At 36.3% G+C, this 72,089-nt stretch overlaps 2 protein-coding genes, 1 long non-coding RNA gene and 1 pseudogene across 3 annotated transcripts; 1 reads left to right on the plus strand and 3 right to left on the minus strand.

Moving 5' to 3' along the window:
• Positions 1–30,945: 30,945 nt before the first annotated feature.
• LOC145133528 (cyclic dof factor 1-like) lies at positions 30,946–33,039 on the minus strand. Its single transcript, XM_079068463.1, has 2 exons — positions 32,842–33,039; positions 30,946–32,263 (listed from the first exon to the last, which is right to left on the minus strand). Exons 1-2 carry the CDS (start codon positions 32,983–32,985, stop codon positions 31,112–31,114), a joined length of 1,296 nt encoding a protein of 431 aa, XP_078924589.1. The 5' UTR covers positions 32,986–33,039; the 3' UTR covers positions 30,946–31,111.
• Positions 33,040–36,626: 3,587 nt separating this feature from the next.
• Positions 36,627–37,355, plus strand: LOC145130577 (uncharacterized). The gene is made up of 2 exons (XM_079065354.1): positions 36,627–37,268; positions 37,344–37,355. The coding sequence occupies exons 1-2, from the start codon at positions 36,627–36,629 to the stop codon at positions 37,353–37,355; spliced, it is 654 nt and encodes a 217-aa protein (XP_078921480.1).
• Positions 37,356–40,297: 2,942 nt separating this feature from the next.
• LOC145130578 (protein CUP-SHAPED COTYLEDON 2-like) lies at positions 40,298–42,451 on the minus strand (annotated as a pseudogene).
• A 785-nt stretch (positions 42,452–43,236) lies between these two features.
• On the minus strand, positions 43,237–46,363 carry LOC145129223 (uncharacterized). Its single transcript, XR_013717386.1, has 2 exons — positions 45,286–46,363; positions 43,237–43,399 (listed from the first exon to the last, which is right to left on the minus strand). It is a non-coding gene; the product is annotated as an uncharacterized LOC145129223 (long non-coding RNA).
• Positions 46,364–72,089: the final 25,726 nt, after the last annotated feature.

Below are 72,089 nucleotides of genomic sequence, written 5' to 3' on the forward strand. Positions count from 1 at the left end.
GAGGGTAGACGCTAGGGTTTCAAAATCCCTAGTAAATTTCGAAAATTGCCTCCTTAGGGTTTAGTTTATATAAACCCTAATTTTCATTTATTCAACTTTGTGCAAGATCAATGAGAACAATGGCTCTGATACCACTGATGGGTTTTATAGGTTACAAAAATCTTATTTTAGTGGAAAAACTTGAACCCTAAGTTCACCAACCTAAAGGATCTATGTTCTCACCATGATTTGCAATAAATAATTGAATATCAAGAACCCTAAAAGTACATTGCTATTTTCGAAATTAAGTCAGGGATATTAGAAATTACATACCTTTAGTTTAGTATAAGAAATAAACTAGTATTCCTTCTTGATTGGTCTTTAGAAACCAATCACCAAGAGTCTTGTGCCTCTAATGGCTCACACCCAAACCCTAGAAATTGGAAGCTCAGGAGGAGAGAGGAGGATTATGAGTAGTTTTGGATTTAAAGCTCTTAGAATGATGAATATGAAATTCTAAACCCTTCGGGGTTTATATAGGTGTTAGGGAAGTTGTAGATAACGTAGGTTTCCTTTTAGATAATCCTTACCCCATTGTTTCCTCTCTAAGGCATTCTAAGCTTTTTAAAACCCAAGAGAACCTCTAGAACCCCCCCCCCCCCCCCCCCTCTAGAACCGTCTCCTTTTGGGACGTGTAACATCCATAAAATTCGAGCCAATTTAAAAAAATTTCAACCATTCAAAAACCATTAATTATTACAAAGTGTTTTCAAAATAGTTTCATGTCAGAGTATCCCATAAATCAAATCATAAAATATGAGGAGGTGCACGATCACGTCTTCGCCTTCCTGCGATCATATGAAGTACCTAAAACAAAATCAACATCTGTAAGCCCAAAGCTTAGTGAGTTCCCCCAAAATACCCGCACAACAAATAACACACATACAATAACAACATATTATGGGCCCAATCAACCATCGGGTTGGAATGCCCCAGGCCCTCAACCATTGGTTTGGAATGCAAACATACTATGGGTCCAATCATCCTCGGGATGCTATACCCTCAGCCCACAACCATCAGGTTGGAATGCCCATATACTATAAGTTCAATCATCCTCGGGATGGAATACTCTCGGCCCACAACCATCGGGTTGGAATGCCCCGGTCTGTTGGCTCATGCACAAAGCAGAAAAGCCTCAACCACCTTTCAAACATGTGCACATATATAAGATAATCACATAACAGTCTACATAAAATCAAACAAATCTACGGATCACTAAGCATAGCAACATCCTATCTACCGGGATACTGATCTAACAGATCATAACCACATAGAAACATCCTATCTACCATGATACCGATCTAACATATCACAACATTAATACAGCAGGATAACAATCCAATGGGTTGGCCTTGGTGCCTTAGACCCTTCAGTATGGCGAGGAAAACTCACCTTGCGAGTAGCAGTGGATGATAATGTCAAGCTCCCCAAACACAGCTCCAAACTCAAACACCTACAATCATTATAGGACCAATTCTAGCAAGACCTAAATTACCAAAGTACCCTCAGAAGTCAAACTTGGTCAACCCTTGGTCAAAGTCAAAGTCAACGGTCAAGGTCAACATTCCATGTTGACCCAACTCGTCGAGTTCATCTACTGACTCGTCGAGTTCCTTCAGAACTCAGAGACCGAAAACTCGAGTCAATTCGACGAGTTACCAAACAACTCGTCGAGTCTATGCAGTGTTTAGAAGGTTCGGGAAAAACCTAACCAACTCATCGAGTTCCTTCAACCCTTTCTCATTCAGACGCTTTTAAGCGAAACCAAGGTTCCAAACTGTAGATCTAGCCTCCTAGAGTGTAGTTACCATCTAAAGTTGCTAACTTTACGTGCATGCAAGGCTTCAAGAGGTGTCCATATCTGAAGTTACAACTTCAAATCGTGCTCAACATCCAAAAATGGATCCAAAGTGGGCTAAAAAGACCCTAAACTCTTGAATGGAGAGATCTAACAAGAGAATGATCAAGGTAACGACTTTTTACCTTCAAATGAATGCCAAAACGAAGTAGATACTGGATCTACAAGCTCCTTCTCATTCCAAGCTTCTCAATCTTCAAGTCTCTTTAAGAAAAGCAATAAACACACACTCTTTAGCCTCACACACTAAAAATAGAAGGTTAGCTCTATTAGGTCTTGCTTCTTGACGTCAAGGTGGTAAGGGAGGCTGGAGGAAGGAATTAAGGTCTTTAAAATAGGGTGCAAACCCTAAAAATTAGGGTTTCCAAGTATAGCCTCTACTCGTCGAGTTGGGTCCTCCAACTCGTCGAGTAGGTTCTAAAATTCACGCGGGCTGAACAGGTTCTACACGACGAGTTAGGTCCTCCAACTCGTCGAGTTATCCTAATAATATGAATATAAAAGCTTTAAATTTATACATGGGAGTCGGGATGTTATAATTCTCCCCCACTTGAACTAGACTTCATCCTTGAAGTCTGCTACGGTGAACAACTCTGGATAATGCTCTCGTATCTCGGCCTCCGACTCCCAAGTCCACTCGGATTCCCTCCGATGCTCCCCTTGTACCTTTACCAAAGGTACCTCCTTGTTCTGTAGAACCTTCACTTTCCTCTCCAGAACGGTCACTGGCCTCTCCACGTAATTCAGACGCTCATCGACTTGTATATCATCTAATGACACCACTGCCTCCTCATCTAATATGCACTTCCGTAATTACGAGACGTGAAAAGTGTTGTGAATCTAACTGAGCTCCTCCGGAAGATCTAGTCTATATGCCACCTTACTAACCCTGGCAATGATCCTAAATGGCCCGATGCATCGGGGACCCAACTTCCCCCTCTTCTTGAAGCGAATCACGCCCTTCCAGTGTCACACCCCTAAACCAGAACGGCGTAAATGTTTGGGGGCGGAGGACATCATGTACAGTATCACAACAAATGTATAATAGTAATCAAAGCAAAAACAACCATTATATTGATAATTAAGTATTTACATCGTGTTCATAACATAGATTGATTGACTCCAAAAGTAAATAGCAAAAACAAAGACTTGAAGCTACTATGCTGCATCTTCTCGGACTTTGAACGTGTACCTGTCTACTAGTTTCCTGAGAATACAAGTGATTTTGAAAGTGTATCAACATTTAAGTTGGTGAGTTCATAAGCATTTTGTTTTAGAAAATAAGTTCTTTGTTCCTTGAAAATGTTCGTGTGTTCCTTCAGAAAATCCTATATTTTCTTAATGAGTAATGATAAATAATGTGACCATACCAGTTCCATCTTTGATCACTTAGTGAATTCAAGTTATATATAATCCAGATTGAATGGATAGTTGAATGTGTGAATCTTCCCTAAGCCCACAACCAAACAAGGAACAGGAAGTAAGGCGGAATGCACACATTCCACTGTTTATAGGATCTTCATTATATATAACCCTAATGTATTCACTAGGTAATCACAGAGTTAACAATAAAGGTTGTTTTAGACATGATGAGTGTGTTCCCTTAGAAAATCCTATATTTTCTTAGGAAAATGGAATGTAGTCTTAGGCCTTAAGACCAAAATATATCTATTTCTCATGCTTAAAGAAAGACATATAACGCTTTAAATTCGTATAAGTAAAGTGACCAATACTAGTTCCTACCATGATTACATAGTGCATACAAATTATATATAATCAAAGATCGAACGGACAGTTGAATGTGTGGATCTGCCCTAAGCCCACAACCAAACAAGGAAAAGGAAGTAAGGCGGAAATAACACATTCCACTGCCTATCAGATCTTCATTGTATATAACACAAACGTATCCACTAAGTATTCACATCGACATGTAATCAATCGTATTTGTTTCCAGAAAGTTGAATTGTAAACTATTTGCTTGTCAAATGATGATGTTTATCCTGGAAAATCCTATATTTTCCATAAAGATGAGTTGTAGTCTTTAATGTAACAAGACCGAAAAAGTATAAGTATAAATGCCATACTTCGTTTGATAACTTGTCGTTTTATTAAGTAAAACTAGTTGAAGACGTGCTTGCCCTGTAAGCTGAATGTTTTGTTATAACCGTACCATGATTACTTAGTATATACGAGGTATATATAATCGATATCGAACAGACAGTCGATTGGGTGATTCTGCCCTAAGCCCACAACCAAACAAGGACAGGAAGTAATGCGGAAATCACACATTCCACTGCCTATCGGATATTAACTATATATAACCCTGATGTATATACGAAGTCATCATATAATTATAACCCCTTAATATTGTTTGAAAAGCATATTACTGGGTAAATAAATCATTGTTTTCGCTATGTGAGTTCTTATAACCATACTAATATGACAGATATCCAGATACGACGTTCTTTAAGCGTCTTTACCGTTAATGACGTTTGTCACCTCAGGCCTGGCGGCCTAGCTGTTGCAAGCAGCTTAGGTGCGGGATTGTAAGTCCCGTATAGATCTATACACAAACTCACGCTCTCCCTCCAGGAGACTCTGGTTCATAAGTGGGGACTTTCGTTGGTACTTAGGTAAGTACGCAAAGCCATGTCTCACAAATCTATTGCCTCAACGTGTTCACGAATAATACGGTGAAAAATCTTTTAATAAATAAAAATGAAATTTTTATTTATACCTGTTTACGATAAAAATTGTGGATTGACTCATAAATTATACCTATTATAATTTATATGCTTGTTTTCATATCGTTTTTCCTATGTAGTAAAATAATTTGAAATTTTCATAAACTATACCTGTTATAGTTTATATGCATGTAAGTAATATAATAAACACCTCGTAATTTTAACAACTTTAAAAGTTAGCAATAACGTTTATTTAGTATTTTCGCATAAAGTGTTTATAAATTAAAAGAGAACATCATAAACGATTTTTATTTATAAACACAAGATTTCTTGTGTTTTACTTGTATCACCCCCCCCCCCTAAAACATATAAAACGTTTGGAAAAGTGTAGGGGTATGAACTCACTTTATAAGGTGGTTATTCGGGCAGCACTTCGTTTCTAAAAATGATTTTCCTTGACGAAACCGTGAGTTTTTGTTGAAAACCGGGCTTTCGCGGGCAGAGTGTCAAACCGAAAAGACTATTTTCTCGGGGACTTTGGGTGCTCCGGGCTTTCTTCGGGTGTTAGGGAGGTTCCCTAGGCTTCGGGGGGTGTTAGGATAGCTTGAGAAAGATTTTAGGGTGTAAAAGTATGAAATTTAGTAAACAAAACCGGGAGGTCTCGCAGGGTATTTATAGGAGGCTTCTGATCTTCGGTACGTTGGGCGTACATGCTAGGAGCGCAGCGCGTTCCTTCGGACGCAGCATGTAGGTGCGAGACGCATGTTCAATGATTCGAGATTCGTACGTGTCATCCATGCGAGGTGGTTGAGTGGCCAACTCCAGACCAGGTGGCTGCGAACGCGGGGCGATCCCTCAGACGCGGTGCGTTCCCTTCGGATAAGCCTCGAAATGTGTGCCATAAACTGTAAAAATTCATAACATTCGCATATGAGCTCCGTTTTCAACGTTCTTTATATCCACGTGTAGGTGAGACCGTACTCTACAACTTTTTTTAGACTCCGTTGGCTAATTTTGAATTTATTTTTAAACTTATATTTTTAATAGGCCGGGACAGGAAAAGTCCGTTAAAAATTCATAACTTTTTCATCCGACATCCGTTTTCGTCTGTCTTTTTACTGTTGAACTACTATTGACAAGATCCTCGATTCTCGTTTAGGTTGTGTCAGCTAAAAATCACTCGATCTATAATTTGAATTTCGGGTTGTATACTACTGTGTCGAATCTTAGAAAAAACATAACTTCCTCATACGAACTCAGATTTGGACGTTCTTTTTATGCACGATCTCAGTTTAACGTATGTTACAACTTTTGTTTAGGTGTATATATATATATATATATATATATATATATATATATATATATATATATATATATATGTATATATATATATATATATATACATATATATATATATATATATATATATATATATATATTGCACAAAAACTTTCCTCATTCTTCCACATTTCAACCGAAAACTTCATCTTTTCTCTCAACTTGAACCGAAAACTCCTCTCTCCTCTCAAGAACATGCGAAATCACTTACTTCTCATGAATTTCATGCGAAAATCCTTTGTATCTTCTTAGAATCTTGCAAAGTATCATCTTTTTTTCTTTATATCATCCATAAACATCTTCTAATCTCCTTATATTGGGCCAAAAACACCAAAATTCAGTAGTTTTCACGAAGAACGCGAAAACACAAAGAACACGAAAAACACCCACACCCTATTCTAAGGATTATTGTAAGTCTTTTGACAATAATTAAGTGTTGTTTAACACTTTAAACATTACTAGATTATCTAATTTATACTTAATATGATGTTAATATAAATTAGGATTCGGTTTTGTCACGAGTTCTAACTTGTGGATTTAGCTCTACTACACCATATCTTAAATCGGAAACTCACAAAAGGGTGAGTTCATACCCCTGCATTTTTACTATTTTTCACTGAGTTTATAACCAGAATCTCCCGACAGAGAGCGAGACAAATGTGTATAGATCTATACGGGATTGACAATCCCGCACTCAGACTGTTCGCTACAGTTAGGCTGGTATGCCTGTGAGTGACAATTGTCGTTACAGTTTTAACGCCCGTAAAGCATTGTATCAGGCTTACTAGTCTTAATATGGTTATAATAACTCATAAAAAGATATGAACAATACGATTAGTGTATGAATAATTAAACCAAAGAGTACAAATACAATGTACTAGTTTTACAACAATACAATTTACAGTATAATACTACGACATACAATTACAGCTGGTGGAACCAGGCATACTCACAATTACTGGGTTTTCAAAGAATACAATTACAACATACTAGTTACAACAAAGAGAAACATAAACAATACAAAAAATATTCTTTTTATAGTTTTATTGTGAACTAAAACTATGTTATACTATTTTGTAGTACAACAACAATTACACAGAACAGTTTTATGGTATTAAAACTACTTTTCAGTTATTTTAGAAAATATTGGATTTTCTGGAACAATAAACATGATTACTATTTCAAGAAACGAATAACAAGCTTCTAAACATAAATACTTATGAACTCACCAACCTAAATGTTGATACTCTCTTTTTCAATATATAACTTTTGATGTCATATATACAATGACTTGAACACTATGTAAAACTTATAAATTATTAATGCAATGGTTGTTGTACTTTGATTACTTTGATGCATGTGTTGTCATACTTAACATGAAGTCATCCACCCCCGGACGTTTCTGCCGCTCCGGTTTGGGGGTGTGACAGATAGGTATCAGAGCATTGTTTATAGTGAAATCAGTATATCAATCCATAAAAGATATACAACTATAAATACATTGGGGCTAAAGACCTCTGACTACAAGTATACTTTTAAAAATATAAGTATTTTACAAGAAGTACACTAACAACTCATACATACCAGAAACAGTATCACAGTCGTAACAATATAAAAGTATTTGGATGTTGGACACTGCAGTTAAACCTGGACAGATTTGTAATCATATATGGGATAAATATAGCCTGATCAACTATATTTATTTGAGATACGACCAACATGTGTTTGGAAGTAATGGTAGTGTTGCGACAAGTCTAAAACTTACTAACTCTACATATACAGAAGAACTCTATAACATAACATAAAATTTAAAATAATATAGGAGTATTTTAGGCACTATAATACTAAGAAGCAACTATGTGAAAACTAAGGACCCTTGCTGGTAGATCTATAAGTACTAAGTGTATACATTACGGTTATATATAATTAAGGTTTTATAGACATAGAATTTGTGGTTTAGCTTTACTTCCTTTTCCTTGTTTGGATGTGGATATAAAGTAGGATCATTTATTCGAAGGTCTATTCGACCTGAGTTATATATAATTAGTATACATTATGTAGTTATAGGGGGACCCAGTATGTGTCATTCCATACAGAATACATTAACTGTTAACTGTAAGTTTCTTACATGGAAACTTGAAATTGTTTACTTTTCTTTACTAAATCTATTAGATATCTCTTATATCCGTATTCTCGCATAGATAACATGGATGGATTTCATCTATCGGGATACCCGTACTTTCCTAATCAAGGAAACTATGGTTGGATTGAAGAAGACTTCGAAGAAGATTTTCCAGAATATTCTGACTCAGAACCAGAAGTCTATAATCCACCTCAAATTGCCCAAAATCTCAATCCCCGACAGAACTTCCAAGGTCCGACACCACAGTGGGCAGTGAACTTAGATAGGTGGAGTCATGAGCAGGGTCAAGACCGTCCTTACCATGGAGACCGAAGCTTCTACGACCTTGATGAGGGAGGCTCAGCAGACAGAGCCCTCCCTGTGATAGTGTGTCGAGTTGCTCGTAACGACGAGCAAGCAAAGGCAACCATCCATCGAGTTGTGGAGGTCGGTACTACCTCAGTAGTCAACACAGTTCGCCTCCGTCACTGGAGCGAAGACCAAGAGTTAACCAGAAATTACACCGAAGCTTTACAAAGTGAAATGGATACAAGCCGAACTGAAGTTAGAGAACTTCGAGAACGTCAAGGGACACTAGAAAGCCGTATGTTTGCAACAGAACGCCAGTTGGCTAAATCCAAGGCTGAAACTAGTAGGAAACCAAACAACACTCCTCGCGAGTAGAGCATACTCTACTCACTCTTTTGAATATAGTTTAAGTCTACGTATATACACTAGTGATGTTTTCATGTACATAGTACGACCTCGAAATTTCACTTTTCGATAGGTCGATACGCTGTCAAAGTTTTCCGTTAAGTTGGTATATTGTAGACCTACTTCAAGGTCAAATTTTCCGAACTCTATGTATCTAATATACCAATGAAATTGACATGCATCTTATTTCCTTTGAAAAATCACTATCCAATTTCACATTATCGCTTTGAAAGTTATTCCTTGTGGTATACTTCTATATAAACTCCTTTCATAATACATGCTGAACTAGTGTAATTAGTTGAAAGACACCTGATTTATAATCACTATTGATGTCTTACTACCTTTCTATCTTTTGAATCTTAAAGAAAAAGATGCCTCCAAGAAGAAATCCAAGACGTATCAATGTCAATGCAGCACCAATACCACCTCCACGTCCGCCGCCACCTCCACAGTTTGACGTTGCTATGTTTCAGTCAGCGGTCACTACAGCTGTGGCAGCCGCCATGTCACACATAAATACAACCGGTACCAGTGGATCTGGAAGTGGTTCTCATCCCTTAAATCATGGTGAAAGTCATGGACACCCACGAGAGTGTTCTTCTAAGGACTTCACAAATGGCAAACCTATAACCTATAATGGGAATGAGGGAGTCATGGCTCTAACTCAATTAATAGAGGAAACCGAAGCAGTCTTTGAAATCTGCTCGTGCCCTGAAGGGAGCAAGGTGAAATTTGCTGCCTGCACCTTTTCTGACCGAGCTCTTACATGGTGGAATGGCCATGTAAAGTCACTAACTCTTATAGTGGCTAATTCAATGAGCTGGGAAAATATGAAATCGATGATGATGCAAGAGTATTGGCCAAGGGGTGAAGTACAAAAGCTCGAACAAGAGCTTTGGGGCCTTACAATGATAGGTTCAGACATAGCAACTTACACCAATAGATTCAGTGATCTAGCGATCCTATGTCCTAGAATGGTTGCTCTGGAGAGCAAGAAAATCGAAAGGTATATCTAGGGACTATCACCTCAGATTCAAGGGAGTGTGTTAGCCTCAAAACTTGTTACATTCGATAGTGCCAAACAACTGGCACAGTCACTAGTAGATCATGGAGTGCGTCAAGGCTTCATGACTGTTGCTCCAGAACAACCCAAAACAACAACAACAACAACAACAACAACAACAACAACAACAACAACAACAACAACAGCAAGAAAAAGTCCTGGAACAAAAGGAAGGGTCAATCTTCCCAATAGCCTTCCAAGAAGCAACAGATAGTGGCAGTTCATGCTGCTACTATTCTTGCTACTGTTCCTGTTGCTGTTCCTGTTACCCCTACCCCAGCAAAGCAGTATGCTGGAAATCTGCCGAAGTGCAACAAGTGTAATTTCCATCACACAGGAAATTGTCGCGAAATGCACTGTAAGAACTGCAACAGAAAAGGGAACACTGCCCGTTTTTCGTAGGTCACCTGCACAACCAATCACTCAAATTCCTGGCGTTTGAGTAAGTCGGGCATGTTATGAGTGCGGTGAAACTGGACACTTCAAAAAGGATTGTACAAAGGCGAAGAATGCCAGTGGTGTGGGAAGAATACTGGTTATTGGTCACGAGGAAGCCATTGCAGACCCTACGGTGGTAACGGGTACGTTTCTTCTCAACAATTCATATGCATGCATTCTATTTGATAGTGGTGCAGAGAAAAGCTTCGTGAGCCATAAATTCGAACACCTACTTAAAAAAAATTCTCAACCAGTAAAAGATACCTTCACTGTAGAAATGGCCAACGGGAAAACTGAGAGCACTAACAATATATACATAGGGTGTACCCTTACTCTAAATAACTTTCCCTTCCCAATCGACCTTATGCCGGTCTCCATAAAAATTTTCAACGCCATTATTGGTATGGATTGGTTAAGTCCTAATCGTGCCGACATCCTATGTTACGAGAAAGCCATTCACCTTAACCTGCCAAGTAATGAAACCCTTATCATTTACGGCGACAAAGCCGACGCGAACCTCCAAATCATTTCATGTATCAAGGTGCAAAAGTATCTTCGTAAGGAGTACTATGCTTTTCTAGCTCACGTGGTGACAAGAAACAAGAGGTGAAAGACTTCGAGAGCATTCCCGAAGTCTGTAATTTCCCCGACATTTTCCCCGATGATCTTCCAGGAGTCCCACCTGAAAGACAAGTCAAATTCAGAATCGACTTAATCCCTGGAGCTATCCCTGTATCCAAATCACCTTATCGTCTTGCACCAGCAGAAATGCAGGAACTATCCAGCAAACTGAACGAACTTCTTAGCAAAGGTTTCATTAGACCAAGCTTCTCACCCTGGGGAGCACCGGTCTTGTTCGTGAAGAAGAAGGATGGATCTTTCCGCATGTGCATAAACTAACGCGAGCTAAATAAACTTACCATCAAGAACCGATACCCTCTACCGCGGATAGGCGACTTGTTCGACCAACTTCAAGGAGCAAGCTACTTTTCAAAGATTGACTTAAGATCTGGGTATCACCAGTTACAAGTTTTAGAGGAAGATGTTCCCAAAACAGCCTTCCAAACTTGTTATGGTCACTATGAGTTTGTAGTGATGCCTTTCGGATTAACTAATGTGCCCACAGTGTTTATCGACTTGATGAACAGAGTGTGCCATCCTTACCTAGACAAATTTTTGATAGTCTTCATAGACAATATCCTTATCTACTCACGAAGTAAAGAGGAACATAACCAACATCTCCGACAAGTTTTGCAAACATTGAGAGCAGAGAAGTTGTATGCAAAGTTCTCAAAGTGCGAGTTTTGGATTAGGAAAGTAGATTTCCTAGGTCATGTGGTCAGTGAAGAGGGAATACACGTGGACCCTTCCAAAATAAAGGCAATCGAGAACTGGTCAGCACCCAAAACGCCTACAGAAATCCGCTAATTCTTAGGCCTTGCTCGCTACTATCGCAGATTCATTCAGAATTTATCCCGAATTGCTAAGCCGCTTACTACTCTGACACAAAAAGGGTAACTTTTAGCTGGGGAGAGAAACAATAAACCGCCTTCCAAACACTGAAGCGAGCCCTGTGCAGTGCGCCTATCTTGTCTCTTCCAGAAGGGACAAAAGACTGCGTAGTATACTGTGATGCGTCTAACCAAGGGCTAGGCTGTGTTCTTATGTAGTGAGGAAAGGTCATATCATATGCCTCGACACAGCTTAAGACACATGAGGTCACCTATACAACTCACGACCTTGAACTGGGAGCAGTGATATTTGCTCTGAAGATCTGGAGACATTACTTGTATGGCACTAAATGCACAATATTCACGGACCATAAAAGTCTTCAGTATATCTTCGACCAGAAAGATCTGAACATGAGACAACGACGTTGGGTGGAGCTACTAAACGATTATGAATGCGAAGTTCGTTATCATCCCGGTAAAGCCAATGTAGTAACTGATTCCCTTAACAGAAAAGAATACTCGGGACGTCGAGTAAAGTCGTTGACCATGACAATCCATTCACACCTGTCCACACAGATCAAATAGGCTCAACTTGAGGCCTTGAAACCCGAGAATGTGGCAGGTGAAACTTTAAGAGGAATGGACAAAAACTTAGACATCAAAGGTGATGGAGCCCGATATCTCATGAATCGAATCTGGACACCAAAGTTTGGTGGTTACAGAGAGGTTGTCATGAATGAAGCACACAAAACACAATACTCTGTTCACCCGAGTTCAGACAAGATGTATCTGGACCTTAAGAAACTTTATTGGTGCCCAAACATGAAGGCTGAGATTGTTACTTATGTGAGCAAGTGTCTGACTTGTTCCAAAGTCAAGGTAGAGTACCAAAAGCCTTCAGGTCTACTACAGCAACCGGAAATCCCCGAATGGAAGTGGAAGCATATTACAATGGATTTCATAACTAAGTTACCCAATACAACGGGTGGTCATGATACCATTTGGGTAATCATCGACAGATTAACCAAATCCGCACACTTCTTACCAATAAAGGAAACAGACAAGATGGAGAAGCTAACTAGAACATACATCAGAGAGATAGTTAGACTGCACGGTGTACCAATATCTATTATCTCTGACCGAGATAGTAGATTCACTTCACGATTCTGGCAGTCACTTCAGAAATCTCTAGGAACTAGGTTGGACATGAGTACAACCTACCATCCTCAAACAGATGGACAAAGTGAGAGAACGATTCAAACGTTAGAAGACATGATGAGAGCATGTGTGATCGACTTTGGAAAAGCATGGGATATCCATTTACCACTAGTCTAGTTCTCGTAAAATAACAGTTACCATACTGGCATTAAGGTTGCTCTATTCGAAGCCCTCTATGGTCGCAAGTACAGATCACCTATGTGCAGGGCTGAAGTGGGTGACACGTAACTGGATAGAGGTCAAATTCCTAACAGCACTCTCACTGGTCCGGAGATCATTCGAGAAACTACTGAGAAGATAGTACAAATCAGAGAACGACTTAAAGCTTCCAGAGACAGACAGAAAAGCTATGCAGACAAAAGGAGAAAACCCTTGGAATTCCAGGTTGGTGACTGCATCATGTTGAAGGTCTCACCCTGGAAGGGCATGATACGCTTCGGAAAGCGTGGAAAACTAAATCCAAGGTACATCGGACCGTTTGAAATTCTTGCTAGAATCGGTCCAGTAGCTTGCGAACTCAAACTACCTCAAGCACTCAGTAACATACATCCTACCTTTCACGTGTCTAACCTACATAAGTGCTTATCCGATGAGACTCTTGTTATCCCACTCGATGAAATCGAGATAAACGAGATCCTCAACTTCATGGAAGAACCAGTAGAAATCCTAGACAGGGAAGTAAAGAGAACTAAACAAAGTCGTATCCTAATAGTGAAGGCTCGTTGGAATGCAAAGCGGGGACATGAATTCACTTGGGAGCGGGAGGATCAAATAAAACAAAAATACCCGCATCTCTTTCCCTAGTCTTATTGTATCTCTATAGTCTAAATTTCGGGACGAAATTCCCTTTAACGGGGGGATAATGTGACAACTCGTTAATTTCTATCTTATAAAACTCAACCAAAGTCAAACATATCAAATTAAAGTCAAGTTTGTGTTTTGATTAATTTATTAAAGTTAAATTAATGATTTTGGTTAGGATAAATGTTGTGTTAAAGTGTGTAAATTTTAGAAGGAAAATTACCCAAGAAACCGAGGATTCTCGCCTAGACTAAAAATCCTCGGATTGCTCTTCATTTTTCGGACCGCAAACCCGGAGGCCCACAAACCATTTACGGCCGAAAACCCTCGGACCGCAAACGTGCGAGATAACAGAAAACTACCCCGGAGGGTTTCCTCTTCGGACCGAAAACATGCGAAGCCGACATAGGGTTTACCGCCGAAATCCTCGACATCTTATCCTCTTCGGAACGCAAACTCTCACCTTGGTTTGTGTTCTCAGCCGAAAATCCACACACACACACACACACACACACATATATATATATATATATATATATATATATATATATATATATATATATATATATATATATATATATATATTGCACGAAAACATTCCTCATCTGTCACACCCCCAAACCAGAACGGCGGAAACGTTCGGGGGCGGAGGACGTCATGTTCAGTATCATAACAGTGCACAATAGTAAAACAAGCAACAACATCATCCATTGCATTAATAATATAATTAATACAAGTGTGTTCTGAATATATATATATATATATATATATATATATATATATATATCAAAATAAAAGACGAGTCTTGAACATGCTCCGTCTTCTCAAAACCTGGTCCAGTGTACCTGTCTATTGGTGACCTGAGAATACAAGTTATTTTGAAAGAGTAGACCAGCATTTAAGCTGATGAGTTCATAAGTATTTTAGTGTCAAATGTTTGTATAAGTTTGAAGTAAATGTTTGTAAGTGTTTGATGTAAAGTTTGTAAGTGTTTTGATGTAAATGTTTGTATACTTCCTAGAAAATCCTATATTTTCTACTAAAAATGGAAAGTAGTCTTCTACCAAGACCCGACTGTTCTGTATGTTTGTTTTTTTTTTGTAAAAGAAATTGTTTTCCCAAGTATATGACTATTATTACCAGAAAATAGTTTGCATTACCTTTTATGTGAGAAGATCACTATATGAATGTAATGGGAAAATAACAATGTACAGTAATGTTATAATAATGTAATGCCCCGATTCTCAGGTATTAATATTGTGGCTTTAATTTTCAAGTTTCAAGGTCTACTCGACGAGTTGGATGCCCTGACTCGTCGAGTAGTAGCGGGTTTGGGACACGTGTTTAAGTGACCAACTCGCCGAGTCGGAAGAGTGACTCGACGAGTTGGAGCTGGAGGGTGAAACCCTAATTTCTGGGGTTTTGCACCTTATTTAAAGAATTATAAGCCTCCTTCAGCCTCTTTACAGTCCCTTGAGAGCTTAGCAAAACCCTAATACGTGTGTGTGTGGTCCATTGTGTGTATTAAGCTTTGGAAGAGGATTCTTGGGGAGAAGAGCTTGGGGAAAACAAGTGGATTGAAGCAAGGAACTCGTGGGAATCAAGATCTACTTCAGTTGGCATCTTTTGGGAAGGTATTAAGTTGTTATCTTAACCCCCCATTTCATTCTAGATCTCTTTTGGGTGGATTTTAGGGCTTTTCTAGCATAATAAGAAGCCATTCATGGGTATAAGCTAAGATCTGAAGTTGTAACTTTAGATCTGAACTTTCCTTCGACTCTAAGTCCATAAACTTTCAGCCTTGGCAAGCATGAACCTTCCCTCTAGTGTGAGACTTCTTTGCAATCTTGGTTTTTGTCATTTTAAGGCTTTAGAGCTTTGCATGCACGTAAAGTTTGCAACTTTACGTGATAAACATGCCTTGGGAAGCTGGATCTGCAATTTGGAGCCTTAGCATGGCTTAAAAAGCCTCTGTATGGATGAAGGAATGAAGGAACTCGGCGAGTTGCATGAACAACTCGGCGAGTCCGATGAAGATTGCCTTGGGCTCGGCGAGTCAGTCGATTGCTTGGCGAGTCGGCTACGGTTTTCCCGACCTTTGGACACGTATGAACCCGACGAGTTGTAAAGGGGAAACTCGACGAGTTGGCCAAGAGAGTTTGCTGCCACTGACATTAGGAACTCGATGAGTCTCTCAAGTGACTCGGCGAGTTAGCAAGTTATGCAAGGAACTCGGTGAGTGCTTGGTTGTACTCAACGAGTTGAGGTCAACATGGGCTGTTGACCTTGAAAATTGACTTTGACTTTGACCAAGGGTTGACTATTGGACTTCTGGGGCATTTTGGGAAATTGGAAATTTACATGCATGGTTCTATGGTGCATTCAGGTGGTGGAGTTGTACCGGCAATCCAAGAGCTTGGGTTTATCTCTGAGTCGACAGTGCGAGGTGAGTTATCCTCACTATACTCAAGGGTATAAGGCACCAAGGCCAGCCCTTTGGATTTTTATCTGGTTATGTTATGCGGTATGATCTGTTAGATCAGTATCCTAGAGGGTAGGATAATATTATGTAGTATGTGGTATGATCTGTTAGATCGGTATCCTGGTAGATAGGATGGTATTATGAGCTATGTGGTATGATCCGTTAGATCAGTTGTTGTTTATGGACTGTTATGTGATTATCTGTTATATAAATATGCACATATTTGTTTGGCGGTTGAGGCTTATTTGCTTTGTGCAAAAGCCAATAGACTGGGCATTCCAACCTGTTGGTTGTGGGTCGTGAGTATTCCATCCCGAGGATGATTGGACTCATAGTATCTGAGCATTCCAACCTGGTGGTTGTGGGCCTGGGGTATTCCATCCCGAGGATGATTGGACCCATAGTATGTTGGCATTCCAACCTGATGGTTGTGGGCCTGGGCTATTCCAACCCGATGGTTGACTGGACCCATAGTATGATGTTTATGATTATATGTGTATTATTGTGGGTATGGGTATTTTGGGGGAACTCACTAAGCTTTCGAGCTTACAGTTTCAGGTAATTGTTTCAGGTACATCAGGGGATCGCGGCAAGGCGAAGACATGATCGTACAGCTCCTCATGAATTGTTTATGTTTCTGGGAAACTCTTATATTATACATTTTGAAAACAAAGTAGTAATGATTTTTAATGGTTTGAAATGTTTTAAATTGGCCTGAATTTTATGGCTGTTACAAAAAGTAACTACTGAAGCACTAGCTACCTTAGAACAAATTTGTTTAATTAAGGTTAAAATGTGATGAGGTTATAACCATACCGATTGACAAGTGTTTAACACGACGACCTGCTGGCGTCGAAACTAATGTGACATTTGTCATCCCTTGGCTTGCCTGCCAAACTGTAGCGAACAGTCGGGATGCAGGATTGTCAGTCTCGTATAGATCTATACACACAATGTCCGCTCTCCCTCCAGGAGACTATGGTTACAAAACGCGACCTAACAAGTATATTGCTAAGCCGTGAAGTAGTGGTTTCACATTAATGTTATCTTGTTCTTGTAAAAGGATGTATGTTCCTTTATGTTCTTGTTAATGTATGTTATTTTCTATTCTTGTTATTGTATGTTCCTTTCTGTTCTTGTTATTGTATGTTCCTTTCTGTTCTAGTTATTGTATGTTCCTTCCTGTTCTAGTTAATGTATGTTCCTTTCTGTTTCTAGTTATTGTATGTTTGAACTGACTCATGTATGAACTGACTCTTGTAAGTTTCATTGTTCTAGAAATAGTAAGTAGTAACTTCCTAAACTATACCTATTACAGTTTACTAATATTGTTGTTTGACTGCTATTGATGTATAGAAAGACTCAATTACTTACCAAGCAACTAAGTCAAGTTTAATCCTTAAAATGGGTTTAATATTCACATATCTATTTAATAAGGATAACTATGATTTAACCGACATTCGGACTAGTGATCCTACCCCGAGCCCACAACCAACCAAGGAACATGAGTCAATGTATCTAGCAATATTCCTAGGTCCATTAAATCACACTTATACGTAAATATATAGACGGATATGATTTGATATAAAAGAAGTTTATAAAATGATTTGAAATAGTTTGTTTGATAACACAGTTTTGAAGTCTAAGAAATCCTTTTGTTTGATAGCTATAAATCACATGTGATTGATACAATAACTATATTGTTTTCTACTTGTATTGCCCCCCTAAAAGCATTTAAAATCATTAAAAGATAAGTTTAGGGGTGTGAACTCACCTGTAGTGAGTGCTTCGAATGTAAGATCGATTAGGATGCTAAGTATGCCAAGTGAAGTCTCGAGCACAAACGGATCCTATTAAGCATATAATGACACATATATGTATATAATTAGTGTATATAACAACTAATCAAGCAACGGAACAACCTTAGGTGCTAGGAAACACTTGGAATGAAGTGTTACAATCACATATGATTGTATAAAAGGGTGTTCACGGCCACACAATGATGTGTTCACGACCAAGGAGTTTATGGCCAACACATGAACTTAAAGGGTTCACGGCCATGGGTTGAAGGGTTCACAGCCACCTCATGAACTAAGAAGGGTTTACGGCCCCAAGAAGGGTTTACGGCCGTAAACTCTTGAAGTTTATGCACAAAGTGGTTGTTGCTTGGTTGTTAATCAAGAGCTTCTAATGGATAACTAGTATATGGAAAGGATACTTACGTTTTGGTAGTGTTGAAGGTGTTCACGGCTCCAAGAACAAGTGTGTGTTCTTGGTGAAAAGATGAAGACTTGAAGATCTTGAAGGAAAAGTGATGATTCAAGGATGTGATTCATAGGATTCATATGATCAAGAAGATTAACTAGTAAAAAGGATGAATTATTTACGTTTTTGAAGAGAGAGAGGATGGATTCCCTTGATGATAATTGAGAGAGTTTGAGTGTTCTTGGATGAAAGAAGTGAGAAATGAAGAAAAGTGAAGGAAATCTATACTTATGATGAGGGGTTCACGGCCAACATGGGTTTACGGCCGTAAACCCTAGTTTTGGGCTGTGAACACCCTTGATGAATGTTCTTTGCTCAATTTGAAAGTCATCGATTCGTTACTCACACATCATAGCATCAAGTCCTAAGTGTACGAGGCTTAAAAACTCACAGAATAACCCTTAGCACGGCTAAAAGGAAACAGATACAAGTCTGACTTCTCAAGATAGAAATTTTGGGTTGTCACATCATCCCCCCGTTAAAGGGAATTTCGTCCCGAAATTAGAGTTTAAACAGTTATAGGTAAACTAAGGGAAAAGATGAGGATATTTCAGTTTCATTTGATCCTCGCGCTCCTAAGCGAATTCAGGTCCTTGCTATGCATTTTAAGCGGACTTTCACTTATCGGGATAGGGATCCGATTTGTCCTAATGACTTCGCTGTCTAGGATTTCTACGGATTCTTCCACAAAGTTGAGGTTCTCGCTTACTTCGATCAAAGCGAGTGGAATAACAAAAGTCTCGTCGAACGACCAGTTTTTAAATTAGAGGCGTGGAAAGTAGGGTGTATGCTATTGGATTTCCGAGGTAGCCGGGGTCTATAAGCTACTGGGTCCACTCTAGTTAGAATCTCGAATGATCTTACATACCTTGGGTTTAGTATTCCACGCTTTCCGAAGCGTATTCTATCCCTCCAGGTGAGACCTTCACCTGACGAGGTCACCAACCTGGAATTCCAAGGGTTCTCTCTTATCGAAGGCGTTAGCTTTTCTGTCTGACCCTGGGAGCTTCAGGTTGCTCCTGGATTTGTACTCTCTTCTCAGTGGTTTCTCGGATGAATTTCAGACCAGCGAAGATGCTGTCTGGAAATTTGACCTCTAGCTAGTTGCTTGTCACCTAATTTAGTCCAACGTAGAGTGGATCTGCACTTGCGACCACAGAAGGTTTCGACTGGAGCAACCTTATATGCTAGTCGGAATAAAGGACTCGACTAGTTGATAAGTGGGGATTCTTGTTCTACCAAAGTCTATCACATATGCTCTTCGCACAACTTCTAGTGATTGAATTGTTCTCTCATTATGTCTGTTGGTTTTAAGGATGGTAGGCTATGCATCATGACTGGCCTAGTTTCCAAAAATTTCAGAAGTGACTGCCTGAACTGGGAGATGATTCTACTATCTCAAACGGAGATAACAGATATTAGAACACCGTGCAGTCTAACTAATTTCTCGGACACACGTCCTAGTTAACTTCTCTATTTTTCCTGATTCCTTAAAATTGTAGGAAGGGTGCGGATTTGGCTAATCTGACGACGATCACCCAAAATAGCAATCAATTCCACCTGTTGCCTTGGTTAACTTGATTATGAAGCTCTTTGTAATCCGCTACAACTTCCACTCTGGTTTCTCCGGTTGTTTGTAGTGAGCCTACGGTACGAGTGGTCTTTCTCAGAGATCTATTGGGTATACTTCGGGTGGTTACTGACTTCTGAGACTTCTTTGGTGTTTTTCGCTTCAAGGCTATTAACTACTGGGTAGGCTAGAAGGGCGCGGTACCCCTCACATGGGTACTTCTGAAGTTCTGAAGTGAGAGATGATATAAGGGTTTGTGTTATGGATCAGAAGAATTTCATCTGTCGGTTGATTAAGGGAAGATTTCTTTTTACACAACACAGAAATTTTTCATGGTAAGGAACAAGCCAAACCATGTCGGAAGATGATGTCAGAACTTCTTGATGAATTAGATATTATGTTGGTCTGGAAGAAGAAATAATTACTAGAACGACGAACTAACCTTGGTATGATTACTACGAACCTTATTTTATCAAAATTAACAAATACAACTAAAGGAGGGTTCTGAGGAATTGAAACAATGAACTTTCATGAAATGACCTCTGCTAGGTCTCTCTATAAGTGTTTGGTGTACACCAGTCATGTATAATTAAGATTGGAAAGACTGTTGACTGAGTGACCCTGCCCTAAATCCACAACCAAACAAGGAACAGGAAATGAGGCGAAATCACTCACTCGAAGTCTACAAATCTTAATTATAGATGACCCTAATGCATACACTAAGCCATCATAGCTTTACCTGTTAGGGTTCCGAGTTTTTATACGAGTGCTGTGATCTGGCTCGAACGAGAGAGTAATTATATTTATAATTAATTAATGGGGTTTGGAAGCGTACCAAAATTATAGCAGGGTTCTTTGATGCTTCCCCATATTCTGGGGTCAAACTCCTCCTGCTCCCCCGCTATTCTTCTCCGTTGGACAGTCCCTCTTGAAATGTCCTATTTTGCCACAAAGGTGGCATATTGGACTGGTTCCAACATTAGTGGTTGAAGTAATGTGTCAGATTAGAATTCTGCAGAAACGGGTAGTGTGCCCGTTCCTGTTGCAGTTCTTGCAATGCATCACTCGGCAGACTCCCAGGTGATGGAAGCTGCACTCTTTGCACTTGGGTAGATTTCCAGCATACTGCCTTGCTGTGGTAAGGGTAACCGGAATGCTAGTAGAAACGGCAGTAGGAGTAACAGATGTCGTGGCCGCAGAGGCTGCCACTGGTTGTTGTCTCTTGGCTAAATTTTGAGGTGATTTGCCCTTCTTTTTATCCCAGAACATCCGTTTCTTGTTCTTAAATTTGAGGTTCAGAGTGTCGTTACGAGTAGACACTCGTCGTTGTACTTGGTTATCACCTTGATTGGGATTGCCGATAACAATTCCACTACCATTTGCGTTATTAGCATTAAGGTGAGTCATGACAGCTGTTACGGCAGTTGTGACCGCAGCTTGAAAAGTAACCGCATCTATCTGAAAGGATTGGTGTTTTGCCAGCGGGTTGGTTTTGTTTCTTCGGAGACATGATTCTGTTATATGATAAGAAAATGAGTTCGTGAGCGTTTATGGTTGGCTCTAGGTGTATTCTAATCATTTATGTGAATGTAACTTTTTCGTTTCGTTATACTGTTTTCGATGATTCGACCTACATCCCTATGATGTAGTCCTGGTAAAGAGTAGAAGTAAGTTTCCAGAATGGTCACAAGGCGGGTGTTATCCGAACTAAGTTATCTTTGGTTGGAGGATAACAGGTTCCAACTTCCGAAAGGATTTGAAAGTAGCTCATAATAGAGTCTACATAAAATAGACTTATGAATTTGAGAAATAATCACTCTCAACTGAGATGTCGTGATCTGATTTATTGTTGTTAGCCATGACCGCAAATGACGATAAGTTTAAAACCTAATGCGAGTAATGTATTCACTAACTCACTAGGTTGCATTAGTTTATTAGTTATTACTATGACGAAAAGGCACTCAAATACTTGTATGGAATACACGTGGTTTTCCTCTGAGATTAGATGTCTGTCAATAACACTGGTATTTAAAGATGTAATAAGTTCGGGAAAAATGACCTTGGAGTAGGTCTTACATCAAACCATAAAGAAAAAAATTTTGACAGAACAGAGACCTAACAGACTAGAAGTTCAAGGTCTTAACATAACTGGAAAATTACAGGGATAAGTGCTACTTAGAGCATAGATAAGAAGGCTATTCCTTAAACCAAAAGAAAGGATGAGTAGAGCATCTCCTACTGGGGACGGGCATCCCTCAGATGAACCCTTAATTCGGCCAGCTGACGCTCCACATCAAGCAAGTGTCTCTCGTACACTCATTGGCGTGCTCAGAGCTCTATGACTTCAGCTCGAGTTGCAGCTAATTCTTGCTGTAGAGCCTCATTGACTCTCATAGCTCTCCCATGAGCAAATTCAAGATTGTGAATACGATCCGCATTAGCTTTCGTATCTGCATCAAGCTCCACGGTTTGCTGAATGGCTGTCATTCCTAGTTCAACATTTCGAGCCACTCGGCGAACCAAGATGGGAAGAATTCTATCTGCTGAGCCTCCCTCACTCAGATTATAGAAGCTTCGGTCTCAGTTGTAGGGTAAGGGTTGTCCCTGCTCTGGACTCCATCTGCCCAAGTTCTCAGCCCACAAAGGCGTCGGGCCTTGAAAAGTCGGACGAGGGTTAGGATTTGGGATTTGAGCCACCAGGGGTTGATCATTGAATTCTGGCTCTGGGTCAGAATCCTCTAGGAAGTTTTCTGCGAAGTCATCATCTAAAGGAATTGCATGATTCTCTTCTGGCTCTGCATCGAGCCATCCACCATTTCCTTGGTTAGGGAAGTACGGATCTCCATGAGGATGAAATCCTGCCATGATATCTACGCAAGAATAGGGGTAAAAGAGATAGTTAATAGACGTACTGCTATCGATAATTATAAGATGATCCTTACTAGTTACTCCAATATTTGCGTAGTGTATACCAATCATATGTAACCAAGATAGAATAGGCATTCGAATAAGTGACCCTAACTCTAAGTCCACAACCAAACAAGGAACAGGAAGTAAAGCAAAGATCACAGATTCTAAGTCTATGACACCTTAGTCACATATAACCTTAGCGTATCCACTCAGCGACTATTGACATACTAGTAAAGACCTTTTAGTTTTCACACAAGTAATTATAGTACCAGAAAATACTCCTATAGTATTTTAAGTTTATGTTTTGTTCTAAAGTTTTCATTGTATTAGTGTTGGTAAGTTTTTAGACTTGCTGCAACACCACAACCATTCCTAGGCACATGCTAATCACTTCTCGGAAAGCTATAGTTGATCAGGCTATATCACTCCCACATCTGATTATATGTCCCCAAGCCTACTTGTGTTGTCCAACAACCGCAATACTTTTGTTCTGTTCTAGTAAGACACGGATCCTAGTATGAATGCTTATATGTATACTTTTACTAAAATATTTTATTATTTTTAAAAGTATTAACTCTTGGTCAATGTATTTTAATCCCGATGGGTTTATAGTTGTATATCTTTTATGGGTTGATATACTCAATTCACTATAAACAAAGCTCTGATACCAATCTGTCACACCCCCAAACCAGAACGGCAGAAACGTTCGGGGGCGGAGGACGTCATGTTTAGTATCATAACAATGCACAATAGTAAAACAAGCAACAACATCATCCATTGCATTAATAATATAATTAATACAAGTGTGTTCTGAATATATATATATATATATATATATATATATATATATATATATATATATATATATATATATATATATATCAAAATAAAAGACGAGTCTTGAACATGCTCCGTCTTCTCAAAACCTAGTCCAGTGTACCTGTCTATTGGTGACCTAAGAATACAAGTTATTTTGAAAGAGTAGATCAGCATTTAAGTTGGTGAGTTCATAAGTATTTTAGTGTCAAATATTTGTATAAGTTTGAAGTAAATGTTTGTAAGTGTTTGCTGTAAAGTTTGTAAGTGTTTTGATGTAAATGTTTGTATACATCCTAGAAAATCCTATATTTTCTACTAAAAATGGAAAGTAGTCTTCTACCAAGACCCGACTGTTCTGTATGTTTGTTTTTTTGTAAAAGAAAGTGTTTTCCCAAGTATATGACTATTATTACCAGAAAATAGTTTACATTACCTTTTATGTGAGAAGATCATTGTATGAATGTAATGGGAAAATGACAGTGTACAATAATGTTATAATAAGTAGCTACTGAAGTACTAACTACCTTAAAACCAATTTGTTTAATTAAGTTAAAATGTGATGAGGTTATAACCATACTGATTGACGAGTGTTTAACACGACGACCTGTTGGCGTCAAAACTAATGTGACATTTGTCACCCCTTGGCTTGCCTGCCAAACTGTAGCGAACAGTCGGGATGCGGGATTGTCAGTCCCGTATAGATCTATACACACAATGCCCGCTCTCCCTCCAGGAGACTCTGGTTACAAAACATGACCTAACAAGTATATTGCTAAGCCGTGAAGTAGTGGTTTCACATTAATGTTATCTTGTTCTTGTAAAAGGATGTATGTTCCTTTCTGTTCTTGTTAATGTATGTTCTTTTCTATTCTTGTTATTGTATGTTCCTTTCTGTTCTTGTTATTGTATGTTCCTTTCTGTTCTAGTTATTGTATGTTCCTTCCTGTTCTAGTTAATGTATGTTCCTTTCTGTTTCTAGTTATTGTATGTTTGAACTGACTCATGTATGAACTGACTCTTGTAAGTTTCATTGTTATAGAAATAGTAACTAGTAACTTCCTAAACTATACCTATTATAGTTTACTAGTACTGTTGTTTGACTACTATTGATGTATAGAAAGACTCAATTACTTACCAAGCAACTAAGTCAAGTTTAATCCTTAAAATGGGTTTAATATTCACATATCTATTTAATAAGGATAACTATGATTTAACCGACATTCGGACTAGTGATCCTACCCCGAGCCCACAACCAAACAAGGAACAGGAGTCAAGGTATCTAGCAATAGTCCTAAGTCAATTAAAGCACACTTATACGTAAATAGATAGACGGATATGATTTGATATAAAAGAAGTTTATAAAATGATTTGAAACAGCTTGTTTGATAACACAGTTTTGAAGTCTAAGAAATCCTTTTGTTTGATAGTTATAAATCACATGTGATTGATACTATAACTATATTGTTTTCTACTTGTATTCCCCCCATAAAAGCATTTAAAATCATTAAAAGATAAGTTTAGGGGTGTGAACTCACCTGTAGTGAGTGATTTGAATGTAAGATCGATTAGGATGCTAAGTATACCAAGTGAAGTCTCAAGCACAAACGGATCCTATTAAGCATATAATGACACATATATGTATATAATTAGTGTATATAACAACTAATCATGTAAGGGAACAACCTTAGGTGCTAGGAAACACTTGGAATGAAGTGTTACAATCACATATGATTGTATAAAAGGGTGTTCACGGCCATACAATGATGTGTTCACGGCCAAGGAGCGTTCACGGCCAAGGAGTTTACGGCTAACACATGAACTTGAAGGGTTCACGGCCATGGGTTGAAGGGTTCACGACCACCTCATGAACTAAGAAGGGTTTACGGCCCCAAGAAGGGTTTACGGCCGTAAACTCTTGAAGTTTATGCACAAAGTGGTTGTTTCTTGGTTGTTAATCAAGAGCTTCTAATGGATAACTAGTATATGGAAAGGATACTTACATTTTGGTAGTGTTGAAGGTGTTCACGGCTCCAAAAACAAGTGTGTGTTCTTGGTGAAAAGATGAAGACTTGAAGCTCTTGAAGGAAAAGTGATGATTTAAGGATGTGATTCATAGGATTCATATGATCAAGAAGATTAACTAGTAAAAAGGATGAATTATTTACGGTTTTGAAGAGAGAGGATGGATTCCCTTGATGATACTTGAGAGAGTTTGAGTGTTCTTGGATGAAAGAAGTGAGAAATGAAGAAAAGTGAAGGAAATCTATACTTATGATGAGGGGTTCACGACCAACATGGGTTTACGGCCGTAAACCCTAGTTTTGGGCCGTGAACACCCTTGATGAATGTTCTTGGCTCAATTTGAAAGTCATCGATTCGTTACTCACACATCATAGCATCAAGTCCTAAGTGTATGAGGCTTAAAAACTCACAGAATAACCCTTAGCACGGCTAAAAGGTAACAGATACAAGTCAGACTTCTCAAGATAGAAATTTCGGGTTGTCACATCATCCTTCCACATTTCTACCGAAAACTTCATCTTTTCTCTCAACTTCAACCGAAAACTCATCTCTCCTCTCAAGAACATGCGAAATCACTTACTTCTCATGAATTCCATGCAAAAATCCTTTGTATCTTCTTAGAATATTGCAAAGTATCATCTTTTGTTCTTGATATCATCCATAAACATCTTCCAATCTCCTTATATTGGGCCGAAAACACTAAAATTCACTAGTTTTCACGAAGAACGCGAAGAACACGAAAAACACCCACACCATATTCTAAGGATTATTGTAAGTCTTTTTACAATAATTAAGTGTTGTTTAACACTTTAAACATTACTAGATTATCTAATTTATACTTAATATGATGTTAATATAAATTAGGATTCGGTTTTGTCACGAGTTCTAACTTGTGGATTTAGCTCTACTACACCGTATCTTCAACCGAAAACTCACAAAAAGGTGAGTTCATACCACTACATTTTTACTATTTTTCACTGTTTTAGGGGGGAATACAAGTCTAACACAAGAATATTGTGTTTACAAATAAATGATTTCTAAATATTTCTAAAACGACTTTAAATGTTTTATAAACTATTATTAGCTTATATTTTGCCAAAATAATATATATATATATATATATATATATATATATATATATATATATATATATATATATATATATAAGATTTAAAGGGCTTAGGACTAATAATTCGCTTTATTTCATTTTCCTTGTTTGGATGCGGGCTTAGGTAGAATTATTTGTCCGAATGTCATTTAAATTTTAATTATATAAGTTATATATATATATATATATATATATATATATATATATATATATATATATATATATATGAATATAAAAAGTATTTCAATCAGTTTCATTACCCTTTGTAACATGACGAGCAAAGGGGGTAATTTCACGAACAAATCATATCAAACAGAATACAAATATATAAATTATAATAAGTATAATTTATGGAACTCTCAAACTATTTTCATTAGTCAAGTATACATAGTTTAACTATATACTCTTGTACAAATGCTTTACATTCAAGTATACTAAAGAAGGAGCATACTATCATTTCATTTATTTCAGAATGACTTTTTCATCATTATTATACACGTAATCGTCAATATGGTTTTTGTGAGACAAACTTCACTCGCTTAATTATTTAAGCAATACTATTAAAGACCTGATAATTATAACCAGAATCTCCCGACAGAGAGCGAGACAAATGTGTATAGATCTATACGGGATTGACAATCCCGCACTCAGACTGTTCGCTACGGTTAGGCTGGTATGCCTATGAGTGACAACTGTCGTTACAGTTCTAACGCTCGTAAAGCGTTGTATCAGGCTTACTGGTCTTAGTATGGTTATAATAACTCACAAAAAGATATGAACAATACGATTAATGTATGAATAATTAAACCAAAGAGTACAAATACAACGTACTGGTTTTACAACAATACAATTTACAGTATAATACTACGGCTTACAATTACAGCTGGTGGAACCAGGCATACTCACGATTACAGGGTTTTCAAATAATACAATTACATCATACTAGTTACAATAAAGAGAAACATAAATAATACATAAAATATTTTTTGTATAGTTTTATTGTGAACTAAAACTATGTTATACTATTTTGTAGTACAACAACAATTACACAGAACAGTTTTATGGTATTAAAACTACTTTTCAGTTATATTAGAAAATATTGGATTTTCTGGAACAATAAACATGATTACTATTTCAAGAAACGAATAACAAGCTTCTAAACATAAATACTTATGAACTCACCAACTTAAATGTTGATACTCTCTTTTTCAAAATACTTGTATTCTCAGGGAACCAGTAGACAGGTACATTCCCAGGATTTTGAGAAGATGGAGCAGTATAGAGTCATGTCTTCTATCTTTTGCTATATATATAACTTTTGATGTCATATATACAATGACTTGAACACTATGTAAAACTTATACATTATTAATGCAATGGTTGTTGTACTTTGATTACTATGATGCATGTGTTGTGATACTTAACATGAAGTCATCCACCCCCGGACGTTTCCGCCGCTCCGGTTTGGAGGTGTGACACTGTGGTATGTCGAAAATTGACACTTTAGTCCAAAAAGGTTTGGACTAGCACCAGAGGTCCAAAGTTTTTATTTTGTTGCAAGTTTGGTCCATTTCATAACTGGAAGTATATGAAATGACCTTTTTGCCCTCTCTATTTGATTTTCCCTTTTTTTTATTAATTTTGATTTTTTCCGATTAACAATTAAAGAAAAAAGAAAACAAATATAACCCTACCCCACCGATACTCCCTCCCCCAACTCCTTTTCTCTCTACTGCCGGAAAAATATGAACTCCACCCTCGTTTTTTCCGGAACCGACTTCTCTCGTACTCACACGCTCACCCAACTTCTCCTTCCTTCCCCCACAAACCGATGACTATGAATTTAGATGCACCAATAACCCAGCCTACCCAGCTTCACCTTCTCGAACCACCACCCTTCTCTCCTCTCTCTCAAATCGACGCCTTCTCTCCATTACCTTCGTCTTCTCCTTATTCGGCGAGCCGCCAGTGATTTAGGTTTTCAGCAGATCATTTAGCATCGCCACCTATCTCATTTGGATTAGAATTTTCGAAACCCTAGCTCAGAATGGCAACGAACGACGATTTTTAGCGCCACCATCGAGTTACAGCCGCTGCCATGGAGGTTTCAGATATGAATACCTCTAAAAACCCTAAACTACCGTCTTTGTCGAGGTTTCAGCTAGGTGGAATCCAAATCTGTTTATCATGCCATGGTGTAGATAAGGTTTGTTGTGAAGAAGTTTGAAAAAATCCCAACTTATTCTTTCAAGATCTGAACACTGGTGGCTCCATCGAAAGGTTTTCATCACCATTGAAGAGCTTAGAAAAGGTGTTCATTTTTGGAGCTACAAATCTGTTCGTTATCAGAGCTCAGACGGCCTTTCTTTGTCTTTCCAAATCAGGCCTTTCTTTGTGCTTTTACAAATCGGGTTGTTCTTGAGGTTTACAAATCTAGTAATGTTTTGTTGTTAAAAATATGATTGTTGTTGTGTCCGGTTGTTCTTGAGTTTGATATCAGATTAAATTGATTGTTCTGGAGTTTGAGTTTGCAGATTAGAAAAAAATGGAATGTTTTGTTCTTTAGATCTAGAAAAATTATATTTGAATTCATCAAATGTTTGTGGTAGTTCTTGAGACTGGTGGCCAACGGTGGTGTTGGTGGCATTCTGATATTCCGACAAGTGGTGGTGGCAGAATCTGGTGGCGGACAGGTGGTGGTGATGGCGGATAATGGTGGTAGCAAGTATTGTTCATAAAGTGTTTTGAATTTGTTAGAGAGAGAGAGAGATGGGTATTTTTTTTTCTATAATAAAAAAATTGAAAAAAAGAAAATACAAAGGGCAAAATCGGTATTTTAAAAAAATTCAAAACAAATTGGACAAAACTTGAAATAAAATGAAAACTTTGGACCTCTTGTGCTAGTCCAAATCTTTTTGGACTAAAGTGACAATTTTCGACATACCACAAGGACCATTTGTGCAGTTTTGTCTATATATATATATATATATATATATATATATATATATATATATATATATATATATATATATATATATATATATAGAAAAGTAATAGAAAATGTAAAGCGAGGGAAAATGAAAACTTTATGCACACTTTCTTTTTCCAGCTTTTTGGTTGAAAGAGACGCGGTTGTTTGGTCTTTTCTTGAATTGGATTCAAACCTATCCTCTGCCAAAAGGCCCCCCCGAATCCCCAATTTGTTTCCCAAATTTACCCCTTCTTTAATATGATATTCCAATTCTAACCTTCCTGTCAACAGGATATTTCCATGCATATTTGGCACATATAATATTAGAATCTTGTAATCGTAAAGTTAAAACGTTTTCTTTGAAATCAAAGACAAAGAAACCATGTGAACCTATATGTTGAAACTTTTATTATTGTTAAGGATATATATTTGTTTATTTAATACACTAGTAAATTTGTGTAGAGTTAAATATTATACATATTAATTCAAAATATTAAAAGAAAACCTAATTAAATGCCATTTGTCGGGAAACTTCATAATTTTATGATTTGCGTCGCTATCTTTTTCCACTTGTGTGTTTAAAAGGGATACCCACAAAACGAACATAATAGCAAAGTTTATATATATATATATATATATATATATATATATATATATATATATATATATATATGATTTTAAAATTAAAGTATTTGTTCCAAATGGAAAAATGTAATGTAGATGTAGATTGATATCATACACATGGCGACAATAGAAATGAAAGGGGCTTATAACGAGAATAAAATCAAATCAAAGAGTAAACTTTTATGATCTTTTTTCGATATATTCCAAATAACTTATCATAAAAATGTTATAAATATAATTAAGATTTAAACTTAAGACTTTATACATTCATCAATCTAAATCCTTTTAGACAAATATACTGAATTGAATTAAAGTTTTAAACTTTATAAAAAAGTTAATGACAGATAATTAAAGCATTAAGACAAATTCTTGAATGCTATTTTAGTTTATTCATCATTAATTCATCATCATCATCACAATGCACTTTGGGACATTCAAGAAATCTCTCTTTCTCTATCTAATTCCCCTTTACTAAATTCACTTATTTCTTTATAGTCATGTACAACAAAAGCTGCATACTTTACAACTCCTTTCTTATCACAAAAGACAAACTAAAACCACCCCTCTACAATCTCTAACCTCCCTTCAAAACTCAAATCTTTTCGCTCCAAAATCTATGAAGTTTCCCGAAAATTAAGTGATCTTGAAAAGGCTGCAGGGTTTGCTTGCAAATTCACCAAAGAACTCGTAACAACTTCATTCTTCTCGTTACTTTTCGATTGAAAGGCCTTATGAAGATTTCCGCCATTGTTATTATTATCAATATTATTACCATTTTCACCCTTTAGGATCCCTAGAGTTGACCATAAAGAGCTCTTTGCAGCCTCATTTGGATCGTTAACTCGCAAAGTCTTGGGGGTGAAAACGCCACTTTCTGAATCTCTTTCTCTTGAAAACTCTTCGTTTCTTGAATTTGAAGAAGTTATCGATTGAGACAGCATATACCCATCTCTAGAATGCTTTCCGAGAAGAGAATGAGGGGTAATTTGGTCATTTGGATGGGTTACCCATGGTATACTCCATGGGGGTGGTTGTACAGTACAACCCCAGTATTGCGGTGTTGGATAGAAAGACACAGGAAACCCTGAAAGATTGGTGGTAGGAGGTCGATATTGCGCAGGGTTCGGCAAGGGTATTCTTGGAAATTCTTGGAAATTACATGGGTAAGGCCAAGGAGGAGGAGGAGGTGGTGGATGAGGGAAGCATGGGATTTGGCAAGGGTATTTTTGGAAATTCCTTTGTACAGAATTCGAAGAAAGGTCATCTTCCGATTTCTGGGATTTATCAGAAAAGTTTAAAGCTGAATTCATAGATTCACAAAGGGGGACATTAGATCCAAAACTAAGAACACTGCCGTTGGTTTTCCAAGAAGGTTGGAAAGCAGCTTCGGAGACAATAAGGTGGCGGTAATATGAAGCAGACGATGAACTTTTGTTCTTTCGTCTTCCAGAACCTACGGGTGTGTTTCTCATTGTTCCGCCAGCTGTCCAATATCTTTGACAGTTTTTGCAGAAGTGACGTGGCTGGTTAACGTTGTAGTTATTGTAGTAACAGAATTTAGTATCCATGCTATTACATCGAGGACATGGAAGAATCTTATCTGGTTTTTGAGGTTTTTCTTCTGAATTTTGGTTTTCTTTTTTTGTGGAGTTTTTTGATGAAGGTTCATTGTCGGCGGTTGGTGTTCTTGGATCATCGTTGATTCCTTCAGATGATGTACTTGGATTGGAACATGTGTCTTCTGTTTGAGTTGTTGTAGTGTTTTGCTGAAAATTATAATTTAAATCGTCAAGAAAAAGAATAATTTTGTTTCAAGATCTTGATATATTTATATGTAAAAAGAAGATGCTTTCTATTTATGTGATACGAAAATTAACAGATTTGATCATACAGATTGTAATTTTCTATCGTATTTTTTGTATATATAATCGAGATCGATGAGTGAACGAATGAAATAGATCTAATATAAAACCTTATTTTCTCCAAAAGAAAAAAAAAAAACAGAGGACGCCACATAAGAAAATCCATAAAAGCCTTTGTATGTATGAATCTATGATTTTTGGATATTGAAAATTTTGTAAATTACATTATAATGAAAGCAAAAAGTTAATAACTTCCAAAAGTAACATCGACCCGACTTTCCTTTTGAAACCCTGAGAAAAGGGTTGATCGTGAAATTTCATAAAACGCATTCAACTCAAAAGTCATATTATCTGCACATGCATTTCCTCAAAAACCTTCAAGTCGCTAAAACTCAACCATGAAAACCCACGAAACTTTACAAACAAAAACGAAAACCCAAATCAAACAACAAATCATTCGAAAAACTCGTATACTATAATACCTTGATGTCTTCGGAAGAAGAACACTGTTGTTGTTGTTGTTGTTCATCATCAGCTTTACCAAGAACGACATCGTCATCATCAACATGAAGCAACTGAATCGTCTTCCCGAAAAGCTTAATCGCTGAATCTTTAAGTTCCGACATTACGAATTGTCTATCGAAGTTTGTAACGTAAAAACTTTTTGTTTGAATTTTGCGGCAGTAGTAGTGAGGGTTAAAAAGGTGAGGCGAGGGTATGACACGTCGGCAATGGTGGAAATTTTTGAGCCACAAGTTCTTGTGGCTTGTGAGATTTTCTTTGGAGCAAAGTGGGGTATGCCTACTTTCTTTTTGGTTAAGTTTTTTGATCGACATTTTTATTCTTAAAAATATATTCTTTTTACTCAACAAAGTGGGGGTTTCACTTTAAGTCTTTTAGAATATAATTTATATTCTTAATTGTTTTTTTATAAAAAAATAAATAAATTACTTGATTAGTTTCTTCCTATATGAAGATGTTTACACGTTCCTATTAGTAGTGGCATTGTCGACCTATACTAGTATACTACAATATCAATATTATCTTAAACTTAATAAAAGAAATTATATTATAATAAAAAAATATAATGAGTTTAATCATGATATTTACGAGATCTATATTTTGAAAATAAACTTAACCTGTATATTGATCAAAGCCAATAAAGTCTAACTCGAACTCCGGAAAATGCCACTGCGTGGATGCTAGGGAGTATGTGACAATAGATTTAAACTTAATATGCTAGAAAAATCAAATAAGTTGATATTGTGATTTTTTCCTTTTTAATAATAAGAAATGAAAGAATGACTCCATATATCAATTTTGGGTTATGAAGATAAGCTAATTAACTTTATGATGAATCACGGTTGTTGTACTTTGAAAAGAGTAATCCAACTGTTATTTAATTAATTTCCTGTACTCTATAAGAAACTATACAATACACATGTCATATATCATCATTTCTAAAATTTTCTTTTTTCTCCTAAAAGAAACGGAATCTTAGTATCATCATCAACTTTATTAACTTTAGGTTTGATATTTTACTGTACTTACAACTTCAGTTAGTTTCTTTCTTTTTTTTTTTTTAATATTATAATTGTATAGCAACTTTATTAATTTTAGGTTTGATACTCCTTTACTGTTATTCATTATTTTGGGATGAATGTGGTGCATATTGACGTTATCTTTGGTTACAACTATATTCGAGCTCTCTAATACTAGAGTTCATATTAACAACATGAAGTCATAAACACCATGTTGTGTTTATTTAGGTGAACAAAGGAATTAAGGGGGTGTTTGGATAGGAAAAAAAAATGCTTATTGTTTATTGTTTATTCCTATCAAAATAAGCTAAGTTTAAGTGTTTGGATAAAATCCTTAAAAATCAGCTTATTGTATTAGGAATAAGCTAAATAAGCTAATTTTAATAAGCATCTTCCCTCTTGCTTATTGCTTATTGCTTATTGCTTATTCCCACCACAAATAAGCTAATAAGTTAATCCAAACACCCCCTAAATAGAGAGTGAAAGAATTCTTTTGTAATGCGTGCAATAAAAATCCAACAATAAGAATCATGGAAATTTTCCATTGTACAAGTTATGATATAAGTTATGATATGAATATAGTGTTTGTGTTGTAAATGTAATTTGAACTCCGAGTGACTTGTGCTACAATATAGAACAGTGGAAAGTGTATAAAGTGAAACGAACATGACTGAAAGTGTTAGTGTATAAGTAAAACGAAATACAAAATCATTTGAAATTACTTAAAAAATATTATTTTTAAAAAATACAAAATCATTTGAAATTACTTAAAAAATACTATTTTTACGATACTGACACTAATATCACAACCATAGATCAATTAAATGACTCCAAGCGAATATTTCCATACCATAAGGTTACAAAACCATATAATATGCTATGTTATTCACAAACAAGATCAAAACTCAGAATCAAATTCAAAACCATGAAAATGACTAGGATATAAATTAGAAATAATGTATGCACCTCTCCTTTTATATAGTTTATTTTAGTTCACTGAATTGGGCTTTAAAAATATCATAATCCAAGAAGCCCACATAAGGCATCTTATTCAATTTAGCACTTGACAACCATTCAAGTACTGACACCTGGAGAAACTGTCTACATTGTACTGCTTCATCCCAGCATTAAAGTCAAACAGCCAATTATGGGTCCACAATAAAAAGTTAGTGAAAAGTTCGTTTTGGTACACAACTTGGACCGTTCGTTCGTCTTAGTTTTTCAAATCGTGACACGTGTCAACCTAAAATATACCGTAATCTTTCCAATTGATTGACTTACTGACTAGGTTATACTAGTTTATAACCTGTGGAACTCACAGTTACAAAATTAATTAAACTTTAATAGTTAAAAAATTCAAAATTATTTATTACTTATTTTAAATAAATTATTAATTAAGAGATATTTTTAATTAAATAAAATTATAATCATTAATTTAAATATCTAAAATTATATCACTTTATAATTTGTATTAATTTTATTTTAATTTTTATTCTAATGTTATTAATTTAATATAATTATAGTGAGCAATATTAAAATTTGAAATGGATAATCAATAGGTTGACAAGTAGCATGCATTAATTAGGAGACATAATAGGGTGACACATGTCAAAAGAAAAATAAAATATGCATTAATTATGAAAGCCTAATATGGTGACACATGTCAAAAGTAGAATAAAATTATTCTTTTATTAGAATAGGGAGATATGGTTACATTGTTAGGCTACCCGGAGTGGAGGGCAAAGAGACGCGAGGGAGCTGACGTGTTAGCTCCCTTCACGCATGAACACCGCCCCACCTTCCGGTGGGTTGCTTGTGACGTGGAGCTGGAGACGGAATAAGACGCGGATTGTGATTGGTTTATTTCTTTTTTTAACCGTTTGCTTGCATAAACGATATAAAAAAAACATAATAATTAATTAATTATCATACCTACCATTATATCTTTCTCTCTATATATACATCTATTTTTATACAAAATTTTTCAAAACAAACACAAATACTCTCTCAAATCAAACACACACATTCAACAAAAAATAGATAGCGGTTCTGATGACGAGTTGCTTTTGCACACACTATTGTCTGCGGCACAAGACTTGATTAATGAGAGAGGCGAAAGCTGACACCGTGAGAAGAAGCATAGAAAATGGATCAACCGGGATGGAGAGGCGACACATGAACTTTTGGTACGTGATTATTTGGCCCCTGATAGTTTATACGACCTAGCGAAATTCGAAGATCGTTTTCGTATTAGTAGAACTTTATTTTTATGTATAGCTAGAGATTTGGAACGTAATTATGAGTTTTTCCAATTACGATTGGATGCTAGAGGTAAACGCGGTTTTACTACAATACAAAAATGTACGGCCGCTCTTAGACAGTTGGGATATGGTATAACCGCACACGCATCAGATAAGTATCTGAAAATATCTGAGAAGACGGGTCGAGAGTGTACATATCTTTTATGTGAGTATGTTATAGAGCTTTACTGTGACATATACTTGCGACATCCGACTAAAAGTGATGTCGAATAGTTGTATGTCGCGCATCAAGCTAAACATGGTTTTCCAGGGATACTTGGTAGTATTGATTGTACACATTGGGAGTGGACAAATTGTCCCGATGCGTGGTGTGGTCAATTCACGCGAAGAGATCATGGGGTCCCGACTGTTCTATTGGAGGCGGTCGTTTCACATGACCTATGGTTTTGACATGCATTCTTTGGTATGGCGGGCTCCAACAATGACCTGAATGTGCTTCAAGCGTCTCCGTTATTTAACAATATTTTGCAGGGTAAAGCCCCAGACATGTCATACGTTGTGAATGGAAATGAATATAAGTATGGGTATTACCTAGGTGATGGGATATATCCAGAGTATGCTACATTTGTCAAGTCATATTCATTTCCAGCCGATGAAAAAAGAAAATTGTTTAAGTTAGCACAGAAATCTGCACGGAAGGACGTGGAACGAGCGTTTGGAGTCCTAAAACAAAGGTGGCACATAATCAAGCATCCGACACGAACATGGGATATGACAAAACTAACAATGGTGTTGACTGCTTATGTTATTTTACATAACATGATAATAGAAGAAGAGGGCAGGGCTATATGTTCATATACCAGGAACGATATACTTAATCCACCTACAGTGATACAAGTTGGCAGCCCGACATACTTCTCTAGAGTTTTGGAAATTCATAATCGTGAAACACATCACAATCTACATCACGATTTGACCGAGCACATATGGGGGAGACAACTAGAAGGGGGAAATGACGATGAAGACGAAGAGGATGAGGGCGATGATGAGGGCGATGATGACGAGGCGAATGCAGAAGGTGACGACGAGGCGGGTGAGGGCGGTGAGGTCGATGACGACGACGAGTAGTATTTATCTATGGTTTTTATGTTTTATGTTTTTTTTTGTTTTTTAATTATGTAGTGTAATGTTTGATTTGTTATGTTTTATGTTTGTTTTAGTAATTTAGGTTTTAAATCTATGTTTTTAATTAATGAAATGTGGTTTTATTTTTTTTGTGTTTTCAAAAAACTTATTTGTGTTAAAAATTATAGTTTTTATTTACTACAATGTTACAAAAAATAAAAAAATATAAAAATATTTAATTATGTTATAAATTTTGTTTTTTATTTAATATAATGTTACAAAAAAAATTATGTATGCTATAAATTATGTTTTTTATTTTATAAAAATGTTACAAAAAATAAAAATAAAAATAAAAAAATGAATATTGTTAGTGGTGACCATTTAGGTGTAGTGGGTTGGTAGTAAAGCTGATGTGGTGCACAGGTGGCACCACTTTTCCGATGGGCTAGTGGTGACCACTCCATTTAGCCTTACATCCAAGATGTCATTTTTCTATAGGGCTTTATAGTATACATGAGTAATTAACAATAAGGTGGTATTTTTGATTTTTCACCACACGTAAGTTCGTAACCATGCTCGGTAATTGTTAAGTGGTGTAGGTGGTTCTACGGAGCACTAGCCTATACAAACTAGTGCTTTGGAGATTCTTACACATAATTCCAACCAAAGAGAGGGCCACATCATCTAAGCACCCTCCAAATATGATTCTTACCAAGATTAAAAAATAGTGTTCATATATTCTCACGAGCGGGAAGAGAGATAGAGGGGACAAGAAGAGTGAGATAAAGAGTAAGGGAGAAAGGAAAAAGATTGTGTAGGGCATAGCCACAATCACGAGAGCTAGCTCACAATACAAGAGATTGAGGGTCGTGTCTAGAAGCAACTCATGCGTGACTTGCCACACCTAATGTGTAACAAATTGAAGTACTCCGAGTAGACTCAAGGCTAAAGGGTATTGTTACAAAATGTTCATTAGAAAAGTGACACCACATCATCTTCACTAGATCCTTATTTCCATACCACTAACTCTTGAAAATGATCACCAATATATATATATATATATATATATATATATATATATATATATATATATATATATATATATATATACTAAATGTGTCCCGCGTAAAACAGCGACGATAAATAACTTTTTTGACGAATAGTTTTTTTTAGGGAAATAACTATTAGATTTTATTATTAGTTAGTAAATAATAAAAAAATTACCATTTTTAATTAAAATATTTATGTTTAGAACTAATATTTATATTATCTGTTTATATATTGATGTAAATTAATTATTTGGTGTTGAGCTTAAGAAATATAAATTAATTTATATAGATGAATTTAATATTTTCAAGTTGTCATTTTGCTCAAATTTAAAATTCTTAATAACCTTTCTTACTTCAAGTTTTCAATTTTTTGATAAATATTACTAATATTTTTTATGCATAATTGATTTGTACAAACACTTTGTATTTTATACCTCTTAAAATTCAAGATATGACGCATATGCTTTATAATATAGCATAAGATATCCTTATTTCCACACCACTAACCCTTGTAAATGATTACCACTCTACATTGTGTGTGTGTGTGTGTGTGTGTGTGTGTGTGTGTATATATATATATATATATATATATATATAGGTTTAGGTTCTATGGAAAACAAAAACCCTAAAAATAAAAAAAAATACTTAGAGATCACAAATCTTTTTTTTTTTGACTTTATATTATGAAAAATCGCAGGTTTTTATATAATTCGTTGAAAGTTTTTTTGAAAACAAACGAAAAAACAAAAAAAAAATCAATTTTTAATTTTTTTAAACGAATTTATAAAAAAAAGTTGCGATTTTTCATAATATAAAGAAAAATATTTGTGATCTTTAAGTGTTTTTTATGCATATTTTTGATTTTTAGGGTTTATATATATATATATATATATATATATATATATATATATATATATATATATATATATATATATATAGAGAGAGAGAGAGAGAGAGAGAGAGACACTAGATGTGTCACGCGCAAAGCAACGACGATAAATAACTCATTTTGGCGAATATTTTTTTCGGGAAAATAATTATTAGATTTTATTATTAGTTATTATGTAATAAAAAAATTACCACTTTTAATTAAAATATTTATGTTTAGAACTTATATTTGTATTGGTTGTTTATATATTTATGTAAATTAATTATTTGGTGTTTAGTTTAAGAAATGTAAATTAATTTATATAGATGAATTTAATATTTTAAAGTTGTCATTTTGTTTAAATTTAAATCTCTTAATAACCTTCCTTAATTCAAGTTTTTCAAACTTTTGGAAAGTATTAATGTTTTTTATGCATAATTGATTTGTACAAAAAGTTTTGTATCTTATACCTCTTAAACTTCAAGATATGACTAATATGTTTTATAATATAGTATAAGATATATATATATATATATATATATATATATATATATATATATATATATATGGGTTTAGGTTATTGTGTTCTAACTAATTATTGTGTGGATATAAGAATGATTGTGGACCAATCATTTTAATTATTTTAAGAAAGTGATTAATAGATATTATTGAATTAAAAATAACTAAAAAATATCATCTAATTTCATTATAAAGGTATTTTAGTCAATTAACATAAATTCAAAAAGGAAAAATTGCGGATTTTAGGGAATAACTGATTCTCTTAACTTTAAAAATATGATTTTTTATGGATAATTGTTTTATTAATTCGGACATTCTAAAAGAAATAGTTCATGATTATTTTGAAAAAAACATTATATTCTGACAGAATACTATAAACATATATTATCAAGATAAATAAATTTTAATGAATTTCAGAATCAGTAATTACATTCATTCTTAAAGAATACAACTATGAACATAAATTACATTCATTCTGAAATAACACGACTGATAATGGTTAACAATTACATTTATTCATAAAGATTAAAATTGGGAATGGTTAAAAATCAAATAAAAACATTGAAATCTAAATAAAACACTAATACATTATGAGAGACTATTGTTGCTATTCCATTTGATTTGAATTCTTTCTCTTGTATGTGTTTGTATGTTCTTGAACTTGATTCCAAGTCTTTTGTACAAATCTGAAGACCTGTGAATTGCACCAAAATCCATAACCAATAATTGTAGAAAATGCACAAGTTAGTGATTAAATATCATGATTCTATTCTAACAGAATTGAAATTACTGATTCCATTCCAACAGAATTGAATTCAATTCTGGCAGAATAACCCCCCACCAATATTATATATCAATGCAAAATGAAAATTTAGAATGTTAAACAAACCAAAACGATGCTCAATCTGAGTGTTAATACATTATGAGAGAAACAATCATAAAAATGCATCAAATAATTGTAAAAACAAAGAATTAATTATAAAAAATACAAAAGCAAAGACATAATCATCAAAATAGTTTGGAAACCAGAGCAAGAATCGTAAAAAGCTAAAACATAACAAGAATCATTGAAACAGAGTAAAGAAATTCATAAAAATGGTACCTTTGATGATGCAGAGAGATTCTTTAATCTTCCTTCTAATCTAAACCCATGCATGATCCAATTCGTCTTTTCACCTTTTGGAGCTCTACCCTTATAAAAACAAGAGTTTTCTTCATTCCCACAAGTGTTTTTGCTTTATAAATTTCTCTACCTTTCCTTGTGGCCTTCCAATACCCCATTTCTGTAGCTCTATTCGATCTTAAACCAGTTGGGTATTATCTCTAATACAAAAGAAATACCATTCTTTCTCCCTAAATTTTGCCCTCACTTGAATTCAATTATGACACCAAAATCAGTAATCAAATAATAAAAAGTTTTAGAAAACAAAACAGGGTTCATGATCATGATAAAAAAAACCTACATGGAAGTTCCCATGGCTCGAATTTGTTCAAATCAATGTCTCCAATGGCTCGACTTGCAAAAGAATCATCAAACACCTTCCGATATAAGTAGTGAATTATGAGTTCGTCGTCAGTAGGATGAAACCCGAAGCCTGGAGATAGTTCCAATACTTGATGTATAGTATAATCTAAAAGGGGTCCAATGGCTCGAATTTCTTCAAATCAACGTCTCCAATACTTGATGTATAGTATAATCTGAAAGGGGTCCAATGAAAGAACACATATATACTATTCAACGGAAAGGAGGAAGAAGAATGGAAACAACGACGGGAAGGATCGGAAAAGCACCTTTGGTGCCCGAATTTTTTTTAAGAAGGAGAAGGCGAAGGCAGTGGTGGTGATGGTCTATTTCCGGCCGCTTCTTGACTGGTTTGGTAGCAAAACACGCAGGGGAGGGGAAACGAGGAAGACAATACTTGAGGCATCGGTCGGATGAATGGCCACTGCTGGAGTCGGCTTTAGGGTTTAATAGGTAAATAGAAAACTGGTCCTAAAATAAAGGGATATCAATGACTAATTTTGGATATTAGTTAATATATATGTGTAATATTACTAATTTGCCCTTATTAATTTATTAATTATTTATTTTATTTTTAAATTTTGCTTGGTCCACAATCATTCCTACATCCACACAATAATTAGTTAGAACACTTGAACCTATCTCTCTCTCTCTCTCTCACTCACTCTCTCTCTCTCTCTCTCTATATATATATATATATATATATATATATATATATATATATATATATATATATATATATATATATATATATATATATATATATACACACACACACACCAAAACAAATAGCAATCAAGAAATAAAGTTGAAATATTCTTTTCTTAACTCACATAAGTAAAATTAGCACAATTAAACCAAGAAACCAAAAAATTACTCAAAAATTACTGTGTACGCCAATTAAACCTAGTTTAACCCACAAAAAAAATTAGTCCAATACACAGTCCGCTTAAATTTAACAAAGCTCAACCTTTGAATAATAAATTAAATGCCCTATTTCTTCTTATTCTTCTTTCTCGTTTGTAGCCACCATTTATTTTTGCAATTCTTTTTCCTTCGAGCTTTATTCGAGAGATTTCTGGCGAACTTCCTTCAAGAACATAGAAGGATATGGGAATGTTTTCATGCAACTAGTTAGAGCTTCCGTATTCAACTGTGGATAGCCCTGATCCACAATACACCTACACACTAAGAGGTCGGTGTTCATGTGTAAAAATCTCCTCTACGTCGGATTTCACGCTTAGAAATGTACCTCATAACGTTACAAAGGAGTGAATGAGCATCAATTGACAATTTTTTAATATATCGTCAGAGCATAGAAAATATATTAAAAAAACAATCCAATATTTATCTTATTAAATTTTCATTTTGTTTTAGAAATTTTTTATTGTGTAATAAAATATTTATTTAACATAAATAAAAAAATGAAGATATATAGATGACATGAAGGGATTGATATTTCTAAAAGTTAGTAAAAATACAATGGATTGTAGCGAATTTGATGTGACACTGAAATGGCAAAAAAAAAAACTTATAGGTGCAGTTTGGTTCGTACAATGTTTCAGAAGAAAATGAAATTGGAATTGGAAAAGAAATATGTTAGGAATTTGAATCCAATTTCATATCTTGTTTGGTTGACACGAAATAGAATTAGAATTAGTTCCAGATTCTATTTAATTTTGTAGAAATGAAACTGGATTCAATGTGAAAAGATGGAATTACATTTTTTTTTGTCTTTTTTGCTTAATTTTATTTTATTTTCTAACTTATATCTAGAGATGAATTATATAAATTATAAAAATAGTAAAATCTTTATAGAGGTGATGGTAGCGTTGGTGGTGATGGAGGTGGCGATGTGTGGTGGTGGCTACGGTGGTAGTGGTGTTGGGTGAAGGTAGTGGTGGTGGCAGCGAAATTTGTCACACCCCCGACCGTCAGCGGAAACGCTGAGGTGCGCGAAGTAAATCTGTAATCACATATATTAAACATACATTGAAGAGTACAAATATAATCATCTATTATTACCCAAATAGAAATTACATTGAGAATGACTATTGCTAAATCGTGACACACGACTAACAATCCAGCGTTTACAAATGTATAATATAATTAGCGGAGAGTCTTCTGAACGAACACTTCCGATATGCCAAATAACCTGAGAATACATGCATTTAAAATACGTCAACAAAATTGTTGGTGAGTTCTGCAGGTTTTGACACGAAGTATTTTTATAATAAAAAACGTTTTACAAAATTTAGCTGGTTGACCAGCTTTTATAAATACATACATTTCTATCAAAAGTATAAAATAATTGAATTATAAAAATGTATTTGATCTCATTTAGAAACATCATGCGTTCAAATCTAAAAGTACAAAATTTGGCAAAATACATATAAGTAAGTCAAACTTATATAAAAAATATGTGTCTTTATTTAAAGATTTTGAATACCAAGTTATATAAAAATAAGGTATATTACCATTTGTGAGAACATAAAATAACGAATTTTACTCCTAAAGTCTCGTACATGAATTAGTATGACTTATATGTAAACTCATGGGTTTTAAGTTATTAAAACTTGTAAGATTGTGTTGTAGTAATTATTAAGTATTTTCTTACTTAATTTCTGGTATTGACACTTATCACTTTGAGTTCCAAACTATCCCACTACATGCATTCTCTTTCAACTAGAATAAGTGAACAAAAACACCGTATAAACCAAATGTCGATTCTATATGGTAACGAAAAAAAACTAGGATTTTATGATGAACTCATAACCGAACTTATGACACCTACACTTTTTGCACCCGCTCCACAGGAGGGCATGCTTAAGTCCCTTACCCCGTTATAACATGTGGTAATATACAATGGTACTAACATCAACGCCAAAATTCGTCTCGTCAGACGCAATTGTAGCTAGCAACTCCAGGCGGGGGGTCTATCCGTACAAGATCAATAGTATGACACTTATACCTGTCGTTAGTCGTTCTCTTCAGATTAACGATTATGGAAATAAAGGGTTTTCCACCAAGACACAGTCTTAGTATACCCAACAACATAGCACAAATGGCTTAGGAAACGAACCTAACTCATATGGCTCTAGAAACAACGTGACACCTACAGGGAGACCCTGATGTGTTGGATCCTAAAAATGTGTCTAGGCATCATAGTCCTAAACTTCCTGTTATAAGATTGTTGAATACTTATAATTTTGTTGTTTAGAAATAATATTTGATTGAAGTCTTTTAGTATTTTAGTTACGTAACACTTAATGGATTTCCAAATTTTTATTGGTTGTTATGACAAAATTTAGGCAGCGTAACGACTGTTTTTATAATATTTTCTAGGTTTTAACCAACGTGAAACCAACAATTCCCATGATAATTTATAATTCATGTGATCAGTACAGAATAATATTTCACAATTAACGACTCTTAATAATTTAAGTTGATTATGTTATTTATTGCAATAAAAATCCATAACCTAGTAAATTGAATTATATTTTTATAATTAATATAAAATTACATTAATAAATTTCGATTCATTTTTCATAACCTTATATATTAAAGGTTAAATTTGATAATTTTAACAAATAATTACATAATTTCATAAACTTGGTATTTCCATCAAATATGACAATGTACTTTCGTTTTATACGCGAATAACATTTTTCGTCATTTCTATATCTTTCCATGCTTCCATGAGACAGTATAACTTATACATATAAAATCATCATTTTTTAGACTTATACTATCAACTTGTGTTATTATAGCAGTTTAATATAATCTTGTAATTTTTCTTAATAACTATATTCATGTTTCACATAAATTATAAATATATCATCTTTTAACAATCTACTTTAACTTAATAGGTTTATTGATGATTTATCACATTTTTTAATTTATATTTCATAAACTTTTGACCAATAATAAAGTATGATGCTATTTCGTATATAAAACTTGTAAATCATCAAAACTTTAATAGACAAGCATATATTCTCCCCTAAATAATAAAACCGTAAAAGAGGGGCCGTAGAAACTCACATTCGATGCGTGATCTCGATCCCGATTCGTTTTGGTGAAGCTTTTCGTGAATAACCACAAAGTAACCGTTCTTGTACTTTAAAACATTTCCAGGTTTGCTTTGTAATATTTTAAACCAAAGAGAATTGTTTTTAAATACTTTATATTTAAAAAAAGCTAATTTGTAATTTATCTAACACAAGGACTGATTTGTGATAAATTAATTAAAAAGGACAATTTTGATCTTTTAAAATAGTATAGGGACCATTTTCATAACGACTAAGTCAAACGGGACCCGACTTGTAAAGATTTATGTGAAATGGTTGGCTTTTATTTAAGACTATAACTGCAGGGACTGATTTTGACACAATCTCCAAATGTACAAAAAGGGATCGTTCGTCTTCCTCATTTGATCAGATCGACCAAGGAAACAGGTGAACGAAGCAGTCAATTGGTAGTATCGGCGGGGCAGTGGTGAACCGGAGGAGCATCGTTGGTGCTCAGCTTGGCCGGAGAAGAGAGAAGATCAAAGGTAGAGAAAGAAACACGAGGGCAGTAATCTCCAGTGGGCCTTCATCTTCGATTAGGTCGTTGCAGGGGCAGTTCTGGTGGCCCTTTTCACTACTTTCCTTTTCGTCACCGGCTACGGATTCGTGCAGTAGTGACAACGATCGAAGTGAGTTTTTGAGGTTGAGTCTCGACATAAAGAATGAGGGAGTAAGGGATAACGAAACCTCCATTTATCGTCTGATCAAAGATGAAAATGGACGGAAGCATGAATAGGGTGGATTGGTGGTGGCTAGAAGTTACGAGAGGGGTGCCAGTAGAAGGCTATCTTCGGTGCCTTCATTCCCTTTTTGTTCCATCGACAGTAAAACAGAAAAGAGGAGGGAGGTCTTCGGTCCTCTGTTGATCCGAGAAGAAGGAAGCATGAATGGAGGCGGCAGCTGGTGATGAGGGAGGTGTTGGTGGTGGCGATGGCAGCCCGTTGGCTCGCCGGTGGAGTTGTTGTCGGGTGTTGATGGCAGCAACAAGCTCAACAACAAGTGGGGGTCGTTTGTGAGTTGCGATCGACGAAACAAAGAGGGAGGAAAGAGAGAACGAGATGCAAAAAATGGATGAATGAAAGAAAACAAATGCAACTTATGATAAGCTTTTCTGCATTATTGAAAGTCAAGAATTGACTTCTACCAGATATTTTGAGGGTTAATATCTATCTAATGTATTTTATGGTATAAATTCCGATCCTCGATTCTCATGCCATCGATCTCGACTTCATAAAATTTTATGAAATTGCCTATTGATTGTCCTGGTCGTGGTGTTTCCAAAAATTCAAACAAAATTCAATTCTGATATATTAAACTCCGGGAATCAATGTTTAAGGCTTCACGATTAATTGCTTCGGATTCGACAGATTTTTCGAATCTGATTTTTGTCGAGATTAAAAATATCATAAAAATGAAATCCAGTAATGGACCATAGTCTGAGTTCAAAAACAGTTTACGAGATTTGTAGCTATCCCAAACGAAGCAGTGCACAGTTCGTTTCAAGAAAATCAGATAAATACTGATTTTATAACTTTAAAGAGGCATAACTTCTTCATACGATCTCCGTTTTGGACGTTATTTATATCCACGGAATCAGGAGAATATAACCGGTCCAAATTTCTTATCCATAACTCTCAAATATACTTAATGCAAAAAATTATTTTTAATGTCACAAATAAATTTAATTTTTGGTGATATTCGATTGGATCTTCAACGATAGATGATTTGAGATGTTCTAAGGTAATTATGAATATAATATCTTTAATAGACATTATAAACATGTAGTTACAAACAAATGTTCATTAGTACATAACAGTTCGCGGTGGTTTGACTGTCGAACTCTGACCAATTTTTACCAATTGTTATAGTATTGGTGTTGGATGATGGTAGTGGTGGTGGTGATGATAGTAGTGGTGGTGGCGATGGTAGTCGCGGTGGTGGTGGCGATGGTGGTGGGTGATGGTAGTGGTGGTGGCGGTGGTAATAATAGTAGTGGTGGTGGTTGCGACAGAGGCGATGGTGATGGAGGTGGTGGCGGTTGAGATGGTGGTGGCAATGGTAGTGGTGGTGGGTATAGGTAGTGGTGGTGGCGGTAGTGGTAGTGGTGGAAGTAGTGGCGGCGGCAGTGCTAGCGGTGGTGGGTGATGGTAGTGGTTGTGGCGATGGTGGTAGTGGTGGTGGCAATGGCGACGGTGGTGGCGGGTCACGAGGAGATTTGGTCTGCGGTGGAGGTTATTAAATTTGTGTTTGAACATTTTCTTGAACATCTTCCTCCTGGTGAACATTTTCCCTTTCGGGTTCTTGTCCCCCTTTTGCGGACGATGGCCTTGGCTTCTCCACAAACTTTCGATCTTTTAACTCATGAAGGAGCATGATCACCTTTGCAAAGCCAATTTGGGTCTTTGCATTAACATCATTGTTGGTGAGGATAAAAGGATTCTTCAAGTGATCTAGAATGTCCTTAGAAACTTGAAGGATTTCATCCTGAGTTTCTTTTGGAGCATTCATCGACTTGGCAACTTAGGATATTGTCGTGGAAAGAACCTGCAATAAAACAAGATTGTTCTTTTGGAGATTTTTGATGATGGATTCGAGCTATACGTATCCCACATCATATGCCTTGTGGGTCATCAATCAGTGATCTCATCTTGTTTTCAAGGGCCATAGATGTTGATACATAAAAGTGAACCTCTCGCAATCTGAAGCCAAACCAGAACCGAAGTTCAAGTGCATTCCGAGATGTGAAGAGTTCCGAAGTCAAGATTCTTCCGAGATGAAGATGTGACATCCCCATTTGCGGAATTTGTTCCCAGAAAAACATGATAAATGTGTTATCAAAGCATTTCCGAAGAAATGTATTTTTATTCCTTTTAAAACCTTAGGATGTCATTGTCAATACAAAAACATAAGCATAAACAAAACTTACATTCATTTACTGTAGTGATCTACATCTCTTTTAAGTCTCTCAGTGTAAAGTGGCTTCGTATCGACACCTGTGATACAAATAAGCCTGAGTGGGTCAGGTTGGGAAACCTGGTGAGTACATAGGGTTTTCAACCCACAATAATATAGTTAATTTGTTTCTTCACATAATACATGTCAAACAATTAACCCGATTGCACATCCCCATTTTCTTCATTTAATATGCCCTAGAGAATTATCTTAAGGGTTATCTCCTATATCGTATTTACCTCTCATCTCTTTACATCACATTTCCTTATATGTTCGTTCCTAAGGACTTTTCCTAAGGATCATTGCCTACAACGCATAGACAGTAATGATTCAGGGATTACCCCCTCAATACGCGCTTAGTAAGGGTTGGAGTATCATTGCATGAATACGTAGTTACAACATCGCCTGAACTCGTAATTCATAGTAAGGGTTAGAGTATCATCACATGAATACGTAGTTACAACATCGCCTGAACTCGTAATTCATAGTAAGGGTTAGAGTATCATCACATGAATACGTAGTTACAACATCGCCTGAACTCGTAATTCATAGTAAGGGCTAGAGTATCATCACATGAATACGTAGTTACAACATCGCCTGAACTCGTAATTCATCACCTACAGGTTATGAGTCTGCTGGTGTTTCCACGGGGTTGTCTAGAATAGTCTGTGGTCGCCATCTAGACTTTGGTAGATGACTACATCTCCATATTGCCGGACAAGGTTATGGTATCTTTCATCCTACATCACCGATTCATCATCACCTATCTATCCTCACCTAATTATCATCACCTTCCTATCATCACCTATCTCTCATCATTTTATTTCATCACACACCAACTATTTCATCTACCCATGTTTTATCCCAACATATTTGTAGATATAAAATAAATATACAGTTTGAATCATTTAAAACATGTATAAAATCATTCACCCAACATAGACAACAAGTATTCAGATAATATGCACACATAGCACGTAATTTATATAGAATACTTCATATCTATGTGTAAGATGAAAGTAACTATGCACTCACTTGAAAAGGTGGTGACTCGGTACTCGGACAGCACTTCGTTATCTTAAAACAATTTTCCCTTGACAAAACCTAGTATCAATACCACAAGGGTTTAGTCTAACGTTAACTGCGACTAATTAATAGTATAGCTATTATTACTATTATATAAGCGTTAAGCAACACTCTTATATAACTCAAAATAATAGCCCAAATAATTATTTTAAGGTCCTAATAATGTTACTATATTAAAACATAAGCTATACTAAAGATAGGGTAGTCGTAGCTCACTTACAGCGGGTTTTCTCGAAAACCGGGCTCCGCCGGAGCAGAGTTTCTGAGCCGAGGGCTCTCCTTTTTGGAGCCGTCAGGCGCTCCGGGGCTTCCGCCTCGTGATAGGGAGTTACCCTAGGCTTTGAGGGGTTAGGGAGGCTTAGAGAGAGGTTCTAGAGAGAGAAAGAAGGATTTGAAGGTGTGAGGAAATGGCATGACCCGACACTTCTATTTATAGGGTGAAATCCTGATGGACTCGCCGAGTCGGTTCACTGACTCGCCGAGTCGGTGCCACGTGTCATTACCTGATGGCTTTTCTTGGGGAGAAAGCCTTGGCCCATATTCAGCTATGTCACCCCTTTTGCAGCAGCACCCTGCCGACTTCTAAACCCGGTAACTTTCACTATTTACGTCTCCCGGTGCCGTGCCGGTTTTGCAGCGAAACTTCGACGGACCATAACTTCTTCCTTATAACTCAGATTTCCGCGTTCTTTATATGTACGGAACCCTTAGAACATATACTACCACTTGGTTAAGATTACTCCTTCTAAATAATCTTCCATCAAAAACTCATTTTTGATGCTCATTGTCTCTAAATTGACTAGCCCAGATCTACGGGCATTACAGAAGACTTATCCGACGCATTCCTAATTTTTGATGTTATAGAGTCCGAACAATCATTTAATGCTCCTTGTCGTTTTTATTGATTGTACAGTTCATGGGACAAAATCGAGTAAATTATGTGTGTCAGGTTTTCTGACTTATCAGATTTACATTCTCCATGAAAGTCTTGTATTTTGTCTTATTGTCTCTCCTTTCCTATTTAAGGAGATGATTTATCCATGCATTGTAACCCATAAGGAAGCAATATTCACTTCACATCAATTACTCAGTATCTTGCAAGTCAAATCTCTTTCTGCATCATTCTTCTTGTTCTTAAATTATCTTTACTCTGCTCATAGTCGCTTTATTTTACTTAAATATTTTGTTGAACACTTTGTTGATTTTCATACTTCAAGACAAGACTGGTTTACCAGACTTGACTGGACCAATTGTAGTGACCCTGATTATGATGACATGTGTGGAATTATAAAGATCTAGTGAATCATACAAACATGAAGAACACGAGGAATAAATAAAATCATTTAAGCTCCATTAGAATAGTAAGAGTACAAGTGGGTTTTGTTATTTCTCTCACTAAACTAACACTCACAAATGGGTCTTACAAGTTCTTAACTAAATGGGAGTCACTCACTTCCTATTTATAGGAAAGACTCAACCCATTTACATATACAAGAGGGTAAGCCACATCCAAGGAGAACTTTACACCCTAACATTCTCCCCCTCAAAGTTAGGATTGGATGTCCCCGCTTTAGTTTCCAAACAAGCCTGCACGATCAAGACCAACTCCCCCTCAAAGTAATACCGATCTTCAAATCCGTAAATGGATAACTGAGAAGCTTCGAATACTCATATCTATATTCTCCCCCTTTTTATAATAAAAAAGTGATTATAAAACCGACAAAGGATGAGAAGCGCTCGAGGAATAAACTTGATGAATCTCCCCCTCGATGTGTGCCAAAAATGAAACCGCAAAAATCTTGCACGAAAAACAATCACGAAAAGCCAAGAAAAATTTCCAAATTTTGTGAAAATTTTCGAGTTTTGGGTGAGAGTTGCAAGAATTTCAAAATTAGGGTATAAACTGTCAATTTTGTAATTTTGGAGAGACCCGTTGCGCCAAAACAGCCTCAAATGCGAAAATTTATCCCAAATGCGAAACTGGGCATAAAGGGACAATTCGCATAAGCTTCAGGGACCCGATTCAAAAATATTCCCATTTCTCATAATTTTACCCTAAATACGAAACTGGGTAAAATTTGCCAATTCGCAGAAACTGTAGGGATGCGAATCGAACATTTTGCATACTTCACAATACTTTACTCCCATTGCGAAAGTGGATGTTTTCTGCTACTTCTTTGAAAGTTGAAGGATGCGAAGCAAACATTTTCTTTCTTCCCCAATTCATTTTCCAGTATGCGAATGACTCCAAACATCAGATATGCAAACACAATTTTGACCATCTCTCGTCGAATACACAATCCATAGATGCGAAATCGTCTTTGATATTACACCAATTAACACATAGTGAAGCCGTGTTTGATGTGAACGATTCTAAGAAACCAATTTTGCATTCATCTACATATCAAAGTCAACCTGTTCGTCCTCTAAACCCAACACACGATTAACTCCTTGATTTCCACTGCAACCACAAACTCCAATTCGTTTCCAGACCTCATAAAGATAATTCAAAATTGAGTTTGACCAAACATCACTTTCCTGTCAAATTCAACTTGATTCCTGGTACATTCGATGCAAACGCCAACAATCAAATTCAATTATAAGCTTTCGACCCAAACCATACCAGTCAAACAAAATATAGTCACCATTCAAATTCACAATCTCCATATTCTTAACCTTTATTTCGATCCCAAGCTAAAGATTCATGACTTGGATTCTATCAACGAACACTAATCAAACTTGATTTCGACTCCAATGAATTCAAAACACACTTCAAAATCAAATTACATCAGTCAAGTTCGCATTCTCCTTATACACACCCGTCATTCGATATTAGGTCACTCATAAAAAACCATTCGCACATCGACTACCAAGATCACAAACCACGATTGTATATTGCGAACTCAATCCAAAAACAATGCTTGTTCGATGCGAACGATTAAAAGAAACCACCAGTCATTTTCGAAATCAAATGTTAACCCAATTCAATCATTAACCCAACTCGATTTTGATTCATCAATAAACTCCAAGCAATGAATCTCGACACCAAATCAGTTTCCAGATATGAACAAAATCGAATTTTGAATTTTCATTTTTGACTTTACAATTGAATCTCATCTATTGAATGTAATACATGATGTAACGATGCGAAAGGGAATAATATATGATCGATGTAGAATTGGACTCAACTGATGAACAATGTCCAAATTCATTTTCGGCTCAACATTCAAATACGAACAAATAGTTGATATGGATCATGAACAGTAAAGATTCGAAGATTGGGCTTGAATTTGGATTAACAAATAATGAACCGTAATGGATTTTGTTTTGGTCTTGATCTAAACTAAAAATAATTGGATCAAATGGGATTGAAACGAAATAGATCCAAGGAATCAAAACGATCTACAATCAAAAACGAAAAACACGATTAAAGAAATGATTGAATTCGAGTTTTTCTACCAATTTTCGGAATCTCAATCTTTTGAAACTGGTCCTCTAAGATCTTCATGCATTTTTACCTCTGATATTTAGTTTGAGACTATGCCATCTTGAACTCTATACTATGTACTAATTATGTGTTCATATTCTTTCCGAAGTATCTTATGACATCTCATTTCGGAATCCAATTGTTCCGAGATCCTCAACAGTAAAAGAATTTTAAGGTTTTCATTAAAGTTTTTAATCCAAAAATTTTTCTCATTTATATATTAACGATAATTTTTCTTGATGATTATCCTTTAATTCTCGATAAACGTGGTTTGGCACACGTTCCAATAAAGTGCATTACAAATCAGAACTGAAACGACAATTTTCTCCTTTGGAACAAACGGACGTCCCATCTTTTGTGTGCTACAGTTGTTTAGGATGCTGTTTTTGGCAATGCATTAAAGGTAACTCGTTTCGTGTTCGGGTGTCATCATTACTTTCTTCGACCCAACTTGGAATATCCAACCTATAAAAGGATTTTGAATCCTAATTGTTCTCACTTTTACTTTTGCTATCGTCTTATAGATCCATTCTCTCTGTACTCTGTTCTTCGAGCTCTCAAACAATCATCAATGGTGTCTTCCCAAGCCATTCCTCAAGTTTCCAATCTTGCATCGAAGAAAAAATATTCAAAGGGTTCTGCCTCATCTTCATCCATTGAGTTTGTCCTTAGGGAAACCACTCAACTGTTCTCACTAGATCCCATGGATTATGATGAATCCATCCACATCATGATCGAGTTCATCTCCCATCATCCTATAGCAGTTCCTCTAACCAAAATCCCCAACCCTAAACTTCCTCTTCGCATTCTTCACAAAGCCTTTGAACGGATTAAGATCGAAAACGACGTACTGGAAGTGAAAATCGCTGATGACAAAATCGTTCATCTCCACAAGAACACCTTCCTCAAGGCTATCGACATTCCAGAAAACCCCAAGAGTTTTCATGTTCAAGAATCCACAACTGAAGAGTTTTAGACGTTTCATAATAAAATCGGGTATAATGGGTAATTCAAGGCAAATGAGTTTAAGAAGTCTGCTATTCCTGGTCTTTGGACTGTTCTGATGCACCTAATCCTTCGATGATTGTACGGAAAGCATGGTGATACTGACACCATGAGGAAGGACTGTTTGTACGTTGTGTATAGTATCTATTCGGAAGAGACAACGTTGTTGATCTGACCGAGGTGCTCTGGCAGGACTTTCAGAAGTTTGCCATTAAAAGGAATCCTAACGAGATCTTAAGTACAAGATTATGGGATCTGATACTTCAACAACTGTACGATGAAATATTAGAAGCTATTCCTCTCAATTCCGATCTCAAAGAGGTATACTGTTCCTTTAAGGCTATTAAAACTTATAAGTTACCGAAGCAATACGCTTTCAGACCTATTCATCGTTTTCCAGAACATATGTTGGCTGCAGTTCCATCTGATTCACTATATCTCAAACACCATCATGAGACTTCGATTGTGTATGACCCTACACAATCTATCCCAGTCTCGGATGATCAGCCTTCGGATGTGAACAAACCAGTTTCTACTGGTGGACGAAAGAAGAAAATGGCTAAACGAAAGGCCTCAACCTCAAAAGTTAGAGCCAAAAAGAGAACTTAAGCCAGTGGATCCTCTCAGTAGGATTCAAATATTGGCATTCGATTTGACTACGGATCACTGCCTACCCTTCCTGTCTACTCTTCCGAAGTACCCTTCGGAGTTTCAATATCACATGCACACACTCACGGGGAGTCAACACATAATCTACCCCCATCTTCCCAAAAAGATGGTGCTGGTATTGAAAATAGTCCCTTTAACCCCATGGAACATACCCACGAGTCTTTTTGGAAATCCAATTTGATTCTATACATGTACAATCAGGGGCCCCTGCCTCTGATTCTAAGCTTTCCGAAGCTGGAGCAGTCTCTCCTACTTCGAAAGTCCCAACCGATCTGATACCTGGTTCAGGTAAACGACGATCGGGTATTTTTGACAAAGACTAGTATGATTTTGTTGACAGGGCTCACTCAAGATATTTGGAGCTAACAAGAGCACAAGTGGAGTATATGCTTATCTCAATGCATCAAAGAGCTCTTCAAAGTCGTACTCCATTTAGTTTTCCATCCGATCAAGAGACTGATCAAGTGTTCAATCCTTCCGAAGAAGCTTAGCAAACCGCTACAGGAGATGTTCCCGATCCCACAATTGTTTCAGATGATCCTCCTCCGACGTTCTCAAGCGAAGAAACTCCTAAGCCTCCCTCTAACGAACAACATTCAGATAATGTAATGTTTGACGATGACAACACATCAGTTGGTGCCATTCTGATCCTCACATCTTTCAAGACATTACTGAGGCCTTCCTCCTTCAAACCATCGTATGATTTTTGGGCTTTTCTCCTCCTTAAAAGAAACCACATAAGAAGAAGTAGATATTGATGCCAAAAGACAAGGCAATCAAGGCAATGAAGATCTAGCCAATCCAGTTGATAATCCCAAGCAATCCGAACCTCAAGATGATGCTCATGGTGATCAAGATGATAAGAAGTCTAAGAGTTCTACCTCGTACACATGATCTTCAGATGAAAACATTGTAGATCCTTTTGGCTTGTTAGAACTCCGAGACAATGTTGCATTTGTTGTTTCAAGGCTGACTGTCTTGACGAGACCGTTGGACAACTTGATTCCAAGATTGATCAGAAGGTTGCAAGTCTCGACTCCAATCTTGAACTCATTCTTAAATATCTCTCCAAGATCAAAGATGCTACTCCCTCGAAACTCGATCGGTCAAATCAACTCGACCAACTCATTTCCCTCCGGTTCAAGCACACTCTTGAAGAAGTCGAACAAAAGTACAACAACAGTCTCGATCATCACATCTCCACCACCACCATTATACTCAAGATTCATGACGACATGATTAGTGCTAGCAACGAACTCATCAAGAAAACTCATGTTCGTCATGAAAAACAAATTCAAAGGTTGGAAAATGAGATTCGGAAAAAGGATGAAATGAATATGATTGTGCAAGAAGTTCTCATCAAGCTAATCCGAGCCACCTGGAATATTGTTGATGTTATGAATTATAAATTCGATGAGATTCTTAACATTATTGATGAAACTTTTTCCCATCTTAAAGCTCAAGCTCCCACGGTCGAAGCTTACAACTCTCTTTCCAAACAGATCAATATGAGCTTTCAACGGGTGTTCGAACGATTGAGTGAACTTCAAAGTAGTACCAGACTTGAATCGGATGCAGAGCCTTCCAATGCAAGAGGGGGAGAAGGATCTAGTGAAGGAGAAAGACAAATTCAATGGAAACCTATCTCGGAATTTGTGCTCCGAGATGAGTCGGCCGATGAAGAAATACTTGAGGTTGAAACTCATGAACCTCTTGAGTCTGGTGATGAAGAAGATGAAGGCCTGGTTGAAAATGGAGTTTTAGGACTTCAAGCTATCAGGGAACAACCTGTGAAGGTCCTTTCAGATGCAGATAAGCTCAAATGGTCCTCGGTTACGTGGCCATCATCGTTAGCAGAAAAATTCAGACGAAGCCGAGATATGGAAAAAATCAAGACAAATCTAACCATCGACGCATTCTGAGCTACTCAATCTATGCTTCCACCAATCCATTCTCTAAGGATCGTTCAAATCGATGAAGGTTCTCGAACCCGGAAACCTAATGATTTCCTTGAAGAGCCTCTGTTTCCTCCTCCACCAGTATTCATCATCACCGAATCCGGTCATCAAATCATCTCTGACTTGAATGTGCATCCACAAGACAAAGGCAAGAAGATTGCTACTAAATCGAACACCCAGTGAAGAAGATGAAAAAGTCTGAGGGCTGGTCTCAAGAACAAATAGATCAATCTTTGGAAGAAAGCATCAGGATTCAAGCGCTGAAAGACGATCTGAATCTGATGCTGGGCATATCTCCTCTTTTCTAAGAAGGAGTTATTCATGATATACCCTTGGTGCCCTTCATATATTATGATCTTCCAACACAGGATGTCGATCACTTGATGTGCCAATCTCTCATCACGGTCAATTTAACATCAACTACGCTCCTCTTCATCCGAATGATGATCTTCAAATAATCATCAGGACAGAGTGTGAGAGTTTGAGAACCTGCTAATCTGTCAACGCACGACCCCAAAAGGAAGTGTGGTGTCGGAAGCGGATTACCAAGATCGTTGGATACAGTAACAAGGTTCAGAGCAAGTTCGATCTTAACTATATGATGTACATATATTATGTCTCTCGGAACAAAGAATCAACCATCACCCTCACAGATGCCGACTTTCCTTCAATCAACCCAAATGACATTCTTACCATTGCTGCTTACTTCCTAGATCGCCAAACAAGTCACTCGAGCATCAGAGCTTACAGTGTTGTAATCAATTTCTTGAAGGACTACGTTGCGGAATTTTATAGGTCCCACATCGAATTTTCTCACCTGTTCGGAACCGAGAAAGTTTTGACAAAAATCACTTTCGAACTACCTGAATCACGGATCTTGGCAGGAGACCCGATTGAAGAATCGGAACTAGGCTATGTCTATCTCAAAAAGAAGACTAACCGAAAAGAATTAGAGTTCTTGACAAACATCTTGTTCCGACAAAGATCCTTCAGAAGTTCATTTCCAATTCTGCAAAAAGTGATTCTCCTGAGCATGTCAAGAAGAAGTTCATCGAACATCTCAAATGGTATCTGGAAGTCCAACCCTGGCTACACAGTGCCTATCTCTTTGTGTTTGATGAAGCCAACTGAGGAGTTGATTGATTGCCATAGATGTTGATACATAAAAGTGAACCTATAGCATTCCGAAGCCAAACCAGAACATAGTTTAAGTGCATTCCGAGATGTGAAGAATTATGATGTCAAGCGTCTTCCGAGATGAAGTCTTATCCGAGACATTCCTAGTTTTTGCTGTTATAGAGTCCGTACAATCATTTAATGCCCCTTGTCGTTTTTATTGATTGTACAGTTCATAGGAAAAAATCGAGTAAATCGTGTGTGTCAGCTTTTCTGACTTATTAGATTTATATTCTCCATGAAAGTCTGGTATTTTGTGTTATTTTCTCTCCTTTCCTATTTAAAGAGATGATTTATCCATGCATTGTAATCCTTAAGAAACAGTATTCACTTTACATCAATTACTCAATATCTTGCAAGTCAAATCTCTTTCTCCATCATTCTTCTTGTTCTTAAGTTATCTTTACTTTTCTCATACTCACTTTACTTTACTTAAATATTTTTTTGAATACTTTTTTGATTTTCATACTTCAAGACAAGTCTGGTTTACCAGACTTGACTGGACCAAAATATTAGCAACAAACATTCATCTTAAGTTAATTCAAGGTTTGAGTTTTCAAACCTTGTCTGCGCACTAAGTCTTTCACTTTCAATAGAAACAACAGCCAATTTTTCTCTAAGTTCCTTCATTTCCTTCACTAGCTCCCCCTCTTTCTTGATAAACGCACAATGATCTTTCGTTATCTGTTCATCAAGCGATTGTATCCCAAACTCAATGAAAACTTGTAAGCATTGGTCTAATATCCTTTCTCCTGCTTCAATTTTTGTGACCGTCTAAGCAATTGATTCGACATTGGGAGGGATTACGATTGGCTTTTAAAGTCTTTGGAGGTTAGTCACAACAGTTAGAATCTGATCGACCTTGTCTTGTAGTTCAAGGAATTCTTTCCTTGATAACCCAACCTTCTTCGGTTCCATAGTGGTAGATTTTTATGAGGCACTTGATTCCTCATTAGAAAGTAACATTTGAAACTCACCATCTTGATCATCTTGATGAAATTCTTCTTAGCATAGATTATAGCCAAAGATTGGTTCCAGATTGATTTGCACCTCGGTGCCATTCAATCCTTCCTCGTTTTTCTTTGGCTCAATGTTTTCATTGAATCTTACTACTTGAGGTCTAGTACCCTCATTTTCTATTTGTAGGGTTTCCTTTATCATCTCCATCCGAGCTTGTGTTTTCTCTAGATCATGTGCATTCTTCATATTTTTAAACCGAGTGGCAAAGTAGACTAGAACATTGCGAGTTGCTTCTTCTTTTTGTTGTTGGACCAACATAGACTTTACTTTTCTTTCAGGGATAACTCTCTAAAACCGTTCAAATTTTCTTCTCTCTTGCTCTGTTTAAGGTTGGTAATTGGGCCAACTATCACTTGAAACATTCGAATCCAAACTAGTTACCACTGGGGTGTCCCTCCCGGGTTCACGGATCCTTGCACATTTATGCTCCTCATGCCTAATCTTCTTGTTCGTAATGTCAGCGATATAATATTTCCAGGACTTCCTCGGGCTCCTTGTTCTGAAACCAAGTTTGGCCTCTGTCCTACTCTACCATGGGTCATTGAAAAAGGATTCTGCGGTGCATTAACTGTTTGATGTGTATGTGTAACTAAAATAAAGATGGAGAGTAGCTCCTTGGTAGTGAAAACGTGCAGTTTCTTTCTCCTGGAGACCTTAGGAGATGATTTGACATCATGATTCCTTTGGAATCCCCATTAGGTTATATCTCCACTTTCATTTGAAGTTGAAGCAAGTTTTGCACCATAATGGACGGATTGGGTTCTTTCGGATGATCCAACGTTAGATCGAATATTAACTGGAGTCTTTTGTGAGAGGTCGGTATCTATTTAGTTCGCCTAGCCAAGGTGGGTTGAGATTTACAATTTCCTTTTTCTGAAAACATTTTAAGAACCAGATGGATTTGTTTCCTTAGCACCCATGTGCTCATCGGTATTCTTTGGTTCTTCGACACCCTTTGCTTATTTGATACCCTTTTTTTATAATTTTCTTGGGGGTAGATTTCTTCTTCATAAAAGGACTTGAGTTTTTTGGACAGTTTTTCTGTTATAGGTCTGTTTGTGGTCTATGCAATGGGACTAGACGGGGTAGAATGATATGGTGCTATATCGTTTGTAGCATCTATGTGATTGGCGGCCGCATTGTCAAATTGGCCAATAGCAGATAAGATATGCATTGGGGAGTTTTCTTAAAGGTCGAAAACAAGATTTATCTTTGGGAAGTGAATACCTTTCAATATCCATGGTTGCGAAGAGATTAATGTCTTTACACATGCTAACTCCTTCCTCGTAATGCAAGTCTCTAATGCAGAGAGACCAAAATCTCACAAAGGTTACTTCAGTGAGGCCTTCTCTTCGATGGTTCCTTCTAATATAATAAATGAAATCATCCTAAAGAATGGTTCCATAATCAACTGTGTTTCCGGTGAAGATCCTCCAAAGAATATCTAGATCCTGCTTGCCCATTTAATTGGTGCCGCCCGTTCTTCCTAACAGGCATCCGATGATGTAATGACACAAGAAATCCCACACGGTTGGTAGTTTGCCCTTTTTGAAGACTGCTACCCCTTTGCATTTTGATTGATATCCCATTTTTTAAAGAAGCCTAAATACTTCATCATTTGTTGGTTTTTGAACACAACGTTTGAAGGTAGCCTCATATTGATTGCTTCAACAAACTTTTCTTTGGTGAGAACGAAAATGGTGTCATTTTATAGTTGAAATCAAACTTGTTCTGTATCTTCTTCAGGTCGGAATGCAGAGAAAACGCTCTTGAAAAGAACATAAAATGGAATAATGTCTGTTGATGCATCGAATATACCAAAAAGTGGGTGTTTTGGTAGAAATATAAGCATAAGTTTGATGGCTTCATCGTATTTATGACAATCGTTGAAGATTGCACGGTAATTGCTTGAAGCAATTATTGGAACCATGTTCTTGATGGTGGAGGTGGAACCAACTTCTTTTTTTGTTTCTTTGAGATACCATACTTTGTTATTTTTATAGGAAAAAGGTTTGAAGAACTTATAGAAAACTGTTTTAGCAAGAAGATGACGAAGATGAAGGTCAAGAGAGAGATAGTTCATAAAGCGTAAACTTTCTTGGAGAAGAAAGAAAGGTTTTATACATACAAATCTCAAAATGTAATTCAAATGTATTTACCTTTTGAAAGCTGTAAAACTTAAGGTTTTTTTATCCATTTGAAAGCTTTTTAATTAAAAAGTAATTTGGGGAAATGATGGGCATTAAATGTGGACATGGGAGCATTTAATAAACATTGATGATTTTGGATAAAACGAGGGGGTGTGGAGCGAAGACCATCTGATGGTTGATATGCAACATGTCATATCACAGACGAGTTGGTAGAAATGATCTTTTATTGAAAAGGAAAAGTTCCTTGATTTATTCAATAAGAACACATAAGTATCCATGCTAGTTTTTGAAAAGACACTAAAGGACAAAGTACATTCATGAATTGGAATTAAAAGATTCCTTCGGGATCACATTGATTTGTTCTAATTCATTAAATAGCACACCCTTTTGAAACTTTATATTTTACCAAACAGGAAGAACAACTTCAATATTCTTGAAGGAAGAACTATGGTATGAAACATCTGTTGGGTTTTGAGCATTCTAACACTCCTATGGTGTACATGCAACCCTAGAAACCTTGTATCTATGTTTTCTCTAAAATACATGCAAATTTGATTTTCCAAGGTTTACTTCCTAATTAGCATGTTATGGGGAACTTGTAATACAAAAATCAAGTAGAATAACATGCCTTTTAGTAGCTTGGATTCCTTGATGACTTTGTGAGCCTAGCACCCCAAATGTGATGCCTCAAATGCTTCACACAACACCACAATACTTGGAATAACCTTGAGAGAAGTTCACTATACTAAAAAATCGGCTAGCCCTCTTACTTGCTTGTAGTAGTCCGACTTTGCTTGCATGGGGTTCTTTATATAGTTGTGGCACAAGTAGGGTTACACCATGTAAACCCTAATTGTCATGGCTTTCCATATTCCATGATCCATGGGTTTTAAACCTCCATGGACTATCCATGGAGCACCTTATGGGTTTTAACCCAATCTATACACACCATGGATCATTAGCCCACTATACAAGAATAAATTATTTACACAATCAACCCCATATATTTAATTAGTCTCTTTTTGATCACTTAATTAATTCCAGATTAATTCTTTGACCAATACTATTTAAATAATATTATTAATATATTAGTACTTATAATATATTAATAAACCTTAAGTGTCATTTTCTCATTTTGGTCTATCCAGGTATTGCAATGCCATGCAACCCAAATGGACCATGCCGGGTCGGGTCAAGTACATACCAAATATAGTTATGGACTTAGACACTATATCCAACAGTCTCCCACTTAGATAAGTCTAATAACTATAGTTGCAGATATGACTTCAGAATCTGACTAGCAATCGTGGCTCTTTCAAAGTCTCTTGGAACTAAGATGATGATGATGATACGTCATTTAAGATAAGTGATCATATAATCCTCTGCTCTCAAGATATCAGCCGGAAAAATACATGGAACATGGTCTTACTTATTGTCCAACATTTGTTTCTCGATCTCTGATCTATTTGACATAGAACTAAATTGAACATATCAATTAAGTTTTGACCGGGCCTGGTACATAGGTCAAAACAAAATCATCGAGGGGCCCAGATATCGCTTCTAATCCTAGAAGGAACATATAAACTTCGACTCATATGCTTGTACTGACTACTTATTGTATTATGCACAAAAGCACGTTTTATAACATCGAGTTACCAATGCATTTTCGTACAATCAATGTATAACCAACTCGTAGTCAACAACTCATATCTCTAGGTTTGAAGATTTATATGATATTACCGTCTCACGATCAGTCGAGATAAATTCCATGAAGTGATACAAGTGAGCGTGGGTTGAGTCCAATACTCAGAACTTATGAGCACTCATGAATGTTGCATCAACCATTGCTATGTATAATACACCTTAGACAATCTACAAACCCAATTCATGACAGTCTTAATTCAATACCTACTTCCAAAGTATGACTGACTGTGGAGAGTTTGAATAATATAATTATTCTGGAAGTCAAAACATGCAAAATTGAAACAATAGTAAACGATTAACATAAGATAGTAACACTTTACTCATAAATAAACAACAACTTTTATTTAATCATCAAATGTCAATTACATTTTACAAGTTTCAAAACCTATCTAATTATTAAAACTAATATCATCCTTCAGCCCGATGCGCCTTGCATGCTGTAAATGCTTAACCCTACTCAGTACCTTCGTGAGGGATCTGCTGGGTTCTCATCTGATGATACCCTGTTTTCCGCGAGGAGTCCTTCTTCTATTCGATGTCTAATGAAATGGTATTTTCTGTCAATGTGTCTGGATCTCCCGTGATCCCTTGGTTCGTTAGCTAAGGAAACCACACTTTCGTTGTCACAGAAAATTTCCATTGGCTCTTTTATAGCTGGTATAAATCCAAGGTCTCCAATGAAGTTCTTTAGCCATATCGCCTCCTTTGTTGCCTCGCTTGCTGTTATATACTCTGATTCACAAGTTGAATCAACTACCGTCTCCTGCTTGGAACTTTTCCAAGTAAGTGCTCCTCCATTCAGGATAAAGATCCAGCCTGACTGAGAGCGGAAATTATCCCTACCAGTCTGAAAGCTAGCATCGCTATACCCTACCACTCTCAAGTCATCACTGCCACCAAGGGTAAGGACCCAGTCCTTAGTCCTTCGCAGATACTTGAGAATGTTCTTTACCGCAGTCCAGTGAGCCTTGCCAGGGTTCCCTTGATATCTACTGACCATGCTCAAAGTAAAGGCCACATCAGGGCGAGTACAATTCATAGCATACATGATTGAGCCCACAGCGGAAGCATATTGTACATGACTCATCTCAACTATCTCAGCCTCTGTACTCGGACTCTGAGTCTTACTCAGTTTGGCGTTACTCTGAATCGGTAATTCCCCTTTCTTGGAATCCTGCATACTGAACCTCTTCAGTACCTTATCCAAGTAAGAACTCTGAATAAGTCCAATTAGTCTCTTACTCCTGTCTCTCAATATCCTTATCCCTAGGATATAGGCAGCTTCCCCAAGGTCCTTCATAGCGAAACACTTCCCAAGCCAGGACTTAACCTCCTGCAAGGTTGGGATGTCATTTCCTACGAGTAGTATGTCATCCACATACAACACCAAAAAGCTAACTGTACTCCCACTAGCCCTAAGATATACACATGACTCATCCTCATTCCTCGAAAAGCCAAACTCTTTGACTTTCTCATCGAAACAAAGATTCCATCTGCGAGGTGCTTGTTTTAATCTATAGATGGATTTCTCAAGCTTACACACCTTATTAGGGTACTCTATACTGACAAAACCCTCTGGCTGACTCATGTAAACATCGTCAGCCAACATTCCATTAAGAAAAGTGGTTTTGACATCCATTTTCCATATTTCATAGTCATGAAATGCAGCAATGGCTAACATAACCCTAATAGACTTAATCTTTGCTATTGGTGAAAAGGTCTCATCATAATCAACTCCCGGAGTTTGAGAATAGCCCTTTGCAACCAGTCGCGCCTGATAAGTGTGTACATTACCATCCATTTCGGTCTTCTTCTTGAAGATCCATTTGCACCCGACTGTCTTACGACCTGGTACATTGTCAACCAAGTTCCAAACTTGATTGTCATACATGGACTGTATCTCGCTGTCCATAGCCTCTTTCCATTTAGCAGCCTCAGGGCCTGCCATGGCTTCTGTGTAGCTGTTAGGTTCATCCAGACTTACACGTGTACTATCATTGATAAGTGTATCACCTTCTGCAGTAATATGGAAACCATAGTAATGCTCAGGTGCATTCCTAACTCTCGTGGAACGCCTCAGAGGTATGGGCTCGTCAGTCGGATCAACAGGAGTTTCCTCTTCAGGTTGATTACTAGGGTTTGAGGTTCCTTCACCACTTGACTCTTGAATTTCTTCAAGGTCAATTTGCCTCCCACCGTTTCCTTGGCTTATGAAATCTCTCTCACGAAAGACTCCTCTTCTAGCTATAAAGACCACATTCTTACTAGGTCTGTAGAAGAGGTAACCAAAGGATCTTTGTGGGTAGTCGATGAAAATACACCTCTCACTTCGAGGTTCGAGCTTATCATGAGACTCACGTCTCACGAAAGCCTTGCAACCCCAAATCTTGATGTGGTTCAAATTGGGAACTTTCCCAGTCCACATCTCATGAGGTTTTTTGGCAACCTTTTTAGTAGGGACTAGATTCAGGATATGGGCGGCAGTCTCTTTGGCATACCCCCAGAATGAGATTGGTAACAAAGCTCGACTCATCATGGAACGAACCATATCTAACAAGGTTCGATTGCGCCTCTCAGCCACACCATTCAGTTGTGGTGTCCTAGGAGGTGTCAATTGTGAGACAATCCCACATTCCTTAAGATAGTCGAGGAACTCGATACTAAGATACTCTCCTCCCCGATCGGATCGGAGAATCTTGATGTTCCTGCCCAGTTGATTCTCCACTTCCTGCTTAAACTCTTTGAACTTTTCAAAGGTTTATGACTTATGCTTGATTAAGTAGATAAATCCATATCTACTATAATCATAAGTAAATGTCACATAATAGCGATTAGCATCCCTTGTGGCGGTTTTGAAGGGTCCACACACATCAGTGTGTATGAGGTCCAGCAAACCCTTACCCCTTTCACAAGAACCAATAAAGGTGACTTCATCATTTTTCCAAGTAAACAAGACTCGCAACTATCATCCGACTTTAGGTCAAATGATTCCAAAACTCCAGCCTTTTGGAGTTGGCCCATGCGCTTCTTGTTAACATGTCCAAGACGACAATGCCACAAAGATGTTTTGTTTAAACTATTTGAAGAATCAATACACAACACATTATTTCCTCGATTATCTACAACATTCACAACTTCATATACACCATTACAAGGTAATGCTTTAAAGTAAAATACATCATTGTAATAAACATTAATAACACCATTATCATTATCAAATGAAAAGGAAAACCCTTGTTTGTACAAGCCACGAAAGGAAATAATATTTCTCGCCATTTCAGATGAGTAACAACATTTATTCAAATCTAACATTAACCCATTATTAAGCAATAAAGAATAAACTCCTATCTTGGTAACATGTGATTCTTTCCTATTCCCCATGATTAAGTTTATCTTCCCGTGCTCCACTTTCTCACTTCTTCTTAGGCCCTGCAAATCAGTACAAATGTGAATACCACAACCTGTATCAAGAACCCAAGAGTTAGTATTCAATGAGTTATTAGACAATATAGTGTAAATACCTGCATGGGTGGGTTTAACTTTCCCATCCTTTACATCCTGCAAGTATTTGGGGGCAGCTTCGCTTCCAGTGCCCCTTTTCCTGACAATAGAAGCATTGTGCTTCCTTTGGGTTTGAAGAAGGAGGAATGGAACCTTTCTTGGTTCCACTTGAAGAGGAGCCATCAAGAGACTTTCCATTGGTACCCTTCGAAGGGGTATTTCTCTTCTTCCCCTTTCCCTGCCCAATTGCCAAGACATGGTAGGAGTAGGAGTAACAACTGATTTACTTTTAAGGCCACTTTCAGCGGTCCTTAAAAGTCCTTGAAGCTTACTTAGTGTGACTTCCTCCTTGTTTATATGATAAGTCATACGAAACTGATCATAAATTGGAGGTAAGGAATGAAGAATGATGTCAATCGCCATGTCCTCAGGAAAGTCCACATTAAGCTTCAATAATCGGTCCACAAACCTTTACATATTCTGCAAGTGACTGGTGAGGGATTCTCCCTCTTTCATCCTAGCTGTTATCATGCAGGAAATGATTTCATACCTCTCCTGACGAGCACTCTGATGGTACCTATCCATCAGATCCTGGTGCATCTCAAAAGGGTAGAAATCTTCATAGGATTTCTGGAGTTCTGTTGTCATTGTGGCCAACATGATTCAAGACACCTTAGTGGCATCTTTCTCATGGGTAGTGTACTCAGCAATCTCCTCAGGAGTAGCAGTTGACTCATCGATAACCTTTAGCTCCTTATCGAGGACATACTCTTTGCCCTCATAGCGAGTAATCATTCTGATGTTCCTAATCCATTCATTGAAATTGGAACCATGAAAAGTGACTTTCCCACACAAGTTCATTAGGGAAAAAGGAGCATGTAGGGTTTGAGCCAGTAGCAGTGTTGGAAGACATCTAAAAAGAAAGAAATACAAGTTTTATTAGATAAAGAGTCCTTAATAAGTCACCCAAATGAAGTATTAAGGCTAGGACCCAACAAACTATTTATAGTTGGAAGAGGGATGCCGTAATCCAAGCTATAAAATATTTGAAGGTAGGTAAATGACGATTTACCAATATCCACCATGAAAATGAAATAGATTATTAAGTTTTATTGGATTTGAAATTCCTAGATCTTTTTGAGATACATTGAACTTTCAATGGCATGTTTGAATCTCGATTGTGCCCTCTCAAGTTTGTGACTGGGATGCCGAGGATCACAAACAAGGTGTGAATAACCACGCAAATTGACTTGGTACCCTTAACTTTTATCACCTAATCGATGTGCCGGTTAACCACACGCGCTCCACCGATTTATGATAAAATTAAGTTACCCTTTGACACTCTTACTAGTCCTTGTTAGTGTGCCGGTTAACCACACGCGCTCCACTAATGACTTGGTAAGGTACAAAGTGTAATTTCATGGGTTAGCACCTATTTCACATTTTCCTAAAGTAACTAAGATTGAGAATTATTAAAGTATAGTTACTTTATAATTTCATTATACTTTTAATGAGGATTTAAAGTCCTTGTCCTACCTGTTCGGCTAACGACCCTCCACCAGTCAAGGAAGCGGTGGGTGAGAGTGGACACCCATTAAGCTGCCATTTTATAGACAAAAACCTTATACCCCCCTTATAGACCGGCTTCGTGAATGAGGCATACTAACGGTAAGACTGACTTATTCTTATACATATCTATATATTTAAACTTTTAATATAATAATAGTATAAGGGTTGAATTTTAAACTTTTTAAATTCTAAGGTTCAATTTGTAAATTAAAGTATTAGGGAGTAAGACTTTACAAATTCCAAAACTTGAGGGCAAGTATTGAAAGTATTCAAGACTTTTCATTTCATAACTTATGAGTTTAATGGTCCATTAAAATGAAGACTCTTCATTTTATGTAACCTCTTATTCTTTAATGACACTTTTAAAGAAGTGACTTTTGGTTATCCATAATTTGAGGACAAGTTATGGATTCCATCATTAGCCATTAAGATCAAGAATCATACTTACAAGCAAGTTACACATAATTCCTATGATCTTCTAAAACTCATAAGAACATGAACATTCATATCAAAATTTCAAGAATCATATTAACACATATAAAACATGGAATTTTGATATTAGCCATTGTAAATGGATTAGCATAAGCATTACACCATCTAAAACAAGTTTTAAAACACCAAAACAGTTTATGGTAATGTTTCTAGTCCATTTCCAGCAGCAAAACTCGAAAAACTGCATTCAGGGGCTCCTACTCGTCGAGTGCAAGAACCTACTCGACGAGTAGGATGAATTTTCACAAGGACTCGTCGAGTCCCCCCATGGACTCGGCGAGTTCATGCTGCAGAAAGCAGTTTTTTGAGCTTTTTCAACAAGTTTGCATCAGTTATCAAGAAACAAGCCTAGGCTCTGATACCACTGTTGGGTTTTGAGCATTCTAACACTCATATGGTGTACATGCAACCCTAGAAACATTGGATCTATGTTTTCTCTAAAATACATGCAAATTTGATTTTCCAAGGTTTACTTCCTAACTAGCATGTTATGGGGAACTTGTAATACAAAACTCAAGTAGAATAACATACCTTTTAGTAGCTTGGATTCCTTGATGACTTTGTGAGCCTAGCACCCCAAATGTGATGCCTCAAATGCTTCACACAACACTACAATACTTGGAATAACCTTGAGAGAAGTTCACTATACTCAAAAATCGGCTAGCCCTCTTACTTGCTTGTAGTAGTCCGATTTTGCTTGCATGGGGTTCTTTATATAGTTGTGGCACAAGTAGGGTTACACCATGTAAACCCTAATTGTCATGGATTTCCATATTCCATGATCCATGGGTTTGTATCTCCATGGACTATCCATGGAGCACCTTATGGGTTTTAACCCAATCCATACAAACCATGGATCATTAGCCCACTATACAAGAATAGATTATTTACACAATCAACCCCATATATTTAATTAGTCTTTTTTGATCACTTAATTAATTCCAGATTAATTCTTTAACCAATACTAATTAAATAATATTATTAATATATTAGTAATTATAATATATTAATAAACCTTAAGTGTCCTTTCTCTCATTTTGGTCTATCCAAGTATTGCAATGCCATGCAACCCAAATGGACCATGCCGGGTCGGGTCAAGTACATACCAAATATAGTTATGGACTTAGACACTATATCCAACAACATCATCAGTGCAGATTGGATTAGCACAAAAAGAAAACTTGATTACGTGGTTAGACATAAAAACAATGTTTACTAAGGTATAATTTATGAAAATATTTTAGTATATGATGATTATCGATTCAAGAAGAACCAAGGGTCAGGATTCATTATTCCTAACATTTCAAGAAAACCATTTAGCTTTGTGAAATCAAGTGCTTTAGTGAACATACCGAATATTTCTTTATAAGAATGAAAAAAAATTAATTCAATGTTACCTTTAATAATATGAACCTTGATGAAGTGATGTGTTAGTTCCATGTACTTCGTCTTTGTCACACCCCGCAAAATCGGAAACACAGGACGCGACAATACAACGGGGTCTCATAGCAAAAGTTAAAAGACAACACCAACCATATTAATAAAAAGCATGATAAATTTACAATGAGTTTGAATAACTTTTTAAAAGAAATTACAATGTATTTAAAATAGAACACATATGAATGCTCCTACAAGTGATGTTTCCTTAGGCGCATCTTACTAGATAATTCCTGAAAAAGCATGTAAAACGAGCGTCAACTATAAAAATAGTTGGTGAGTTCACAGGTTTACAAAAATATTGGTTTCATGAATCGTCATCAAAGTTTTGACATAAGTTTCCATAAATAAAAGTACATTGATAAAATGAGTAAATAAGTTTCGTAGCTAAAATGAGTAAATAAGTTTCGTTGCTAAAATGAGTATACAAGTTTCGTTGCTAAAAAGAGTATACAAGTTTCATTGCTAAAATGAGTATACAAGTTTCATTGCTAAAATGAGTACACAAGTTTCATTTCTAAAATGAGTATACAAGTTTCATTGCTAAAATGAGTGTACAAGTTCCGTTGCTAAAATGAGTATACAAGATTCATTGCTAAAATGAGTATACAAGATTCGTATGTGCATCAAGTTTCCATTCATGAGTTCATAACCCAAGCCTAATGAACGAATCATGACCCATTGACTACTATGTGTATCGCCAACATAGTGTATAAGATATGGTAAAATGCACTCAAGCGAATCGTGCGAGTGAGGAGTTGTCTACCTCCTAATAACGTTATCCATAATGATGATGGGCTCAAAAGAGTTAATGAGTTGTGTCAAATGTTTCCAGGGACTTAACGGTGATACATGCCTCATGAATTAAAGTAACATGCACATACATGCAAAATATAGCAACCAAGTTTGATACGAGTCAAAATAAATACAACAGACATAAATAGTTTAGGACATGCTTTTCCACCCCAAAACATTTAAAAACTAAAAATAGGGAGAGACGTGAATACTCACAATGGTGCGTGAAGGTATTTGTGATGCCTTGAGCTAACTTCCCTAACGTCATACTTCTGATTCCCTACGATAATGTTACACACTAGTAAGTCTCTAGTCGAAAATCTAACACTAGTATAATTAATTTCTACAATAGAATTACGCTAATATTGTGTCAAAATTAGGTTTTGTATATGTTACAAACATTTTTCTGTAAATTCAGATTTCCATGGATCAGTTGTTAAATAAAAAATTTAAGTGAAAAATCTCATTTTTGGCAATGCCAATTGTAGTGTAACTATAACATTTTGGAAGGTGTTTCAAATGGTTAAATATTCAAAACTAAATCAAATAAGTTATAAAATTTCCCAAACTTTGTATTTCAGTTTTAATTGAAGTCAAAGACATTAAAATAAATTTTCTTGAATTTATGATTTGTCTAACTATTTTGCACCAATTTAATTCCTTGAAAATATCATAAAATTGGGGAAAACAGTAAATGATCATGAAAAATTCTTAGAATTTTTGTGTTACTGCTTCACAGTTTCCCTAAACTGGGAAAATTAATAAATGTCAATTTTAACAACTAAAACTCAATTTCAGAATTTAAATATGTTTTGCACCAAGAAACTTTACTTAAATATCAAAAAGTAATTAAAAATCACAAAACGTTTTATTTGTATTCCAACTTAGGTCAAAGAATTCTAGAATATGTTCCATAAATTTTAGATATATATAGCTATTTTTCCTTTATTTAACCACTTGAATACTCAAAAATTCAAGAAAAATAGAAACCAGTTAATACAAATTTCCAATATTTTTGTAAAACTTGTATACAGTGTATCTATACCGTAAAAAATGTCAAAAGTGGTTTTTAAACTAGTTAACCCGATTTCATGATTTATGAGTATTTATTCTAGCAAAAATGTAAATAAATAATAAATAGTTTAGAAAATTTCCAAAACTACTTATTTGTGGTTAAACTGTAATACAAAATTTTATGATAATTTCTTGTGATTTTTGGAACAGTTTAACTATTTTTCCTTGTTTTATTCTCATAAATAAGAATTAATTCATGAAAAATTACTAAAAAGTAAGGTAAATTCATTAAACTTTTTATTTACGGTTCATATATATTGTAAGATATTATGAAAATGTTTTATAATTTTTGGACAAGTTTTGCTATTTCTAATCAATTTAATCCCTTAAATATTCATTAAATCTGGAAAAAGAAGAAATTATCTTGGCAAAATCTGAATTCTTTTTCATGGAGTCTTTATGAGTCTTTATGGTTTTGGACATTCATAACTATATTTTACAATTTATTTCTCTTCAACAAAAATAAATTTGAAATCAATAGAAAACAGTCATACAAATGCATGCTACTTTTTGAAACGTCTTTAATAAGTTCATAGGTCATATAAAAAATTTACCAGAATTTATTGACTATAAAATTATTTTATGTGAAATATTGCTCTATTTTCTTGCAAACATTGCAATAAATCGAGAAAATTGATTTTTTTTTTCCGAAAATCTCCAGATTGTTTTATGTTGATGTTTGGATTCTGGGAAAAATCAGATT

Source organism: Lactuca virosa, chromosome 8, assembly GCF_052849685.1.
Source record: "Lactuca virosa cultivar CGN04683 chromosome 8, Lactuca_virosa_CGN04683_v6, whole genome shotgun sequence".
NCBI classification, from domain to species: domain Eukaryota; kingdom Viridiplantae; phylum Streptophyta; class Magnoliopsida; order Asterales; family Asteraceae; genus Lactuca; species Lactuca virosa.

Excerpts from the sequence above, each read along its gene's own strand:
- LOC145130577 (XM_079065354.1), top strand. The coding sequence starts at position 36,627 with ATGGCGGGCTCCAACAATGACCTGAATGTGCTTCAAGCGTCTCCGTTA.
- LOC145133528 (XM_079068463.1), bottom strand. The coding sequence starts at position 32,985 with ATGTCGGAACTTAAAGATTCAGCGATTAAGCTTTTCGGGAAGACGATT. Across the intron at positions 32,264-32,841 it reads CTTCTTCCGAAGACATCAAG|CAAAACACTACAACAACTCA; the intron begins GTATTATAGTAT and ends TATAATTTTCAG.